The following is a 72,089-nucleotide window of genomic DNA, read 5'->3' on the forward strand; positions in this document are numbered from 1 at the left end:
TTTGTCATTGTTGAGTAGTTTCATTCATGTCATACTCTTTGTAACCTCATTTGGGATTTTCTTGGCAAAGATACTGTAGTACTTTGTCATTTCCATCTTCAATTCATTTTATAGATGAAAAACTGAGGCAAACAGAACTAAGTGACTTGTGCTGGCTCACATACCTTATAAGTGTCTGGAGCCAGATTTGAACTCAGGAAGATGAGTCTTCCTGATTTTAAGCTCACTAGCTGTCCCCTTTTAATCATTTCCTGTCTATCCTATATATATGGAGAGAGTTTGTTTTCTGTTTGCATGTTGTCTCCCTCATCAGATTGATTATAAACTCCTCGAGGGCAGGTGCTATCTTTTGCCTCTTTGTTTATCCCTATTCTTAATACAGTTTCTGGTACATAGAAGGTGCTTAATAAATGCATATTGATTGATTGAAATGTGCAGAGGCAGGACATAGAATATTGAATTTTGGAGATAGTTATCTAGTTTGATTAGAATCCAGAGGGCATGAAGGAGAATCATGTGAAAGAAGAATGGAACGGTAGGTTGAAGCAAAACTCTGGAGGATCTTAAATAACAGCCTGAATTTTGTGCTAGAAGCTACAAAAAGATTTTAAGCATGGACAGATTTATGTCTGTTCAGTCCAGAAGATTATTTTGGCAGCTGTGCAGAGGGGTTCAAGAGAGGACATATTGGGAAAAGGCATTCCAATTAGGAGACTATTCCAGTAGGTTGGGTGAGGAAAGCCCAGATTATGGTAGTGTCCAAGGGAGTGAAAAGAATGGGTCTGATTGTTTATCAGACCTGCATGAGGGGAATGGACCAAAGGGACTGTCATGATCCTGAGCACAGTCAGAATAGAAGGCAACTAAAAAGTCAACAAGCATTTCCCAAGTGCCTACTATGGGCCAAACTCTGTATGAAGTGCAGTGATGCAAGATGTGACAGATGTTGTGAAGGCAGAGTGATAAGCATTGGCAAGTGATTAATACAGGAGAATGAGTATTGAGTGAAACAGAGGGAAGAGTCAAGGATGGCTCCAAAGTAAGAAAGTTTAGAGGGGGGGCAGAGTTAGAGAGAAAGATAATTAGTTCAATTTGTGGAAATAGTAAATTTAAGATGCCAACATGATATCTAGAAGGAGATGTCCAGCAACAGTTGGTTATACTGGATTAGAATTCAAGGAAGGAATTAGGTGCTGATAAAAATATCTGGAGTCATCTGTACAAAAGTGATCATTGAATCTGTCTGATGAGCTCACCCTCGGGGGATTTAGAAATATAACAAAAGGTGGGTCAGGACTGAACTTTGGGAGACCAAACAGCCCTCCAGTACTGAGGGAGAATGTGAGAAAGTGGGGTCTATAGACTGTACATTTCCCATAAGTCTTCCACATTTTGTACAGTCACTTCTAGAAGTTGTAAAATTAGGTGACTTCTCTATTTTGGAGGCTTCTATGGAGTTGTCTTTTATTTAATTCCAGTTCTCTTAATCATTTTTTTTTCTTTCCCGCCTCTTTCTAGAGCAGATTCAGATTCTCTTCTACTCCAACAACTAAAAGGTACTTTATACCATAGGATGTTAAAGCTGGAATTGATCTCAGAATTAGAGTTGACTTCCATCTCTGACATTCTCCCTTCTAAGGGCCCTTTCAGCTTTGTTATTTTGCTTTTTAGACATTTAGACATTTAGTCCAGTCCTCTCATTTTACATATGAAAAAAAACTGAGGCCCAGATAGGGAAATGTGATCCTCAAGGCCATATAGCTAAAAGTATGTCAGAACCAGGCCTGGGACACAGGGGCTTTATTTTCTACCTTCCCATCTCCATAGTAGGGAAGTTTGACTTTATCGTCAGTCAGATGTGATTGACAATGTGAGACTGTTTAGTTTAGTGATCAAACAGTAGAAAAGAATTTCCAAAAACCAATCTTGAGATTTTCTTTTATTTAAGTAAAAACTCAAAATATAAAAAATACAGTACGTTCGGTGCAGCAATTTGGCCAATTTACAGTTAATAGCTCTAGAAAACAATTACTTTACTAAAAGGGGTGGGGAAAGAAAGGTTTTATGAAACTTTATCCAACTAATATAACCTGAATTAATATTAAGTTAACTTGACTAACATATAGTTAATTATGAACCAATATTTTGAGCTATATATATATATTTGCCTGTCAGTATTATTAGTAAAATACTTCTATGTAGAAAACCCCCCAACTAATGAAGAGTTAAGGAAATAGAATTATCTACATTTTGTCACAGAGTAAAGGCACCCCAAACAGGCTTAAGACATTGCTGCATGGATTTGAAAGGAGACTACCAGGATTTTAGTGTACTTCTTCTAACTGTATAGATGGTGAACTTTTGGATGTATACATATTTGCCAAAGAATGTTTGATTTTGGATTACTACAGATGGTTCCTGATGGGACATGAGTCAGATCTGGGAAAGTTTTTATTTGTTTCTTTACTAGATCTACATGTGAGGAATGGCCCAGTGGGCTGGCATGAACTTGAGCACTGAATTTGAATACCAGTCAGAAGAGGATGCAATTGATACCTCACATCCATTTATCCCTGAGATAAAAAGGGATAGGGGGCCCTTTTAGGCCCATGTCCATTCCATAAGAGAAAACAAATAGTGGTGGGGAGGATGAAAGGTTCAGATCAAGGTTAGGTGCAGGTACAGGTGACCCAGAATTCATAAAAGCTTTCTTAGTGGAATACCTGCTTAAAATTAAGCAGGAAGCATAGGTCATTCAAGGACCAGACTAACTAAATTCAAAGAGGTGCCTTACCAGGTTGGGTGCAGGTTAATGAACTTTTCAGCTATAGCAACTCTTAAAGATTATACATTAAATAGTAGGTGGTTGCAATCTGCATTGGTGGAGGAAGTACCAATGAGAACAAAATCACAGATTTTTTTAAATATTGAAGGGTGCATATTAGGAGACAGACAAAAAGTGGTCCTGGATCTTCTTTTGTGATGAGTCATTTCTAATCTCCATCATCTCATATGTGAAGAAAAATTCATCTAGATTCCAAAGCTTGGAAGAGGAGTTCAGCGAACCCTTCAATGCTACAATACAATACGTGAATTTAGTAGCATAATGCTTGGAGCAGTGCCTGACTTTGTTGTAGGAATGGGAGGATATTGATGGGGTCTAGTCAACTCCAAGTTGAATATAAGTCAACAGCGTGAAGTGACAGTCCCATCAGCTAGTGTGATTCAATGCTGCATTATATAAGAATAATGTGACATTAATAGAAGCAGAATATTCAAAACAATGGAGGCAACTGTTCCACTGCCCTCTGTTTTTGAACACAACCAGAATTTTGTGTCCAATTTGACTAATTAGAACACATCCATGGGAGAGGGATCAGGTTGGTGAAGTACTTAGGGACCATGCCTCAAAGGAATTGGGTGAAGGTACTGGGAAGTGGTCAGTCTTCAGGGAAAAAAACAAACCCAAAACTTAAAATTATTCCTTAGGGATAACACAAGCTAGCTGTTTACAAGTTTTTCAAGAGCTGCCATGATAAAGGATGAGAATTAGTATGCTTGGACTCAGAGGGCAGAATTAGGAGATATTAGATAGAATTATAATTAGGTGGAAGTTGCAGGGTCAGATTTTACGTCTGTATAAAAAACAAATAAACAACTTCCTAACACTTGGATCTGTCCAAAGGTGAAATGGATTGCTTTGGGAGGTAGCTAGTTTTGCTTCCCTTGGGGGTCTTTGAGCAAAGGCTATCTGACTGCTTTTCTTGGGTATAGTAGCAGGTATGAGGTTGGAATATATGGTCTCTGAGATCTCTTCCAACTCTGAGTGTGTGTGTGTGTGTGTGTGTGTGTGCGTTTGGAGGAGGATCTAAGAGAACAAAAATAAATACATACTTGATTTATGGCTGCATTTCTATTTCTAGGAGATAAGAATGTGTGTGTGTGTATGTGTGTGTGTGAAGTCTCTCTAGGCCTTCACTGAAAGGAGATAATAGCCCAGCTAGTTCTGAATAGATCACATTCAGAGACCTCAGGTCGCCAAGTTCACATTTCTGTGGGCATGGAGCCCAGTCCCGACTGATCAAGAATATGCTATTCATTAAGGAAGCTCCTGAGAATTTTAACCACTTTAGCCTCCAAAGCCTGAAGACGGCCACTGTGACTTAGCAGATTTAAGGAACTGGGTGCGGTGGTGAAAAAGTCCTTATATTGTGGGTTCAGAGAGAGTGAGGGTGATCTATGGAGACTGACTACCAGGATTTTGTGCTCATTTGAAGCAGAGCAAACGCAGCTGGCTGGGCTTCCCGTAGACTTCTTCTCTCCCAAAGCCCTCCGCGGTCCTGAGCTGTCAGCTTGTGCTTAGCTGGTGTGACACATCACGTAGAAGAGGGTAATTTGCTCTCTCACATGGTTTCTGCCATCAGGTAGATGGTAGTGCCTTCATTGTCAGAATGGCCATGTTTTTCACATAATCTCAGGTTATAGAATGGGAAGAGACCTTGGAGATTGTCTCGGTCTGATCAGCCACAGTTGGACACCATGTACCTTGATCCCAACATAGCGATGTCATTTTAGTTCTCTTTGAGCACCAAAGGACAACATGCAGTCCATCTACTTAATTGTACAAAACAGGAAATGGAGGCCCCAAAAGTGATTTTTTTTCACATTTATAAGTAATGAATAGCAGAGGCAAAATTTGAACTTGGGTCGAAATCCAGAATTTTTTCTCTTTACATCCCACTGCCTTTCCAGAAGGTGTGGCTAAATGTGGGATGAGATATATGATTACACTCTGTTGTTTTTCTATATCTTCCAAATTCAAGTGAATTCAACAAGCCATTATTGAATATCTTTTATGTGCAAGAAATTAAAAAGTGGCTATGTCCATTCTTACAGTTTCTTTCAGATGACATTGGGGATTTGGATCTTTTCCTGCAAAGGGGCTGGTTTCTAGGATCCAAGTCAGTGGGTGACTTTAATAGACTAACTCCTGGTTAGGTTCGGTGCCATAAAGCTCCGCTAACATTTTGAACCTGGGGCCCCATTCATTCAAGAAGTCATAGTCAATATCTGAATCTGAGGAATCCGTGACGAGGCTGCTGAGGGACTCGGCAATGGACTCGGCTCCTTCATAGCCGTAGATGTGGAGTGTGTCGTAGGGGGGCCCACCACCATCATGATCCGCTTCCTCCTTCTTCACCTCGATCATAACGGCCATCTCCCCAGTTACAGCCTGGGGCTGAGCGGGTCTTGAAGGTTTCTGGATCTGAGCATAGAGGGAGGGCCGTGTATCTAGGGCAGGCCTGGGTGGCTTCCCTCCTGGAGCCTTCCCACTGCCCTTGCAGGCTGAGTTGAGCACAGATACATCATAGCTGTTAGTATCCATCTCCCCACCACCTTCTTCATCATAGGTGACCAGCTGCTCATGAATCTCTGCTACATTCTTGCCTTGGGCTCTGTCCTGTTTCCTCAATCGCCGGCGGAGGACAATTAGCACCGTGATCACTGTAAGTAAAACATATTTATGTCAACTCTTCCTGACTACTCAATCAATCAATACTTTAAAAGTACCTATGCTATGCCAATCATTGTGCTAAACACTAGGAATATAAAAGAGGCAAAAGACAGTTTCTTCCCTCAAGAGCTTCCAATCTAATGGTAATATACATTAATAACTACATCAGTCAATTGTGTCAAAAATCATACAGTATTAGAAATGGAAGGGTCTTTAGATTGTGGGAACAAAGAATGTTTCAATATTCTGTGAGCTCTGTTTTGAATCATCCTATTTCTAATATCCTGGGTTCTGTGTTTTAAAATTCTTGCCAACTATAATAATAATAATAACAACAACAATAATAATAATAACAATAATAATAATAACTAGGTTTTATATAGTACTTCAAGGTTTACAAAGTTATATAATTGGAGACAATCTAGGTCAATCTCCTCATTTTACAGATGAGGAAACTGAAGTCCAGAGAAATGACTTGTTGGGAGTCTCACAACAAGTCAGTGGCAGACTGGAACCTAGAACTAAGAGCCTACATTTTGTACTATATCCCAACTTGATGTTCTTTCTATTAGCTCAGTTGGATGGCATTTGGCTCAGTTGTATTGCCTTGTCCGTACCCTTGAAGATAGAGCTAAGGATTAGTTAGATCACTATTATGCTAACCAACATTCCCTCTCAGACCTCAACGGAGACAATCCTGTACCCTGGACTGAAGAGTGGGAATATCCCAACAACCCACTTCCCTCTGCCATCTTCCTATGGCATTAAAACCAACCCTTGTGGAGATGCAACCTGATAGCTACTCCCTTAGCTGCTCAAAACCCAGAAAAATAAATTCTTGTCACTAAAACCATCAATACTGTCAAATGGAATAGAAAGAAAGGTAAAAGACAGAGCTTCTCCTCAAGGAGGTCATAGTCTAATGGGAGAGGCAACATGTAAATATATACAGGATAAATAGGAAATAATCAGTAAAGGAAAGATATTAGATTTAAGAGGATTGGGAAGGGCTTTCTGTGGCAGGAGGGATTTTAGCTGGGACTTGAAGGAATCTAGGAGGCAGAGGTGGGAAAGGAAGGTGTTCTAGGCATAAGGAACAGTCAGCAAAAATACTCAGAGCTACCATTTTGAATTTTATTACTTGCACTGACTGGAAGTTAGGCTTCAATCGTTCCTCTGCCACTTACAAACTCCATGACTTTGGGCCAATTCCTTCATGTCCCTGACCCTTATTTTGCTCTTCTAAAATGGGCATAAAGTTACACTACAGAGAATGAAGAATGTTAGATGTGATCATCTGATTTAACTGTCTTATTTTAAAGATGAGAGAATTGAGGCTCAGGGAGAAGAAGTAAATTATGAAAGGTTACAAGGGAAGTTAGTGGTAAAGCCAGATCAGGAATGTGGATATCTTGATTCCCTCTCCAAGACTTGAAAAATCATGTCATATACTTCTTGGTCACTCAAAACCCCCACCCTCTCTACTCTCTACTCCACATAAGACACTACTTTACAAAGGACAAGACTCTCACACTTACCAACAATGGTGAGGATGCACAGAAAGATGGCTACAAGGGCCTGGATGCTCACTCCGACCTGTTTGGCTGGCTCTTCACAGAATGTAGGCTCCCCATGGTCATTGCATTTGCAGACTGTGATGACAAGGGTCGTGGTACCCGTAAGGCTGGGTTTCCCATTGTCAGAAATGACCACAGGAAGGTAGTGAACCTTGGCTCTCTCACGATCAAATTGACCGTATTTCACCGTGATGTTGGCTGAATTGTCTGAAAGATAAAGTATATCTGGGTAAGGTCACCGAATCCAACACACCTGCTTAATAAGCTGGGAGTCTGGCACAAAATTGTTATGGGTCCATCACATGATCTACAGGTTTCCAAAAGAAGTTTAGGATTATCTTGTTCAGTCTCTTATTTTACATAGGAGACTGAGGCCCAGAGAGGCCAAAGTTATGTAGGGAGTAAATGGTAGAACTGGGATTCAATTGAGAGAATATTGTAAAGTGATTAGCACAGGGCCTGGCTGGCATAGTAGGTTCTTAATAAATGCTTCCCTTCTTTTTCTCCTTCTATTTCCTTTTCTTCTTCCCTTCTCCCTTCCTCTCCCTTTCCTTCCCTTTCTTTCTCCCTTCTTTTCACTTTTCTATTTTTCTTTTCTCTTCTCAAACCCAAATCTTTCTATTTCAGATCCAGCATTCTTTCAGTTATACTTTGTTGAGTTTTCAGCCTCTAAAATTATACATGGATCATTACATTAGTTTCCTAACCATATGTTTTACATTTGCAAATGTCTAAATGATTTCTAATGTTCTCATAGATCTGAGTTCAAATCCTGCTTCAAATCTTACAGTAGCTATGTGACCCTTAAGTCACTTAATCTCTCCCAAACTTAGTTTTCTCATCTGTAAAACAGACATAATGATAGCACTATGCTACAGGGTCATCATGAAGGTTACATGAGATAACATATATAAAGCACTTTGAAATCCTTAAAACATTTTATAAATCTGAGATATTATTATTGCTAAAATTTCTTCCAGTTATAAGTCCTAAGGTTACAAAAAAGCTTGGCTTGATAATCTTGACTGTACTTTCTCTTTTTAAATTGAGTTGGAAAACTAGTTTGTGTGAGAGAGAGTATGGTAGCCTGCATATATCTTTAGACTTGGAACTAGAGACTTAGATTCAAATTCTAACTATTTTTAATTGTATGATATTGTGCAAATAACTTCACTTTCTCTGCTATATTTTCCTTCTCTCTAAAATGGGAACAATAATATTTGTAGTACCAGGCAAGTTGACATACATTTAAATACCTACTATATGTCAGGCACTTTGCTAAGTGATGAGGATACAAAAAGAGGCAAAAGATAGTCCCTGATTGGTAAGAAGCTCCCAGTTTAAAGGAGAAGACCATATGCAAACAACTCTGTGTGAATGGGCTATAGAAAGGATAAATTAGAGAAAACCAAAAAAAGAATATATTAGCATTAAGGAGGATCAGAGGTAGTTTCTTATAAAAGGGAGGACTCTAGTTAGGACTGCAAGCTAGGGGCTTGGATGGAGATGAGGAGGGAGAAAATTCCAGGCATGAGGGATGGAAAGTGAAAATGCCCAGAATTGGGAGATGGGATGTCTTATGCAAGGACCACCAAGGGGGTCAGAGTCACGTCACCACATGGAGATGAGTAAGGAGTAAGAAGATGGGAAAGGTAGGAAGAGGGCAGGTTATAGAAAAGTTTTTAAAGGACAGCATTTTATATTTAGTTTTAGAGATAATAGGGAGCCACTGGAATATATTAAATAGGAGGGTGACATGGTCCTACCGATAAGCCAGAAAGAGGGAGCTGATGGAATTGTTTGAAAGAATGGGAAATGCTTCATAAATTTTTCGGTGTATAGAATTGTAACATTATTATAAGCATTATACAATAAGAATTTTCATAGAGATACAATACCTCGATTTTCTGTCAGGGTGAAATTGCTGTCCTCTCTACTCAGGGAGTATTTAAACTTTACATCCCGTGGAGTTATATCCTTGTCTGTAGCCAAGATCCTTGTGACCAACTGTGGTGATTGAAAAGAAGGAAATGATGAGTTAGTCCTGCATATAACAGAGTAGTGAAGTGGGTACATAAATATGATTTCTCAGTAATGGAAAATGAAGCATCTATGGCCACAGTTCAAATGGCCACATGTGTATGGTACCATGCATCTCTCTGGGAACTCCTATATGTAGGACCAAGTACAATCCCCAGGCAAATTTTAGGAATTGTTGCTGTTGTTGAATTGAGTTCAAAACATTGAGGGAATCTTCACCCAGAAAAATCCTATATTTATAGATCTTCCACTTTACTCATCCCCTTGCACATAAATAAATTTGCATTTAAAGATTAGGTCATTTAGCCAGACCAGGCATTTTGTGGGTCAGTGTGGGCAAGTTCAGAAGGGAGAAGGAAATTGCTAATTAAATCTCTTTAACTATTACCTTTAAAGGCTTGTGGGTTTCTATGCCTTGAGAGGAACTTTGAGAAGAAACTAGTTACCCCAATCATTCTGTCTGCTAGGTTGAGCAATTTATAGTGGAGAGAGAATGGTAATGTTGCCTCTGGGGTTTTTTCAGATTTCTTAGCTTTTTAATAAATGCCATTTTTTTTGCCTGAGCCTGGTGGCTATCTTACTGGTACCTGAAAATAAATAAGTCACCAAAGCAAACAAAGGGTGAAAACAAATGGGAGCTATTTATTCTTCTGAACCGTCGGATTTGTTATCAGCCAAGAGTGCCATGTGTCTTGGATATGTAGATATGGGGGCTGTCTGCTGTCCATTCACTTTAATTCATGGGATGTCAGAGCGAGAGACATCTTAAAACATTCCACTCAACTCATTCTTAAATGAAAGAAAAGCATTATGTGTGCCAGATACTATGCTAAGGGATAGGGATACAAATACAAAAGTGAGATAATTATTGCCTTTGAGGGGCTTATATTTTGATGGGCGGAGGGGAGACAACAACATAAAGGAGAATTTTGTCTAAGAAAGGGAGTTATTTCAGAATTCACAAAAGACCAGAGGAAATGGCCATGTTGATCTGACTGTACTTCTCACAGAAAGGAGAAATTGTGTGTGTGTGTGTGTGTGTGTGTGTGTGTGTGTGTGTGTGTGTGTGTGTAGTGAAAATGAGGAAAAGGGGAGAGAGGGTAGTTGCACTAGGATCAGTGTCAAGGTGAAAATGAAGTTCCCAGAGAGTGTCAGGATAAGTGGCTCAGTTTTTCTAGGTATGGTCTCCCTTCCAGAGACCATATTTTGGAAAGGAGCTTAGAACCTAGAATTCAGAGCTTAGAATGTTAGAACACAGAAGATAGAATGTTAAAGTTGGAACATAAATGTCAGATCTGGAAAGGATCTTGGAACAGAGAATACCAGACTTGGAAAGAACTTCAGAGACATCTAGTATGTCTCATTTTGTATGTAAAGTTGGGGTGATTGGGATTGACAGGCTGGAGCAAGAATGGCATCCTGGCATAGACTTGAAGAGCAAAGCTAGCTGTGTCAGAGAAGGGAGATACAAAGGAGATAAATCATGAAGCAGAAAACTCAGGCTGAGAGAAATCTCAATAAAAGGTCTGATCTTTTCCCAACACTTCCTTCTAGTGGAGATCTTTGTACTATACTGTATTGTACTATAACATAATATAATGTAACATGATATAACATAATATAATCCTATAATATCCTATAATATAATCCAATGCTATACTACAATATAATAATCTTGTAATGTAATTCTATAATATAATATAATCCTATTATATATATATCCTATAATATAATAATCTTATAATAAAATTCTATAATATGATCTCATGTTATATTATTCAAATGTTTCTGGTAATCTGAAGCTTGCCTCAACCACAAAAAATGCCAGGGGTTTGCTGGAGATAGATTAAAAAAAAATAAAACTTTTCCCGAAACATTAGGAATTTTCTTAAATAGGGACTCAAAATGATTGTGATTGACCTCATAACTTTCTTCTAAAATAATTGCCTAAAAATGGAAGATAAAGGAACTATGTGGACCCAAGGGGGCATTATGATGTGCCCTAGGCCAAAAACAAGCTAATTATTTCAGCAGGGGTACAAAAAAATTGGAATCCTATAATCATGAATTGAAATTGGGAGACTTGAGTGCTGATCCTTGCTTTGCTGCTAACCAGCTGTGTTATCGGGGCAAGATTTGACCTCTTCTGGGCATCAGTGTGCTTATCTGCTGACTGAAGGAATTAGAAGAAATGTTCCTTTTAATTTACATCTTGTGTGATGTGATTCTACTTCCCACTTGAGTGTAAGCATATTCCTCCCCCAAGCCTGTGGCTCCCCTAGGATGATAATGGCTGGGAACTCTCCAGGGTACTCACTGTTCTAGGGGCAGCATTTTCACACACTCTGGCATCATTAGGTTGTGCAATCTCTGGGGCATTGTCGTTCTCATCTAGGATCTCCACATAAACTTGAACAATGGATTCTTGGCCAGTGGGGTAGTTCCCTGGGAAAGGAAATGATGATATTATCCTTAAATCATACCTTCTTTGGTACTTATGACTATTGACTTAAGGGAGTCAGCCTTAGGGACTAACATTCCACAGGGGTATCATCATGATAGGGCTCCCAGCTTTGTGAGGATAGCTGGTGCCCCAAAGATCTGAGATTCATTGATGCAAGGACTCATAACTTATCCTTTCATCTGTCACCATGGCCAAATGGGCTCGAGTGGTAGAGAGAATCTTGGATTGGGAAACCAGGAGTCTTGATTTCTAGCCCTAGCTCTGTCAGTAACCAACTTTGTGGCATTTAACAAGTTAACTCTTCTTATGAAGTCTTAGTTGCCTTATCTGTCACTTCTTATCTGAAATTAAACCTTGAGAAATACAATTTCTTGTCCATCTGGGACTTGAACCCAGATTTTCTGACAAGTCCAACATCATTACTACACAACAATGAGCAAAGAAGCAGCGCTTGTTGGTTGCCATCTTCACAATCTTTGGTTGACTTTTCTCCTTTCCTCAACAAAAAGAAATGTGAGTATTAAGTCTCCCCTCCCAGTTTTTAATCAGAAAGAGGTAACAGAGAAGAAAGAGGGATCCCCAGAAGGGACACCCATTTTAGCATCTTACCACGAGGATCCATCTCTTTGGCCTCCACAGTCAAGTTATACCAAGGGTAGATTTCACGGTCTAATTCCTTAACATTGGAAATGTAACCCTGCTTGGACATTCTGAAAAATTGTTCTTTATCGCTGGATTTCCGGATGGAGTACCTATATTATGGGAGAAGAATTATCTCCTAGCATATTTTTCTAATACTCTATATATCTATATATGAGGAAACTGAGTTTAAATAAGTGACTTTTTGTAAGAACACATAGCTACTAATTAAGCAGAGATAAGTCAGGTTATCATTGGATATTAATGACATTTGAGATTTTGCTCTTTTGTGTGGGGACTATATTCTGGTTATGGGGGGAGGAATAGTATATTAGAAAGAGCCCAGGTTTGTGGGTCACAAAATGTGTTATGGACTAACTCTGTGACCATGGGCATGCCTTTCCTTCATTTTGAGATTCAGTTCTCTTTTCTCATTAGGTCACTTTCTAGTTGATTAACCATGGGCAAAATTACTTCCAGAAAGATAAGTTGTTTTAGCCTCAGTTTACTCTCTACAAAATGGGAATTAATAATATTTATGCTATGCAATTCACAAAGTAGTTCTGAGGAAAACACTTTGTAAACTTTTGTTGTTCAGTTTTATGTTATTCTTTCTTACCTCATTTGGGATTTCTTTAATAGAGATACTAGAGTGGATCACCATTTCCTTCTCCAGCTCATTTTATAGATGAGGGAACAGAGGCAAACACAGTTAAGTGATTTGCCCAGGGTCGCATAGCTATTTACCACCTAACCTTCAGGTACTATAGAAATGTGAGCAGGAGCAATCTGGTACACGTTTAACAAATGTTCCTTGAAAAACATAAGTATGAACGACACACTTTGATGTTTATTCTGCACTAACAGTTTCTTAAGTCTAGGCAATCAACAAAATAATACACCAAGTCCTGATTTGTAGAGTTTTCTGATTTCTGAAGTGTTAAGTGCTCCCACTGAAAATCTGACAATCTCCTTATTATCTGGATCCATCACACCCCTGGATATGAGTTATCATTATTATTTGATTCCTGAAGGCTTGGGATAAAGATGATGGCATGGGGCCTGTCCATTGTGTGGGGCAAATAGTGAGGGGGTCCTGGGAAATGAGGAGGGAGCCTGAGATGTCTGGCAGTTAAAGGTAAGGAAGTTATAAGGTGGGAAAGAAAGAGAAAATGGATCAAATTAGAGAGCATTAGACTTGGAGTCAATTCTAGGTTTGATTCTCAGCTCTTCCATTGATGACTTCTGTGGTCTCAGTTTCCTCATCTATAACTGAGATGGTTGGACCAGGTAGCTTCTAGGGCCCTCTCAGTTCTAACATTTCATGTTTCATGTTTATGTTTGGCATTTTAAGTCTTTCACCCTCTGACTTCTAGACTCTCTAGGCTTACGCATTATTGCCCCTCACATGTTTTATATTCTAGCCAAACTGATCTCCTTTGCTGCTTCTTGGAAAACGTTTCATTTCCTGTCTTCCTGCCTTTGCTCAGGCTGTATCCAATGCCCAGAAATATTCTCCTTCCTTACTTCCATTTCTTGGAATCCCTTGAATTCTTTAGGACTTAGCACAAGATTCACCTCCTATACTTCTTAGTGCCCCTCCTCAGTCTCTTCCTATCTCTATGTATTTATTTTAACTATATTTTGCATTTATTCTCATCTATAATATAATCTGTGAACATATTTTAACTCTCTGGTAGGAGGCAAGCTACTGTAATTTTAACTCTTTGGCAGAAGGTAAGCTACTGTAGGGCAGGAGCTGTCTTACTTTAAGTCTTTGTATTTTCAAGCACCTAGCACAGTGTCTGAGCACATCAAATCACTTCTTAAGATATGTTTGGCGGATCTATTCACTGAACAACCATTTCTTCCATCTCCAACATCCTGTGAGACTATTGGAAAGGATCATGCAAGGGACCAGATTTCAATATTCCCCCAAACCCACAGAAACCAGTTACATCTTACTCAATGTTCCGTTGAGCTGCATCAGGGTCCCTGGCTAACACTGAGCCAATTAAGGGTTTCTTTTGATTTTCCATCAGTTGGAAGTGATAGAAACGTTGGGAGAAGACTGGTGGCTCATCTACATCAGTGACATTGATATGAACAACAGCCAGGTTCTTTGTGGGAGCGTGTTTCAGGTAGCGAAGGTTAATTGTTGGGTCTGTTGCCTCGATGGTGAAGCTATATTCTTTGATGTTCTCATAATCCAGGGGCTAGAAAAGAGAAGGGAACACTTGGAAATAGCCATGAACTCAGAGCTGGGAGATCTGGATTGTAGCCAGGGGAAAGTTGCCTCTTTTTTTGGATCTGTCTTTTCATGTGTAAAATGGAAATGGTAATAATCTCTGCTCTGCCCTCCTCTGTGAGGAAAAAAAATCCAATTTGAGTCATGGGGGATTGAGGTATTAATAGTGTGCATGTGAAAGTCACTCAAATGGATTTCAATTCTCATTGATCCATGGAGATAGAGACCTCAAAATTAAATCAATACAGTCACAACTGCATATATAAGACAGCAAGAGCCTCTTCCTCCCACTGTTTTGTCATAATTACTTATGCTCCATACATCTGACCCATCCCTCAAGATTTGGGCCATATTCTACCTTGTGCAGGAAACTTTCCTAGATCATCCAAGCTCAGACATTGCTCTCCCAGAAAAGGGACCCTCATAGGCATTTTCCATTCATTGTTTTTTATTGTTAGGCAGCATGTCCGAAGGATCTATCCACACTTAGAAGTGGAATGAAGAATGTTCTTGGCACGTGTGTTTATCCTGTCTTCTCAACTAGTTTCTGTACTTCCTGAGGCCTTGGAATAGGCCTTAAAATTCCCTATCATGGCCCACAACATTGGGTGTTGATTGATGACTGGTGGATTGATATACCTCCAGCAGAGTGGGTAGGCTTATGAGATTTAGGGTCAGAATTACCAAAGAAAACAAATTAATTCCTTGTTGTACTCTAACTCAGTACTTTAGTCTTGGTTGCTGAAGTTGATGGGGTTACTATGGAAGCATTTCTAAATCTATCAGAAAAAATAGATTTTCAGATTTGGAAGGGATGTTATCCCTCTAATAACAATAGCTAGAATTTACATTATGCTTTAAAGTTTGCAAAGCACTTTACAAATATGATCTGAGTTTATTCTCACAACAACCTGGGAGGTAGACTCTATTGTTATTTCCTCATTTTACAAAGAGGAAACTGAGGCAGGGGTCTATATGCCCTTTCTGCTTCACTTCTATATATGCCAGGTACCTTCATGGGCTTGATGATGCCTTGGTTCCTAGAAGCATCGAGCTCAATGACAAAGGTGTCTCTGTATTCTCCCTGGACAATGCTGTACTTGGTCATCCGGTTCTGGGGCTCATCAGGGTCTTCGACTGTCAGGGATCCCAGGGAGCTTCCAACTCGGATATCTTCAGGAACCACAAATTTATAATTTGCTGCTCCACAAAAGAAACATTAGTGAGAGTTTGGTTAATGAGCTGTGCCTCTTAATTTACATTAATTAGATAGATCATTACTTTGCAGGGAATCTGAATGAATTATGTCCCAGACAACAAAGTCACATAGCTTTAATGGTACAAATAATCCCTGTTTACAGGTCCCCAGCACTGTTTTCTTGCACCATAAAGTTCTGGGCAAAATTTATGCATCTCTCTTGTCTTAGTTTGCTTTCTTTACTAATAAGAACTGTATAGATGATGGTACCAGTATTCTAAGTAGTCCACTGTATCATCTTTGGTATTCCTCAGGTCTTCTAAGAAAATAAACTCCTTGAAGGCTGACATTATTCTATTTTTGTCTTTGTATACCTAGAGTTTATCATAGTTCCTAACACATAGCAGGTCCTGTTGCTTGGTTGATAGGTCATCAATCATCAAACAGTTTTATTAAGCATCTACTGTGTTCTAGGGATTGGGAATACAAAATCAGAAATCAAACAGTTCCTGGTTGCACTAATCTACCCACATTCTCTTGTTTAGGTTCCCATGGGACCAAAAAGCATTCATTTAAGAGAGTATTGGGGCAGTAGTATATGATAACTTAGTCTGTGACTAGGGTTAGGGTTGGATTTGGGTATATTGGATTAGGATTTGGACTAGGCTGAACCAAATGAAGTGCCTAGGGTTACACAGCCAGGAAGTTTCTGAGGCTGGATTTTGACTGAGGTCTTCCTGGCTCCAAGCCCAGAACTCTATCCACAGATCCTAGCTGGTCCAAGGCTAGAGTTCTGTCAAGGACGGGGGTAAGGATCAAGTCCTCTAGAAGAGAAGTGGAGTCTTGGATGGGAGTTTGGGAAATAGACAAAGCAGCTCATTTTCCCTCTGTGGCAGGAAACAACATAGCCTTAGAGTGAGATAGGAACTTATTAGGATACAGAATGTAGATGGTTTCCGAGAACTAAAAAACAGACTGGATAAAACTTCCTCAGCCTTAGCTAAATAAAGTTCAATTTAGGGTATCCTATTTGAGTAAAACACACACTATGTAGCCCACCTTCTTTCCATCCTCTTCCTTCTAATCCTTATCCTTTCTTGTTTCTCCAAATATCAACTCACTTTCAGTGAAGATTGGGAAGTTGTCATTGATGTCACTCAGAGTGATGACCACTGTGGCTGTGCTGGACTCCCCATGGAGCCCCGGTCCATCCTTGGCTTCTACCACTATCTCATACTTTGACTGCTTTTCTCGATCCAGGTTATTCACAGCTGTGAAGATGGTACCTAGATGTGGTAAGGAAGAGGGAGATAGGGAAAGGAGTTGAATTGTGACCTCCATTCCTTTTAATAGCAAAATATGTTTTTAGAACATTGGTTAAATCTTTCCTGCCCCACTACCTACATTACCTTTCTCTCCTTCTCCCCCATCCTGTGCAGCTTCTTTTTATATATTTTTATTTTTTATATATATTTTCTTTTCCTATTAGAATATAAGCTTTTGAAGGCAGGAACTGTCTTTCCTTATATTTGTACATACATTCCCAATTTAGTAAAATGATTAGTCGGTAACAAAAGTTTACTAAGTGCTTGTGGATCGACTTTACATGACTTTCCCATGAACTTTCCCAAACTAGCCAGTATTTTCCAAGTTCTCTTTGCCTTGTTGTGCCACGTTGCGCAAACATTCCCTGCTGTAGGCCTTCCTTCCTTCCTCTATAAAGTAAAAGAAATATAAAAATCTCTAAAGTCTCTGAAGGCCCTTTAATTTATGACATTGTATGTCTCAAAGTCTCTTCCTATAGTAACTTTCTATGCTTCAAGTTATTCCATTCCATATCCAGGGCTTCTTAAATTTTTTCAATGCATGATCCTTTTTTGCTCAAGATGTGACCATGGGTATATATGCATACAAAGTAGGTATACAAGCTAACCATTTATTGATAACAAATCATAATTTTGCAACTCTCACATTCAATTGTGAGACCCACATATGGGGTTGTGAACCACAGTTTAAGAAGCTGGGTCACTTTTAGCTCTTGTATTCCATGTTTCTTGCTTTAATCCACCTTTTAAGGTCATCTGTAGTTCTAACATTCTATGATATTTGGAAGAATATCAATCAGTTAGCCAATAAATATGTATTAAATGTCTACTGTATATCAAGTATGAGGAATACAAAAGAAGGACAAAAAACAGCATTACTGTAATAATCTTTCTGTAAAGGCAACATAGGTGACTTCAGTAATGGGAATGGATTGTTTAACAGACCAAACTAACTCAGCTACGTGAACATGACTTGAAAATCATTCCCCAGGAGAAGCTCCACAATGCTGTCACTGCTTCAAACAAATGCAGATAATTCTTTGGAGTGATTTTGGCTTGTAACATGGGTATGAAAGCTGCTTTCACAGTCTTGGCTTAAGGGATATTCTTCCCACCTTGGTTGCACACAAGTCACTAAGAGCAATATCTGCTATCTGAACCTCCATATTCTGTGGGTCTGTGATTTTGTTCATATTGGGACCTCATGTAAAAATTTCTAAGAACCATTCTGGTTCTAATGTTCTGGAACTGTGGACCCTTCCTCTGCTGCCATAGATTCCAGCACCTCCATGCCTTAGAGCTTGGCTTATTTAGTCCTTGGGTGATGAGCCTTTCTGAAGGCTCTGAAGGTCATTCCCAGAGTAGAATTCTGGGTAGTGGCAGTATTGGTAGAATTCGAATGTTATCTCCCAAGGAAACTTCTTTGAAGAGGAACCATGTAGAAGCTGTTTGAGGGCAGGGGACTGTTTATTTTCTTTTCTCCCTAACTCCTATTACTGTGACTGGTATATAGTAGGCACTTAATTATATTCTTTTTTGAATATATAATATATTCTTTTGAATATTTGCTGTTGAATGAATAATCTATTGCCTGTTTGAAAAACAAAATCCCAAACCACAAAAATACAACTACTTTCTGGTCACCTGGAATTTTTAACTGGGAACACATGCATCATCTTAGACATGACAATAACGGGAGGGAGGGCAGTTAATAGTCATACAAACCAGAACCATCGATGGTGAAATATTCTCTGCCACGAATTATATTGTAGGAAACCGACGCATGGCCCAACACAGTGGGGTCATCTGCATCCACTGCTGTGACTCTGGTGACTGAAGTTCCTACAGGGAAAATCAAACAATAAATTAGAAGAACCTTAGTTAGAGCCTTGTGCTGATAATTATTACAATAGCAATAATTGTAGCTCCTGTTCCTATTGTGCTTAAGGCTTGCTAAGTATTTTATATATTTACTATGGGATTGCAACCTTTCTCAGAAGACTTTGGGGAGGCACCTGTAAGGGACTCTAAATCACTCAAGACCTGGGCAGCTAGGTGGTGCAGTGCATACAGCACCAGCCCTAAAGTTAAGAGGACCTGAGTTCAAATCTGATCTCAGACACTTAATACTTCCTAGCTGTGTGATTCTGGGCAAGTCACTTAATCTCAATTGCCTCAGCAAAAAAAAAATAAAAATAAAAATAAAATAAAATATAAATAAAAATAAATTACCCAAGACCCAAGGAGTTGTATTTCTCTAAGGGATGGGTAGGGGAGAGAAGGAAAGCTAATTAGATTAACTAAAGCTAACTCAGGACGAGAGGCCATGATTTCCCCTTATTAGAAACTCTTGAGAGGAGGAGGAGAGAGATGACGCAATTTTTTACTTTACAGATGGAGCAGCATTGTGACCATATTGGTCATGGTTCTGACAGATTTAGACCTGGGTCCTCAAACTCATGGGAGATGAAAATTAAAAGGACAAATGTCAAGATAAAAAGGCTATTTAAAATTTTATGTGTGCTTACTGAGGTGTCTGGTATCTAGAAGAAAAAGCAGACGACAGGAGTTGTGGGAAAACATCCTCCTCACTATTCCTCATGTTATTTTATAAAGAGGCATTCCCAGTTGTCTCTATTTATTCTATCATAGACTGCATCTGACTCATCCAATCTTATTTCTCAGAAGCACATGTGGTTGTTTTCACCTTGCATTTTCTTATATTCCTTTGTAAATGGTATGAGGGCACAGGACAGTTCTGAGAGCCACTTAGGAGAGAATGACCTTTCCTGGCATAGGACAGATCTCACACTATAGCCCATTGTTAGTTTTCTCTCTCTGACTGTGGCCATCAGCACAAACCAATCATTTTTCTTGACTCTAATTTCAAGGACATGATTACAAGGTTCTTGGGGCTTCTACATCCACTTGGTTGGGTTATAAGCCTAAGCCTGTTGTGCCTCCTAGTGGTCACAGGCACATGTTCTCATTTGATTTGGAGATAATCCCTAGCCTCTCCAGACTTCCTGGGGAAACTATGGAGGATTATTTCCCAGTCTTTGGCCAGAGTTAGCACCCAGTCTGTGGCTACAGTTAGGGGTTTGTGGCCGTGTTAGGATTAGGACGCAGTTAGGGACTTGGTCTGTGGCCAGGATTAGGGTTTAATTTATGGTTCGAGTTAGAGTTTAGTCTGTTCCAGGGCAGGACTCAATCAGGGAGTGTGAGACAGAAAGTCTTCCTGTGTGTGAAGACGTGCTGTTGGAGCCTGGGGTAGTGGGATACAAATCCCAACCTTGGACCCATTTCCACTGTGCTCTCAACAGCTACAGCTGAAGGGCCATCTGGGCTGGTGATGTCCAGGCCAGTCCTGGCAGGGCAGGGACTTTGCAAGGCAAGGGATGCCCAATGTTTGTTGGAATGGCAGCTGAATGCTATCTCCCTGGCACGTACCAACAGCTGACATTTCTGGCACTGAGCCGTTGAAAACTCTCTGTGCAAATTCAGGAGCGTTATCATTCACGTCATGAACTTTGATTGTGAAGTTGGAGGGCGGCTCCAGATTCTCGTTGGTATCTTTGTCCACAATGTATGCAGTGAGATAATACTCCGATTTCTTCTCCCGATCCAGCCTCTCAAAAGCATACACATCTCCAGTCTGTTCATTGACTCCAAAGAGTTTGCCTTTGCCGGCTTCAGGTCCTTTGAGAACATACCTGGCATTTTTTCTGTTCACACTTGATGTGATCTAAAGGAAAAAAAAAATTGAGGGCTCTTAAAATTGATGGGGAACGGATTGTTTCTATCTCCATGCAAATTGTTACCACCTGTGTTTTCTTATTAGTGAATCTTCATTCACTCTATGTCTGCAAATCTCCCCTCCTTTCTACCCTTCCCAACTTGGTAGAATTAAAAGAAGTCAACATGGAATCAGAAAACCTGAATTTTGAACTCTGCTACTTAACTAGCTGTGACATTGGCCCAGTTATTTATCTTTTCTGGGCCTCAGTTTACTCCTTTGTAAGATAAGGGATTGATCTTTTCCAGCTCTAAATCCTATGACATCCCTATGAAAATTACTTTTCGTCATTCAAAATCCAATTCACATACCACCTGCTTTCCCTGATTTAATCCTCTACAGATAAAAGTGATTTTTTCTCTCCTCTCAATTCCCACAGCCAGAAGATATTCACATTCTTTTTAGGAACCCAATCACTTTCCCATTTCCCATCCCCTTCCCCAATCCACCCCCACTTATATTTCTAGTTCCATCTCCATCCCTCTAGGAAAGGATGAACAGATAAAATATGGATACTTATTCTTGAAACAGAAAATGTGTCAGCTTGACTGATTGTTCTTATTAAAGATGTAGAATCAATAGAGCTTTTTAATTAGAATATGCAAATTGGGTCTGGAGTCATAAAACAAATAGCCAGAATACCACTAATGAAAAGGCACATTTACACCAAAGGCTTGGGGAAAATATATTCCTGGGAGTGATGGGCCTAAATTCTTTCACCCCACAAAATGAGGCCATTATGGATCTGGGCAAACAATAGATATTCAACCAATATATTGTAAATTGGCTTGAAGGATTATTATATTGGAGAGGAAATAGACCTATTCTATTTGGCCCTAGACTGTAGTTAGGAGAATGGGTGAAAGTCTCAGGGAGGTGAATTTCAGCTTGATAGAAGGAAAAACTTCCAGTTAATCAGAGCTATCAAAATTAGAATAAAATGACACAGTCCTTACTTTTAAGGAGCTTATAATCCAATTGGGGTATATGATGTCTGGGTGGGATAGGAAGAAGTATCATGCAGAAGAGAATAGAAAGGTCCAGAGGATAGATTGTGGAACTCTGGATCCAGCTGACTCTTATTTGAATTTCACCTCTGATAAATACCAGCTATGTGATTTTGGATAAGTCATTTAACTAAAGCGCTTAGACTAGATTTTGTGTCATGGACCTCCTTGACAATCACCAGTCTATGGTCCCTTTTACAGAATAATATTTTTAATTTCATAAAGCAAAAAACACAGAATGGAAAAGGAAACCAATTATAATGAAATAGTTATTAGAATATTAAAAAGCAAAAGTTCATGGATGGTAGGTTAAGAATACCTGCCCTAGATAATATCTGAGGCCTTTTCTTTTAGTTCTACATCTGTGAAGCTATGATCCTATGCCCATGGGGCAAAAAAGAGCGTCAAAAAAAGTACTATAGGAATATTAGAGGTGGAGAGGGGTGAAAAGACATTTATTAAGTATCTATTATGTGCCAGGTATTATGCTAAGTGCATTTACAAATACTACCTCATTTGATGTCTTCCAGCTATGGGAAAATGAAGAAGGTGACATGGAGATGATGGCACCTGAACTGGGCCTTGAAGGCCAGTGAATCTATTGTTTAGAAAATCCATGCAATGAATTCGATGTCATTTAACTTTCAGTGATCATCTGCCTTGTGGAATTAATGGGTCCACCCCGACTGGCTGCAAAAACAGATTAGAAAGCCCTTTTCCATGTGGTATGAGTCACACATGAACCTAATTGATTCTACCTTATCCTGCTGTGCCCCCCTCACTTTTTCCTTACTTTTGGTAGCAGTGAAGGAACTGAGAGAAAGAATTTGACCACTGGGCCTTTTGTTGGACAGGAGTCAAGGTCTCCTGAGGAGGAAGCAGCCATAATAATAATAAATGTAATAATTAGATTAGCAAAAGTTCAATATGAGTTAACAGCATGATACTACCCACACCCCACTTCACCCCTCCAAAAAACCCTATGAGCCTAAGGTTTAGAGACATAGTGTCCAGCATAAGGGAAGTTACAACTTTATGTATTTTGTCTGAAGTAGATCTATACTGAAAAAATATATACTCTTCTAGATGCCTCACAAAGGTGCTCACAATGGATAGAGTATTGGATCTGGAATTAAGAAGATTCATCTTCCTGATTTCAAATCTGACCTCAGACATTCACTAGCTATGTGATTCTGAGCAAACTACTTGACTCTGCCTCAGTTTCCTAATCTGTGAAATGATCTGGAGAAGTAAAGACACATTACTCAAGTATTTTTGCTAAGAAAGCCCCAAGTAGGGTCACAAAGAATTGGACATGATTGAACAGCAGCAAAAAGATTCCTGATATCAGGAGGACAGCTAGATCCACAGCAAAATGGGAGTAGGGGAGTAGAATTGTGAGGACACCAGAGCTGATTCCATAGAAGGATTAATTGAAGGAAATATTTCAGGGATACTTAGCTAGGAGAGAAGATTTAAGGGGGTGGGGGAGGAAAATGATCTTTTTCTACAAAAATTTGAAGAGCTGTTACACAAAAGAAGGATTTGTCTTGTACTTGGTTTCAGAGAATAGAATCAGAAGCAATAGATAGAAATTACAGGATGGCTGATTTTACCTTGATGTAATTATAGCGTGAGTTTTATCTTTATCTCATCTGAAGAGCTATGAACCTTGTATTCCAAAGGTCAGCTCTATCTATAACACTTTGGCTAATAAAAAAAGAAGCTAAAAGGTAAGGGGCAGAAATTTCATGGAAATGGACCTTAGGAGATGAAGAAAGATGGTCTCTGAGATGCAGAGAGAGCTAGCTTTGGCTCCTGAGGCTCTTTTCCTTCTATTTTTTTTGGTTAGGAGAAGACTTATGAGACAGGTTTTAAGGCCCGAGAGGCTAGGGGCATCTTATTGGATGTTGATCTGAAAAAGGGCTCAGTGTTTGAATTCAGATTCCTGTTGGATTCCCTTGAGAAGGGACCAAAGACAGCTGTTCTCTCAACTGACAACTATTGACTCGACTGAAAACTGGGAATGGGATCACATTGGAGAATATTTGTTCACAACTGCTGGGACTGACTAATAGGGAATTTATATACCCGAATGGGATTTCTTGGGAATTCTTGAGTTTGCAGTCTTTTCCACAGATTGGTAAAAGACTGGAAAGAACTACAGGCATATCTAGCTTGTGTGGTCTTTGTTTTAATGCACGTCAACTATATTTCCTCCATTTCCTTGGTCTTGAGTGATGAAGGGTAAGTTAGTTGATTCCTTTATGACATATTCACATAATTAAGGTTCATTGACTTATAACAGACCAGAACAGAGGACAGAGATTTCCCAGTTGGGAAGAGGCTTGAGCCAAGATTTTAACTGGATACATTCATATGATCCATACCCTTAGGCTAAAGAAGTAGCAAAAACAATTTGGGGAAGTTGGGATTAGATGTAGCAACTCTATAATAGCCATGTTCTTCTTGGATATCCCCTGCCATTGAGAGGGTGAATAACTGCCCAGATGTGTAAGGGGATGCAGGTACCCGGGATCTCCTCATTGAAAGGGGTCACTTAATTGTCCACACAGTCCCGTGGTGGTTCAATAAGGAAAAACTTCTTAACAATGAGATGGGTTCCGAAATGTGTTGGGGCTTTCTGAAGCATTAAGTTGCGAATTCTGCATCATGGAGGCCTTCAAGCAAAGGATTACCCTTGTCAAAGATATTGCAGAGCAAATTCCTATCCAGATGTAAATTTCCTCTAAGATCCCTTCTAACCTTGAGATTGTGTTTTCTATAATTGGATCCCAAATAGAACAGCTTCGGTATTAATGATAGTTTCTCTTAGGATTTTCTCAGTGTTTCTCTTAATGTCCTCACACTTAGGCTTGAAAAACATCTTAGAAAAGACCAGATTGGCACTATGGGCAGAAGACTAGTCAGAAGACCTGGATTTGATTTACCGTCTCATTAAGCTTGGGTCAATCACAACCCCATGGGTCTCAGTTTCCTCATTTGCAAATTAATCAGGTACATCTAGATGACTTCCTAGATTATTATTCCCTCATTTTACACAATAGGAAACTGAGGCCAGTGAAGAAATAAATTGTCCAATATCACATACCATGTATTAATTTTTCCCAAAGCCTTTCTTTCTCCAAACTTGAAAGGAAGAAATTTTTGGTTTTGTATATCTAACACCTTTAAAAATGTATTGGATTATGTTGAGTCAGGATTTGAACCCTGGCTTCTTAATTTTGAAGGCAGTACTCTTCCCATTCCTGTAGACTGTCTTCCCTGCTGCTGCTCAAGAAGTTGTTGAATGTGGTATACTGAGCCTCTTGCCTTCTCTTCTCTGCTTATTCAAGGTTTATTCATTTACTTCAAAGCCTTTCTCTTCCAGAAAGCCTTCCCAAACCAGTTTAATCCATGATGAGTGGGCCTGGCAAAGGCTCTCCACACACCTATTGCTTAAGGAAATAATGGCTCACATCCTAAGGATTTCATGTGTGATATTCTTGTCTCCCTAGATGGTAAGCCTTTTGAGAGCAGGGGCTCTGTAAGTGTAACACTCAATTGGGTAAGTAATGATTCCTTTTGGAGACTTTGTATCTTTATCTGTGAACTAAAAGGACTGGATCAACCTCTAAGTTTTAAACTATAATTCTCAGTGATGTTTGCCTCTTATCCAGAGGATCTACAGTAGTGTAGATTGAATAGCAGGGACGCTGAGAAAAGTGTTTGCCTTGCTGCAAGAAGTCCTACGTATGATAGTCAGCCTCTGAACCATTTACCTTGCCCACATGATGAGGGAGTTTGCTAGTCATCTCTTCCTGGATGTGCATTTGGTTCCAAATCCAAGCTCTCTTAAAACGTGGGCGAACATCCTGGGCCCCTGACAGGGGAAGCTCTTGGGGGAAGTTCTCTGCCTCTGCACAGGCTCTTATCACACTTTTGCAGGCTGCAGCCAGGAAAATGATGAGGATCTGTTTCTCCATCTTCCTGTGACCTGCTCAAGTCTACAAAAAAAGTAAGGACAAGTTTTTAAAAATAATAATTAGCATTTATATAGTGTTTTAAGGTTTGTATAACCCATGCAACAACTCTGAGAGGTAGGATCTATTATTCCCATTTTACCAATGGGGAAACTGAGACACAGATGTTAAGGGTCCCATAGCTATTAAGTGTCTGAGGATGGATTTGAATTTGTCTTCCTGAATCCATGCCCCATTCCGTATCCATTGTGCTACTTTGCTTGCTTAGTACACAACCACTGAGCCATCTATTTGCCTAAATTAATTCCATTAATTAAACAATACTAAATTTAAAAGTTTAAATTAAAATATTTAGTAACTGCTATAGTTGAAAAACAATATACTTGATGCTGAGGGGCAAAAATATTTCTGATACATTTTTTCCTTCCCCCTTTAGATTGTAAGCTTCTTGAGAGCAGGGCTTGTGTCATATCTATACTAAAAGAATGAATTAACTTCCAAGTTGAGATTCAGTTAAATTGGAATAAGGAATTTGAGCAAAAAGGACATTTTTGTCTGAATAATTCAAAGAATGTTGAAGGGAAAGATTGTTTTGTTGTTGTTTTAAATATCTGCAGGTGCTAGAGCAATACCTGCACATAATAGACACTTCATAAATATTTGTTATTGTTGAAAGATTCACAGATGAGGCATTTGAGACAACTCTGAAGCAAGAGAGAGAATATGACTGATAGAGATGATGGGGAGTCCTACGCTGGGTGTGGAGAAAGGCGTGAGCAAAGAAATGGGGATAGGAGAGGGGAGGATGAAAATGGCGGATGGAGAGTGGTCCAGGAGACCACCATATGAAGCGTACTAGTATGAGATAAGATTGGGAAATTAGATTGCAGACAGATTGTAGAGCTTGAATACCAAGACAAGTTTGTACTTTTATTGGGAAGCAATTGGAAATCACAACTTACATATAATTATAGAAGTTCTTAATAAAGGAGAGATAGCTAGGTGATCCAGTGGATAGAATTCTAGCCCTTGAGTCAGGAGAACCTGAGTTCAAATCCAGCCTCAGAAACTTAACTAGCTATGTGACAGTGAGCAAATCACTTAGTCCAGTTTGACTCAGTTTTCTTATCTATTATATGAGATTGGATGAGATATTATCTAAGGTCCATTTTAGCTTTAAATCAATACCCTATAAACATTTATTAAGCAACTACTTTGTGCTGGGCACAAAGAGATCTAAAAGAAGAAGCAAAAGACAGTTTCTGTCTTCATGATTTAAAATACACAACCATACAGATGATAAATTAGAAATAATTAAGAAATTAATAAAGGGAAGGCACAGGAATTAAGAGGATGTGGAGAAGATTTTTTATAGAAAGTGAGATTTTAATTGAGACTTAATGGAAGCCAGGGATGTCAGTAGTCAAGTCTGGAGAAGGGAGAGTGTTCCAGGCTAGGAATGATAAGTATACTTTTCAGAGAAGATTTTGATCTAAGAAAAACTTTCTAAATAATAAAAAAATACTACCCCACTGGATTTAGTGGTAGGGTAGCTGAGTTCAAACCTTGTCATTTGTGTCACCTGGGATAAACTACTCCCATATACTGTAACCTAGTTTTCTTCCTTGTAAAATGGGAAGGGAATTGGACGTGGATCTTTAAATCTCATCCTCTAAATGTGGGGTTTCTTGAAATTGATGATCATCCTGGCTTTACTTTATCCAAGGATTAGAAATCCACTCTCAAGGTTTCTGAAGTGAGTTTCCATCCATTGTGCATCAAATTCAATCATTTTCAGTTATGCCTGACTCTTCGTGACCCCATTTAGAAATTGCTTGGAACAGGGGCAGCTAAGTGGCACAGTGGATAGAGCACCAGCCCTAAAGTTAGAGGACCTGCATTCAAATCTGACCTCAGATACTTAACACTTCCTAGCTGTGTGATCCTGGGCAAGTCACTTAACCCCAATTGCCTTAGCAAAAACAAAAACAGAAAGAAAAACAAAAAAGACACTGGAATGGTTTGTCATTTCCTTTGCCACCTCATTTTATAGAGAGGCAAATGGGGTTAAGTGATTTGCCCAGAATCACAAAGCTAGTAAGTACCTGATGCAGAATTTGAACTCAGGAAGATGATTCTCCCTAGGTCCAACACTCTATGTACTATGGTGCCACCTAGCTGTCCTAGGGTTGGATTAGATAATACTAAAGGTTCTTTCAGACTTTTGAGATTCCATGAAATCATTTGGTCCATTTCCTGCCCTTTCAGTAACCGTCTCCCAAACCAACTGGCCCTCAATTGGCTTGAGGAAGATATTTACTTCTATTTCATGATCCTAAGGAAGCATATTTTATATCTATCCTTGGTCACTCAGCTCTCAGCTCAATAATAATAGTAACCAATCACATTTGTACAGTAATTTATAGATTGCAAAGGCATATATTATTTAATTTGAGCTTCACTATAGCCTAATGAACTAGGGAGGATGGGATTTATTCTCTCCATTTTTAAATAAAAATTCTTTCTCCAATTACATGCTAAAACAATTTTTAAATATTAAAAAAGTTTTGAGTTCCAAATCTATCCTCCTTCTTTTTGCTCCTTGAGATGGTAAGCAGTATCATGCAAACATGTAAAACATTTTTATATTAGTCATTTTGTACAAGAAGACAAATAAAAAAAAGAATGAAAGAAAGGAAGTGAAAAATAGCATTCGGTCTATATTCATACAGATTCTCTCTCTGAAGCAGATAGCATGCTTCATCATGAGTTCTTTGGGATTGGATTGGATCATTGTATTATTGACCTTCTCTTCATTTTATAAATAAAAAATAGCCTCTTAATTCGCTTTGTGACCCTGGATTTGTAGTCCTGTGGTCCTCAGTTTCATCACTGGTCAAATGTATTATATGGTCTCAGAATGTTAGAACATCAGAGATAGAAGGGAATTTAAATTTAAGATAGTTAATATCCCTTCCAGAAATAGGGTTTTGGGTTCTGCAGTGCCTTCTAGCTCTAACATTCTATGTTCTAAGGTTCTTTCCAGCTTTGAAATTCTGTGCTTCTGTCCCTTTCTGCTTTGACATTTTTGGTTCTAAGGCCCTCTAATTCTGATATTTCTTGTTCTAAGGTCTCTTCTCACTCTAACATTTTATGTTTTAAGGTTCTTTCTAGTTCTGAAAGTCTGGGTTTTAAGAGCCTTTCTACTTTGACATTTTCTGTTCTAAGATTCCCTCTAATGGCTCTTCTTTGTCTAATGTCTCCTTTAGCTCTGACACTTTCTATTCAAATATCGTGTACCCTCAAAGCCTGTCCCTTCTCTAACATCCTGTGCTCTCAGCTCTGAAATTCCATGTACTAAGGTCCCTCCAAGTTAGTTCTAAGAACAACTGGATTAATGAACGTTCCTAGCCCACAGAGTGATCAAACTGGCAGCCTTGACCTCCTCAGCCCAAGCACTGAGGCTTGTCCTACACAACCTAAATGAATTCATTGACCCAGGTGTGGTGGCCTCTGACGGCTCCTGAATTGTATTGAAGGAAGGTCACCTGGGAAACCTTTGAATCTGCCTGCGGACTATGGCTATTTCTATAAAAGTTACCAAACAACAGGTCTTTCCTACCTTGGCTGGGCAGTCTGTGTGAGAGTCAGTGGAACACCAGCACTGTCCCAATAAAAAGTGGGTCCAACTGAGAGGAAGTTCTGAGAAAGGGCAAAGAGCTGAAGCAGGAGATTGCAGACCTTTTGCTAGCTGAGGGAGTTCTGTGAACTCTAATAATGCTATTACATTCGAATGACTGGCGCCAAACTGGCCTCAGGAAGAGCTGACTCCGGCAATGGTTTTCTGAGAAATGTAGAAATAACAGTGGAGAGATGGGACCATTGGGACCGCTGACTCTTCTTTCTTTGAGAGTGAGCTCTGAGACCTGGGGTATCTAGGACAAGACCTTGTCTGAGAGTCAGGAGACCTGGGTTATAGTCTAGATTCTGCTTCTGATTTTCTCTATGATTTTGGGTAAATTCTTTCCTTTTAATGAACCTTTGTTTTCCTATCTGTAAGATGAGATCGACTATGTAATCCAATTGAATCTCTAAGAACCCTTCTAACCTCCAGCCCACTTGATCTAAAAGGATAAAGCTTTAAGAGTGATGATAATGACTTCTATTTACATAATACTTCACTGTTAAAAAGTGCTTGGACAACGCATCACTAGATTCTCACATTAACTACCATTAGTCCTACTTTACAAAGAAACTAATGGGGGAAAGGGGGGTTTAAAAGTCAGGTTTTGTGGCTAGTGGGTGGAAATGCTGCTAGAACCCAGATGCCCTGATTCCAGAGCGAATGTTTTGCCAATATATCATGCTGTGTCAGTAATTAGAATGCCGAATCTTGAGTTCAGAGTAAGACCTGAGTTCGAATGTGACCACACACTTACTACTAGCTATGTGACCCTGGGCAAGCCATTTAGCTTCTGTCTGCCTCAGTTTCCTCAAATATAAAATAGGGATAATAAAAAGCATGGGTCTGTTAAAATTGTTTCAGGATAAAGATCAGCTAATATTCTGAAACACATTGTAAACTTTAAAAAACTTTACAAATACTATTATTGTGGTTCTGATTATCATTTGTCTGGCATGACAGAGAGTGGTAGGGATAGGAAAAGCGTTTAGGGGACATTAAGGAGTCCTAGTTCAAATACCCACTTTGAGTCTACTGTTCTTTCTACTATAGTCTTAAGAATCATAGAACTATAGAATTTGAGAGGTAAAAGGGACCTCAGTGGAAATTGAAACCCATCCCTACCAGAAAGGAATATCCAACAAATGACTGTCCAACATCTGCTTGAAGATCTTGAATAAGGGTCTTTAGGGAACTTTAGGTTTTGATCTACTTTCTGCTCAGGTGTGGGGTAGGCAGAGGAATTAAGGGGAAAAAAATGAAAGAAAAAGCCAGTGGAAATGAAACTTGAAAATGTCATGTGAGAGAGTTCATGACTTCTGAGAGGCGCCACTGGGGTTTGCTTGCCTTCTTTCTCACTATAGGAAGGACCTTCTCTTTTCCCTCTCGGGCACCCCAACCTCCCCAAAGGATTTTAGGCAGCAGCATAGAAGCATTCACATTTCGGTTTTAAGGTTTAAGATTTACAAATCACTTTCTTCATAGTTCTTTATTCCTTAATTCCCCTGTGGGGCAGCTAAGTGGCTAAATAGATAGAGCGCTGGGCCTGAAGTCAGGAAGACTCATTTTCCTGAGTTCAGTGACTAGCTATGTGACTCTGGGCAAGTCATATAACCCTGTTTGCCTCAGTTTCCTCATCTGTAAAATAAGCTGGGGAAGGAGATAGCAAATAACTTCAGTATTTCTGCCAAGAAAACCTCTAAAGGGGCCATAAAGAATAACTGAAAAATATAATTTCCATGTATGTGTTATCCTCAATTAGAATGTCAATTCCTAGAAAGCAGGAATTCTTGCTTGCTTATATTTGTATCTCTAAGACTCGGTATAAAGCCTAGAACAAAAGATACATTTAACAAATTCTTTTTAAAATTCATTTTTTTTCATTCATAGGTAATGCATTAAGTGTGCTATGAATATAATGAATAACTGAATTGAATCACAGCAGGAGTAATAGTTAACTATAGCAATTGGATGGCTCAGTGTTGGCTTTAGGGTCAGGAAGACCTGAGTTGAAATGCAGCCTCAGACAATTACTAGCTGTGTGGTCCTGGAAAAGTCATCTACTCTCTGTTTTCATCAATTTCTTCATCTGTAAAATGGGGAGAATAATAATATCTCTCTCCAAGGGTTGTTGTGAGGATCAAATGAGAGAATAATTGTAAAGCATTTAGCTCAGTGCCTGACCTATAGTAAGTACTTTATAAATGTTAGCTATTATTATACAGCACTCTAAGATTTGCAAAGTATTTTGATCATTAACCTTGTTAGGTGTGTGTCATTGTTGCCATTTTATAGTTGAGAAAACGGAGGCAAATAGATTAAATATACTTGCCCAGGTCTCACAACTAGGAAGTGTTTCAGGCCGGATTTGAACTCAGGTCTTCCTGATTCCAGGTCTAACATTGTATTATTCACTGTGCTCCCTAGCAGTTATGCATCACAAACTGAACACAGTTCTTTCCATTTTAGTGAATTGAATAGGATCCCTCCATCATCTATTAGTTCATCAATTAAAAGACCTGCTTACCATGCTCTCCACCCCATTGTCCCCTCCCCAAGAATATCCTGGGTGATAATGTCTTTTCAGGCTGACTTCAAAGATTCCCAGATCACTCAGGCTAAGATATCTTCATTAATCAGCCAGCTCTTGCAACATCCGGTCCCAACCCCCTTTGCCTGAATGCTTCCCCTTCCTTTGTAATTTGTTCTTTTGTTCCTTCTTGGAGTGTTTGCCATATGGATGGGGTGGAGGGGTTTCCTTTTTCAGAGAACTCAATAAACCCCAAGACAAGTTTAATACTCTGGTGTCTTGTTATTCCTGTGTCATTCACACAGCAAAATGAGGAAAATGAGAACAAGAAAAGGAACTGATTTGCCCAATAAGTAGTAGGCTGAGAATTTGAACCCAGGACTTCTGGCTTCAAGCTCAGGGCTGCAAAGTTGGATTCCAATATGGATACCTGGGAAAAATCAGCTGAGAGTTTAGCTGCCATTAATAGGAAAGTGAATTTCTGGTTGCAGAGAGGGCATCTCCACCCATCAATATCTCACACTCAGCTCATCCAGACCTGAGTTCCTAATTTCTCTCCTAAACATGCCCTTCCTTTCAGTTTCCTTTTGTCTACCTCTTGATGACACCCCCATCTTCCAAGCACTTGGACTCAGAAATCTCAGAATCAGCTTTGATCTGTCCATTTCCTCATGTTCCCTTCCACTTCCCCCACTCCCAGAAAACATTGCCAAGTCATGCCATTTTTGTCTCCCAGGGAGGGAGCTGAGGAGGGGCTCAATGAGAACAAGGAACTAGTTTCTGAGTCCTTATTGGGGTGAAGAAAATGATTCAGAAAATTCAGCCTTCTACATACTTAGAAGTTACCAATGAATTGTAATTTTGGGAACAGGATGGACATGGCTTGGGATTCCATGTCTGTCTTTTCAGCCACATTTATTCACACAAAAAAGTGCTCCTTTAGCATTGTGATCTTTAAACACAGGAAACAGAATGAGATGTTATATATACACAAAGGGAAAGTTTTTTGAGGGATTGCTGTCAATCAACAAATGCTACTATTTTATATCTTAATACTTTTATAGTTTTTACAAAATGTTTTCTTCACTGTTTTGTGAAATAGTAGCAGTTTTGTTATTCTTGTTTTATATAAGATAAAACAGATATAGAGAGGTCATAGAAACATAATTGGAAGTGATTATAGAGGTCACTGAGTACATTATGTTTTAGAGGCAGCTGGTGGTGCAGTAGATAAAACTGGTCCTGCAGGCAGGATAGACCTGGCCTCAGATAAGAGACCCTAGGCAAGTCATTTAACTTGTCTGCCTCAGTTTCCTAAAATGTAAAATGGAACTCATTTTAGTACCTAACACCCAAGGTAGTTATGAGGATAAAATGAAATAATATTTGTAAAAAGCATTTAGTGTAGTGCCTGGTACATAATAGGTGCTATATAAATGCTTATACTCTTGCCTTCTTTCTTTATAACTGAAGATATTGAAACCCAAAGAGGTGGTTTATATAATTAGTATCTGAATAAGGATTTGAGCCTGGTCTTTCTGTCCCCAACTCTAGTACCTGATTCCCTAACTCATCTTGCTTCTCTTGTCCACTAGGGACATAGTTCATAAATGTTTCAAGATCTGATTTTTAATCTCAAGATGGATTTAAATCCAGAGCATTTTTCATTGTGAGACATTGCCTATCAATTATCAACCCATTATATTTCACCCCTGCTGACCTTTTTGTTTTCAGGTGACATGCTCATTTGACCGCATCCTCATCAGGGACTATTAGTGCATCTTGCCTGGCACAGAAGGGGATTATTGCTCAACTGCCTAACTAGAACAACTAAACAATTTAACTTGCGATTGCTGAGTACAGTTTTCACTTTGATAAACTCACAAATCTGATGTTCTGATAGCTCCTGATTAGATCAGGAAATGATTTGCTAATGATTGTTGGGCATCGGTTACTAGAAGGATTTCTGACCAAATATAGAAAATCCTTCACATGTTCATTATGACAAGGCCTTTGTCCCATTCAGTCCTTTGTGTCCAACCCCAGGGGCTAAAACAGAAGAGAAATTAATTTAATCTGATGTCGACATCTTTGCCCATTTCCGGCTTCTGTTTTGTTGTTAGCTCTGAGATCTTTGCTTATACACATCCCACCCACAATTTGGTCTCCATATGAGTGAACTTAGGAAAGGAGAGAAGCTTGATAACTATTTATTTAAACACTTGCTTTGTGCCAGGTGATACAAAAAAAAAAAGAGGCTTTAAAAAGATAGTCTCTGCCCTCACTAAATTCACATTAGATTTAAATGAATGTTTTACATGACTCTTTTTGGGTTTTGTCTCCCTAAACTACCAAAGAGGAAGAAAACCAGTTTGAAGAGAGATGCCTTTTAGGAAAGAGCATATGGCTCTTTAATGAAAGGGGCATTCATGACCCTTTGCTGAAGCTTGGACCTTTGGCATTAAGATAAAATCACTTTTCTGGTAGAGAGAAAGTTAGCTTGATGGAAATTCATTGCCCTTTAATTTTGCCCCTTCCCCTTCCCTTTCTTTGCCATGATCATTCATCCTGTTCCCATCTGTAGAGATGCTATTCCTTCTCTCTCTCCCCCTTCCCTCCTTCTCTCTCTGTTTCTCTCTATCTCTCTCTCCTTCCCTTCTTCCCTCCCTCACTCCCTCTCTTTCTCTCTCTCTCTCTCTCCTTTCCTCCTTCCCTTCCCCCCCTCTCTCTCTCCTCCCCTCCTTCCTTTCCTCCTTTCCTCCTCCTCCTCCTCCTCCTCCTCCTTTCTCTCTCTCTCTCTCTCTCTCTCTCTCTCTCTCTCTCTCTCTCTCTCTCTCTCTCTCTCTCTCTCTCTCTCTCTCCTCTGTCCTTTCTATTAGTCAGATTCACTACCTCTAAGAACTCCACCCTAACCATCTCCTTTCTAAAATCATTGATGGGTAGATGTCAAAGCTGAAAGAGCTTCTTAAACTTTTCTCTCTCAATGCCTTTTTGTCCAAGAAATTTTTATCTGACTCTGGGTATATAAAATAAGCATAAACATCAAATATATAAGATAGGAAAATGCCTAATTGACTGATAGTTAATTTCACAATACCCACATTCAGTTATTCGATCCTAATCCACAGTTTAAAAAGCTTTCCTTTAGAACATAGAGTGTTAAAATAGAGAATATGGAATATTAGAGCTCCAAGGGTACCTTAGAAGATAGGCTGTTAGAATTAAGAACTAAGAATATTAGAGCTAAGAGGTGCTTTAGAATATAGGATGTTAAAATAGAGAATATGAATATTAAAGCTGAGAGGGAATCTAGAACATAAAAGTCTGCACTCTCTCTTTATCTCTATCTCTATCTCTGTTTCTGTCTCTCTCTGCCTTTCTCTTTCTCTGTCTGTCTCTGTTTCTGTCTCTCTCTGTCTCTGTCTCTGTTTCTCTCTTCTCTTTCTACTTTCTTCCTCTCCTTTTTTCCTCTGAGTTATCTTCTATTATAATTTTCTCAGCACATATTTTAGCTCCTCAGCAGAAAGTAGCTTCCTTGTGGGCAGGGTTTTTAATTTTAATTTTCCTAATTCAGTGCCTTGAGTCTAGTAGGTGTTTAATTATAGTGAATTATTATTATTCTAGGTTGAGGAATGCAGTTTTGGGGCTGGAAAGGACTTAAGAGATCACTTAATTAAAGCATCTTTATTTTATAGGTAAGGAAACTGAAGCATCCCAAAGTGAAGCTACTTGCCCAAGCTCAGACCAGTGTAATCACAGAGCTGGGATCTCTAATCCTTTGACTTCAAATTCTCTGGCACCCTATTGCATCCCCAACTCAAGCATCCTCAAATCTCAGTTTGCAGCATCCTAAGAGGCCATCCATGTGTTTGTCCTTCTTGATGAAAGAATTCCTTTGACCGTATTCCCAACCAATATTCATTTAGCCTCTGCTTGGATATCTTCAGTGACAGGCAGTTTACTAATCCATGAAGCACCCTACTTTATCTTCTAAAAATTCTAATCTCTGCCAAGTTCTTATTTGTCTTGTTCTAAAATCGACATCTCTGTAACTTTCCCTCATTCCCCCTAATTTCTTATAGATCCCCAGTCTTTCCTTTATATCACACTGCTTCCATGCTCCCGAAAAGACAAAAGCAAACAAATACACACCAATTGTGAGTGCACACTTTCTTCTGTACTGGAAACAAGCGACAGCAATGTTCCAATCAACCCAGCGGCTGCCCCTTCCATCTTAATTAAAGGCAAGAAACTGATTGTTGGAAGCTGAGGTTTGAAACTAAAGCATGAAAAAAGAAGCTTCCCAGGGAGAAGGGTCAGTACAGGAATGGAGGGCGTGAATTCACTTTGGCAGAACCAAAGGAATGATCCCACGTGGGAATACACACCCCACTGCCTTCCTTAGCCCAGCTGTGTGTAGCCACTTCCCATTGGACTCTGGACTCTCCCCATGGAGATCCCCTAAGAGAACCCCCATAGAGCTGGGGTTTCCAAGTTCAGGAGTTGGGAGACCAACAGGAAGAGATAACAGAACATGTTTCTCTGGTGGGCCTGTGGTGGTAAGAGGGGAAGGGCTTTAACCACTACCCACTGTCCACTCCCTCTAGTCTCTGATGAGTAATTACCCATTCTTACAAAACTTGGAGGTTTACAAAGTACGTTCCTTGCAACACGTTCCCTCCCTCTCCCCCTTTTCTTTTGGTGACTAAATAAAAGAGACCATTCTTTGCCTCAAATCTTATCTAGCCTTAATCACAGATTGGAGATTGCCTCAGTCAAAGAGATCTCTTAAAGAAGAACAAGATCTCCTACTGCATCTAAGGCCATCTCTAGTAGTTCTGATCTATATCTTGCTCCTGGACCAGATGGCTTCACAGGAGAAAGTGAGATTGGTGACATTGCACAACCTCCCCTCACTTAAATCCAACTCACTAGTTTCTCCTGACATCATCTCCCTGATTTCATGGTCCTTTTCCAGAAGGAAGGACAACAAGAATCCTTACAATATGCCTGTGAGGTAGGTGGTACAGATATTGTAAACCCTGTTTGATGAGGAGAGTGGGATCCAGAAACAGGGAAAGGAGTAGTTCCATGTCACATAGATGGTTAATGGAGGGAATCCTGTCTCCAAAGAATTCTTCTTATGTGAGTAGAGGAGAGAGATTTTTGGGAGGGCTTGCATTTTAGGCCTTTTGTAAATTTAAAAACTAAATATAAATGGGAATTATTGTCATTATTATAAACATCCCTCCCCACTATGGATGGTGCTTAGCCCTTAGTCTGAATAATTAGATATTTAGGGAGATGATTTTCCTTTTCCAGGTCATTGAAGGGTAGATTCTCATCTTCTTTTTTCTCCTTCACAGACAGAATCTTAGAATTAGTCTCACTTATATTGGAGCAGGCATCTATTCTTCAACATCCAGCCTATTCTTGAAGATGTCCAATGATGGGGAATTGAAGCTGTTCTACTTTGACTCAACTCTGATACTGGCTCTGATTGGGTCAGAGTTGAAAGTAGAATGAGGCAAGAGGGACATTGCCCCAGGGCTCCAAAATCTAGAGGATGCTGACAGCATGTACATGCCTTCAGCATCATAGAAAAAACCTTTCTTAACACCTAATCACATAACAATAACTAGCTTCAAACATATGTTACTTGATTGTTTTCTTTCCTCCCTTAGAAGTAATGGTTGCCTAAGAAATAACATTGGGCTGCTCTAAGGGTCTTTTTGCCTATGGACGTCATTGCCTCAGGACTTTTGTTTCCTTGTTTGGAGCTGGACCTCTTTCCTTATCAGGTATTATGACTCAGGAGCTCTTCTCTAGCCTCTCATAAAAAAGTGGATTTGCAAGCATGCTTTTTGTCTCTTGCCCCAGATATGTTCAGAGGTAGCTGTTAACTGTAGAGTCAGGAAGATCTGAATTAAAACTAGCCTCAGACAATCACAAACTGGATGACTCTGAGCAAGTCACTTAACTTGTGTCTGCCTCATTTTCCTCAAATGTAAAATAAGGATAATAATAATAACATTTACCTTGAAAGGTTGTTGTGAGGATCAAATCAGACAATATATGTAAAAGGTGCTTAATACAGTGCCTGGCAAAAATTGGTGATACATACGCATGTATATATATACATAATATAGTAAGTGATATATATATATATATATGTATATATATATATATATAGTAAGTAATATACATATGGGTATATATGTATGTCTGTATACACACACACACACACACACACACACACACACATACTTATACCCTTCTTTTTTCTTAGATGCCAAATTTTTTAGCTAGATTTCTGGACCTAATTTTTAGAAAGTTTCTTATGCCAAATCAAAATTTGCTTTTCAATATCTTCTATATAGCCCACTACTACCTCTAACAAGTCCATTATCCTCCCAGCAGACCACTGAGACAATTATCTGAGCTGATAATTTGTAGATCAGCTCCCCATCTACATTGGTAAAAAAGGGAGTTTTTCCACTGGGATTTCTTTACTCTGAAAAGAACAGGTTTGGGCCAGCTTATAGGCCATTGCTATTATTTTTTTCTGGGGCTAATCAACACAAGTTTATTCCTTCCTTCCTGAAAGTCCCTTAGTTACTTGAAGACGGCTATTATATCCCCCCCCAAAAAACAAACAAACAAACAAACAAAACAAAACACCTCTTCTCTTCTTCCTTCAGTCTATTGTATAATCCTAGCATGCTTCTCTGATCATTTTCTACCTGGTGAATGTCTCTCCCTAATACTTTGCCCTAAATGACATCTGAAGAATTATTGCTTCTCCTTGATTACCGATTGTCCAGAGTGTAAGCTTGATTCACATGTTAGCTTCCTTATTGTTTCTCAGTTCACATGGTTGCTACCTTTCTTTCTGTTGATGGGATTAAGTTATACGATTAAAGTTTTCATTTATTTTTTTCCTAGATCAAAGTTTCTGTGACTATTCTACAAATCCATCATGCTGTGGTTCAAGATTCATTAGGAGTCGGTGGCCTCCCACTAAATCAGTGGTCACAGAATGAGCCCTGCTTGGACCAATCAGAAATGGACTAGTTGAGTGCTTGGCCCTTTTTCAGCAGCGGGGAAGGAATACATCCAGCGTGACTCTGGCTCTTCATGTTTTGACTGTTCTGTCATCTGAAGGCAGGAGCATTGAGAAAGGTGTGTGAAGGAAGAACAGATCACTTCACCATTTACCTTCCATCCATTCATGTACTATAAGGGAGAGCGTTGGATTTGAAGTCCATAGGTCTGGTTTCAAATCCTGTCATTTACTACTGAAGAGACTGTGGACAAGTCAATGTATCTCCCTGAGCTACAAGCTGTCTTTCTTACCTAGAATGCTTTTTTTTTTTTTTTTTTTTTTCAAACTTCCGCTTCTTATAATCCCTTGATTCCTTCAAAGCTCAACTCAGACACTACTTCCTTCTACTTGTTTTGTAGACCCCTTTGGTGGTTTGGTGAAGCTTAAGTACCTCTTCTCAGAATGATGACTTTAAACTCATAAAATAAAATATATAACATTACAAGAGAAATCAATTATAAGAGAAATAGTGATTTAATTTTTTTCTCATTCAAGTTCATGGACCCCCATGGGTTCCAAAGTAAGAATTCCTATACTAGAGGCTTTCCCTGATTTCCCTCATCCATTTCTCAGCTGCTAGAATTCCCTTAAAATACTGGGCATTTTATTTTTTACATATTGTGCTTCTACTTAGATAAGTAGATGCTTTTTACCCTGATAGAATATAAGTTTCTTGAGGGCAGTGTTTCATTTTTATCTATCTCTTGGGTGCCCAGAGGTGTCAGGAATATGCTAAAAACTTAATGAAAATTTATTTATTGATGGATTAATTGACATAAAATAGAGTTGCTAACACATGCACTGCTTCTTTCATAAGATGTCAAAAGGAAAAAAAGTTTGTAAGCCTTAAAGTACTTCACAATTGTGCTTCTATTATTAATAATAATAACCAAGGCTTAGCTCAAGAGCCTTTTAGCTCATGGACTACCTTTAGGCTCCCATCATCTCACTCTTCCTCAACTTCTAGAGTACTGAGATTATATAGACTGGTGATAAATAATTATGAGAGCTCATACGTTTATGGCACTTTACAATTTACAAAATGCTTTCCTTACAAAAAGCTTATGAAACATTTAAGAGCTTACACTGTAGCAGGGGAACCAAGACATTGAATAATTAAAGATTGTTTTCAGTGGCTTGCTCTTGCCTTGGGGATAAAATGCAAACTCCTCAATCTGCCATTTAAAACCTTCCCCAATCTGGTTCCCTGTGCCTACCTAGACTTATTTCACGTTGCTCCATCTTTGTGCATTTTTGTTTCAGTCAAACTGTGAGTTTCTAAACTAACCACTCTATCAACAACTGCCATGCTTTTATGTAGACTATCTCTATCTTAAAATGCACTATTTACATCAATTTCTCAGTATCCTTAGCATCTTTTAGAATGCTTCCACCTTTCTTCCCTCCCTCCTTTCCTCCCTCCCTCTTTCTTTCCCTTCCTTCTTCCCTCCCTCTCTCCTCCCCTTCCTCCTTCCCTCTTTCCTTCTTTCCCTCCTTCTTCCCTTGCCTTCCCTTCCCTTCTCTTCCTTTCTCTTCCCTTCCCTTTCCTTCCCTTCTGTTCCCTTCCATTCCCTTCTGTCCCTCCTTCCTTCCTAAGATAACATATATTTAAAAACAGGGTTTTAAATGGCATTAATTCATAGAATCATGGAATCTCACTAGTGGGGAACATTGTACTGCCATGGACTCAGTGGTTCAGTCCATGTCCAAATTCAACACCAATGGACTGATGATATTAATGTGAGGTTTTCTTTCTAGTGATGGAGATAATGGTCTGTTTTCTTATTTATCTATCTTATTCATTTCTTGTCTATGCCCTTTAGTTAATCTACCATACCCATAGTGAGTATGTTCAACATCCTGGAGGCTTTCTTATAGTTCCCTTGACATTATATGGATGCTACTCTATACTTGAATCTTTTTTTTCCATTTCTAACAAATAATCCCAATTCCATTTTTGGACAGCTCCAACTTTCTTAATCTATATTCTAATGGATCCTTGTCCTTCATCATGTGGACACTTCTTCTAATGACAGATTGTTCAGTATGGTGCATATATCACTAGATTTGAAGTCAGGAAGATCTGGATTCCAATCCCATCTAAAACATTATCTAGCTATGCTGTTGTTATTCAGTCATATCTGAATGACCTGATGGATCATATTGTTCATGAGGTTTTCTTGGCAAAGATACTGGAGTGGTTTGGCATTTCTTTCTCCAGTGGATTGATTTGCCCAAGATTATATAGCTAGGAAGTATTTGAGGCTGTATTTCAACTCAGGCCTTTTTGACTCTAGGCCCAATGCTTTACTCACTGAGCCACCAGCTGCCTCTAACTGTGTAACTTTAGGCAAATCACTTCACTTCTCTGTCACTTTTTTAAATTTGAAAAATGAAGAGACTAGACTTGATAGCCTCCAAAGTCTCTTTCAGATCTAAATCTGTTATCATAACATCCCTTGCCAATTTCAACACATACATGCTGGCCCATCCTGTATAACTTAGATGCACATCTTCTAGTAAGTTTGACTCAGGAGATTCACTCAATATTGTTGGAGCTCTTTCTCCTTCCACCATGGGCTGTCCAATCTCAGGTTTGTTATAGGACTGGCCCATATTTTTCCAGTGATGCATTTTTCTGCTGACATCCTTTGTCTTGCCTTTCTTGCTCATGCCCATCATACACTTCCACACTGCTTTTTGGTTGATTCTCAATTTCAATTCTTCAGAGACCCTTATGTTCTCTATCATGCACAAACAATGCAAACTGAGTCCAGAACTGAACAAGAACTCTTCTAGTCTAAATAGCTGCAGAGGGTAGTAAATGCTTATTGAATGAATTAGTGAAATAGGTTTGTATTGCTTCTGGGAAATTTGAAAGTGCTTTTTAATGACCCTGAGTTTCTCCCTGAGTCAAGGGCACATCTTTTAAAAGAACCAATTGGTTTTCCATGATGCCCCGTGATTGTAGATCATGAACTTTATATAATTACTCAAAGCAATGCAAATTTAAAGCTTCTTTCACATGATGAGTTGTTATAAGGATCATATCTTATAGATTATATATATGGATAACCATTTTGCAATCCTGGTTGCCCTCCTCTGGATGTATTCTAACATGTTAATATCTTCCTAAAATACTGTCCCATTTTAAAAAGAATGAACCTGGGCATCAGCTTGGATTTCTCACTCTTCTTCAGAGTGTTGTTCTTGATTTTCATATCAACGAAGTGAATCTTGTTGATTCTACATATATAATATCTCTCCCATCCATCTTCTATGGTAGGTTCATATCATTTCTAATCTGGGCATTCTCAATGACCTCCTACCAAGTCTCTTTTTCTTAAATCTATTTGTTAAGTCACTCTTATATACAGCTGCACAAGTGATTTTCCTAAAGTTCACATCTGACCATATCACTACCCTGATCAATTAACTCCAAAGGCTTTTTCCTAATTTTTAGGATTAAACATAGATAGCTTTATTTGGCATTTAAAGGAAAGAAGCACATATATTCTGGGTGCCAGATATTATGCTAAATGGTTTACAAATATTATCTTATTTAACTTCATAAATAACCCTGGGAGTAGAAATTGAAGCAAGTGACTTGCCTAGGGTTACATAACTAGTTTTATGCTGAATTCAAATTTGAGTTTAGTTCTTTTTGACTCTAGGAGGAGTGTTCTATCCACACTGTGCCACCAAATTGCCCTTTCTGACCTGGCTTCAATCTATTTTTCCAGCCTAATTATACATTACTTTCCTTATAAATATCACAGTTGGCATGAATGGGGTCTCCTTACTTCCTCCATTCCCTCTCCTTTCTAATCCTTTTATTTTGTGTAGGCTTTCCTCCTGTGTCCAATCCTTACCTTCACTTCTTAGAATCCACTGAAGAAATTGGGGGTCATAGATAAGAAAATACTATAGTGGTCAGTCAAGTATTTACAGGACTCTTGTATAGTAGATTAATTAATTTTGTTCTGCTTTTACCCCAAATGGCAGAATGAGAAGTTATGGGTGAAATGAGGGGCTTGGATGAGATTATCTCTAAGTTCCCATTTTAGCAGTAAATTCTATGATTCTTTAAATTGTAAAGGGGTAGGTTTCTTTCTCAGTATAAGAAAGAACTTCTTTACATTTTAAATCAAAAGTAGAATGGGCTGTCTTGAGAAATAGTGGGATTCCCAACATTGGAATGGGAATGTTGGGGGGGATGTTGGAGGATATAGAGAGAATTCTTCTATATCAGATATGATTTGGACTTCTGATGTAATGACAGCTGGGTCGTGCTACATCAGTGGACAGAATGCCAGGCTTGGAGTCAGACTCATTTTCCTGAGTTCAAACATGACCTCAGATACATACTAGCTGTGTGACCCTGGGCAAGTCACTTAATATTATTTGCCTCCATTTCCTCATTTATAAAATGAACTGGAGAAGGAAATAGGAAGGCCACTCTAATATCTTTGCCAAGAAAACCCCAAATGGGATCACAAAGAATTGGACACAATTGAAAAAAATGACTCAGCAGTGACACCTCTAATGCCCTTTTGAAGTTGAAAAAGTTTGCAATTCCATGATTGATTTGGTGGCCAGTGTAGAAATATTCTGGGAAGAAGAAGGAGAAGAGAGATGGCGTTTCTTCTCTCAGATCACCTTCCATTTTCCTACTCTTTTTTTTTCCTTGTAGGTACCTAATTATTTTCATGTTTCCTCCCCCATTAAAGTGAAAACTCCAGAAAGGCGGGCTTCTTTTTGCCTTTCATTGTATTTTCAGTGCTTAACACAGGGCCTGGCTCATAGTAAGAGCTTAATGATGCTTGTCCCCTGATTGATTTGGCCGTAGTTCTCTTTTATTACAGGAAAGAAGGGAAGAAAAGAAAAAAATCCCAACATTTGGACATCAGCAGTGGGCAAGGAAAATAACCAACTGATAAAATGAGTTTTTATTTGACTCTTGCTGCCTTGACCTGCTTTTCCACCTGAGGATCGTCTCTCATCTCCTACTGTATCTCAGCAAAGAGCCATGAATCACTGGGGCTTCTAAGTTTAAAACTAAACATGCCTCCTCCTGCTTTCCGGTTTTTCACATCCTGCTTTTGTTTCAGCAAAACAATCATTCAGGTTGGTCCCGCCTGGCTCTTCCAAACTTAACCCTCTCAGGGAAACTCCCTGACAGCCCAAACAAAACAACCAAAAGACCAGATGGTCTCTTGTAGGTAGGAGCTGTGGTTATTGGCTTTAAAAAGGGTCCTCAGTTCTTATTTGAAGGAATAGTTAATTCAGAATATAGCAGCTTCAGCAGTTCTGAGGATGCCCTGCTGGACCGAAAATAAACTGAAGGTTTTCTAGTTAGAACACAGAGAGAAAATGGGAAGGAAGGCAAATCAGGGAAGCAATATACTGTAGGAAAGGAAGAAATGGAGGGGAAGAAGAAGGGAAAGAGGAGGTAGAAGAAATTTCGGTAACAATTCTTCATTTAAAAAAAATACTTTAACTTATTATTCCATTTTATTTAATTCTGCATTATTCCATAAGTGAATCATTGGATAGAATGTTGGATCCCCAACAACAAAGCCTCTCTTCTTCAACTATAAAATGGAGATAATAGTGCTTATTTCACAGGGTTGTAGAGAGAAACCAGATAATGCATTGAAGTCTATTTCAAATAAAGTACTAACTGAAAGTTAACTTTTATTATTATTTTCTTTCCACATATTATAATAAGGAGCAGCTAGAGGGCTCAGTGGATAGATCTGAGTCAGGAAGATCTGAATTCAAATCCAACTTCAGATACTTACTGGCCAAGTCACTTAATTCCTGTTTGCCTTAATTCATTAGAGAAGGCAATGATAAATTACTCCAGGATCTTTGCCAAGAAAACCTCATGGACAGTATGATCCACAATGATACAAAGAGTCAGAATTGACTGAACAAGAATATAATAATATTAATGCTAGCTATCAATTATATAGTGTGCACCAGATTTTAAACATGTCACTAAGTACTTTACACATTTCATTTGATTCTCACAACAACCCTGAAAGATAGATATTATTCTTATACTCATTTTACAGTTGAAGAAACCAAGGTAAACAGACTTGTCTAAAGTCATCCAGCTAATAACTGAGGCTGGATTTGAATCGAGGTCTTCCTTACTCCAGAACCACCATTTATTTACTGTGCTATCACCATACCATCTTGGGCTGTGTTTCTAGTGTGTATAGAGGGTTGGGCTTGGACCCTGGATTTGATTCCTACTCCCCAAACTTAATAGCTGTGTGATGATGGACAGGTAACTTCTACTCTTAAAACCTATGTTTTCTCATCTGTAAAATGGTAATTATAATATAATATTCTACCAACCTTATTGGCCCATTGTAAGGAAGGAATTTCGCAAACCTTAAAGCTCTATATCAATATTATTATTGTCATTGCTTTTACTGTTACTTTTCATTACTATGTAAATTATTATTATTATTATTGTCATGATTACTGTTACTTTTCATTCTTATGTCAATTATTATTATTATTACTGTTACTTTTCATTCTTATGTCAATTATTATTATTATTACTGTTACTTTTCATTTCTATGTCAATTATTATTATTGAAAAATCAATAGAAGCCTGGGAAATGACTTGCCCATAGTTATATATAGGTAATAAATAATAAAATTGGGATTTGACTCTAAGTTCTTTGGACTCCAAATTTAGTGCTATTTTCACCATGCCATCCCATCTTACTCCATCCCATCCACTTGCATTTATTATGCACCCTCTGTGTACCAGGCACTTTGGTACAGTGATTTGGGTTGCCTACTTTTGGCTTAAACTCTGTGCTCTTGTTTCAGCTTACAATTAGAACTCTCAGAAGCAAGATGATGCATAGAATGTGTCTTAAGAAGCCCCCCTACTTCTAATTCCTGTGACTATGTCACTGTTCTTGGCTCCTTGATCGCTGTCCCCAGTTCAGGGCTCAGTGCATGCTTTTTCTCCCATGGTGCTCTGCATTCCACAGCTTTTCTGTTTACCCTCCTGCCACCAGAACTTCTGTTCTTTCAGAGCCTTACTGCTGGCTACCTCTCATTTATATGGGATTTTAGGACTGCAAAAGACCGGGCATCTGTCTGTCTAACAACATTACTGATCCGGCATTCATTGTTATTCCACTTTAAGCACAAAACATTCTTTCTGATACTGCTGTGAGGTAGGCAGAGTAAGTGTTATTTTACGGATAGGGAGAGGAAGAGATGATGTTCAGGCTAGTCATACAGCATGAATGTGGAAAGCTAGAATCCCCTGTTTGATACTCTCCCCATGCCAGGAGAAAGGAGGAAGGCTTCTTGATCAGTGGGTGGAGCCCCAGTGGGGAACTTTTAGAGGGTGGGGGTAAGAGTCACACAGGATGAGTGAACATAGAGTCAATGGTGTGTGTGCATGTGTGTGTGTGTGTGTGTGTGTGCGTGTTGTGTGTGGGGGAGGAAATGGAGAAACAACTCCCAAATTGATGCTTTCACAGATTCATTTGAGAGAGGAAAGAAATTGTAGATTTGAGGCCCTCATTGACAGAGACTGTGCCTGAGAAGAACTAAACATCTATCCCCTTACATGACCTCCATTTCAGGACTATATGTATATAACCTATATCAAATTCCTTGTCTTCTTGATAAAGGAGGAAGGGAAGGGAAGAGGATGGAGAGGGAGAAATGGAAAAAAACACTTCTAACTCAAAAATTAAAGACAAATGTTAAAACTAAAACTAAAATATTGTACTTTTTGAAAAGAGGTGCTTAGGAAGGTGATGGTCATGATAGCTTACTTAGAGCTCTATAACCTACAGAGTACTTTCCTCACAACAATCTTGGGAGGTAGTGGTTTTGAATTTTGTTCCCATTTCCATAGATGAAGAAATTGAGATCCTGAAAACAATGATAGTCACCTAGCTAATGAATAACAATACTCAGGCTTCTTCACAATATAGCTAATATTTTTTATACTACTTCATTCCTCTATGGTTCTAATAGAGAGAATCTCTATGTAATGGCTAATAATAAATTACTAATATTTATATAGCACTTACTATGTGCCAGACACTATGCTAAGCCCTTTATATTAATTCTCTGATTTGATTCTCACAACAACCTTACTGAAACAAACAGATGAAGTGACTTCCTTGGGGTCACACAGCTGGGAAATGTCTGTGACTAGATTTGAACCCTGCTTTTTCTTACTTCAGGGTGGGCTCTTTCTCTATATCCCCTAACCTTAGTAGGCAGGTGAGAAATATCACTTTTGTGGGTGGGAAGTAGGGGTGGAATGGTCTTTTCACCTATGCCCTACAATTTACCCTTCCCCACCTTACTGTGTGTACATGTTGACCCTAGGATAACATTAGCTTTCTAACTGGGTTTGATTCATCTACATCATCAGATGCTTGGACAATGATAAAGGGAATCTCAGAAATCAGGGATCTGGAGTTATAGGGACTTTGGAATCCATCTAGTGCAATCCACTCAAAGATTGCTCAGATGAGGAAGACTGAGGTCCAGAGCAGTGACACAGGTAATAAAAGTCAGAGATGGGGCTTAAACAAATATCCTCTAAATTCAGAGTCAGTGATCTTTGTCTATATCATATTGTCCCCTCTTGGACGAGAGATGGGCAAACTGAAGCTTAGAAAGAATAAATAATTTGGCCAAGGTCATTCAGTAACCCTGAAAGGGCTGGGATCAAAACTCAGGGCTTCTGATTCTTGGCCACCAATGTTTCCCAAGGGCTTTTCCTTCCCTTAAATGGCAAAGAGCTACCCAGAGAACTTTTATATTTTCCCTAATTTTGTATCTTCCTTTACCCTTTAAACACACACACACACACACACACACACACACACACATACACACACACACACACACACACAAAATACAGGCTATAGAAAAATGCCCAAAGTGGTGAGAACTGCAATAATTCATACTCGAGTGTTTCCATTGCTCCCACAGAAATGGTTTTGAGTTTTTTAATTTTGTGTCATAAAGTTATAGACTGGTAGAGTTGGAAGGAATTGTGACAACATTTAGCCAACTCTTCCTTTTAGTTTGCAGATAAAGAAACTGAGGACCAAGGTGAAATAACTTTGCCATGGTCTTACAGTGAGTTGGTGGTAGGGTTGGGATTTTAATTCAGATCCTTCAGTATCTGGCATATAGGAGGATGTCACTACATAATGCTTCCTTTCCATTGAATTTGGTGAAAGGCAGGACCTGAGGAGAGGGGATGGAGGGGATGGATAAGAAGGTTTCACTATGAGACCAGATTTTGGGTCATTTGGAGCCCAAATCTTCTGTGGAAGATCCAGGAAGGCAGGCAATGGGCAAGAGTGGTCCTTAATATCTAGGGCAGGCTGGGCATAGTCCTGGGGCTAGCCTGCATTGCAGGTGATTGGTCTGGGGCTTTTTATTAAGAAAATATCTTATCTCTTGTCTTGACTCCCCAAAGCATCTCTCACTATGCTGGCCTGGATCTTTTAAACTTCAGGTATGTAGAAAATCCCAAAGAGAGGACTTAGCCCCCAGTGTTATAACTAAGCCTTATGACTTAGAAAATGGGCAGAGGCTGGAGAAAATTTGGAAGAGATTGTTTTTAAGATGGCTCAGAGGTAGTGGTTTTCTGTCTTGCCTTGGATTCCTTTACTTTATCCTTTTAATTAAGTCACTAAGCTATAAATGGATAAACTGGACAGGGCAGGAGCAGGGGTAATGGGGTGAGGAGAGACATTCAAAATACCCTAGGATGGAAGAGACAAAGAAACAGGATACTACTTCTTGGAAGCAGTCCAATGGCATGATAAGGAAATTGGGCTGGGCATCAGTCTTGGGTTTGAGTTTTCTGTTTTTTGGGTAACCTCATATAAAATATGAGATGTGGACAAGATGATTTCTGAAAGCCTTCCCTGCTCTAAGGTTCCCTTTTAGCCCAGATCTTCTTTTCTTTAAAGGTCATGGAAACATAAATTTATAGCTAGAAAAGACCTCAGTGGTTACTTAGTCCAAACCCTCTATTTTACAGAGGAACAAACTGAGTTTCAGAGAGTCTAAATGAATTATTCAAGGACATACATACAACAAGGAATAGATCTAAAAAAGGACCTCAGTCGTTACTTAGTCCAAGCCCTCTATTTTACAGAGGAGGAAACTGATTTTCATGGAGTCTAAATGAGTTATTCAAGGACACACATAGAACAAGGAACAGAGCTAAATTGAGAATCTAGATTTTCTAACTTCAAATCTAGGGCTTTTTCCTCCAATGTACCCCTCTTATGGTCCTTTTCTGAACTTATAAAATTCTTCAAAAGAAACAAGCATTGGGGGATCATACTAGAAAAGTCAAGGTTTCAAAGACTATATACATGGCTGTATAAACTTTTACTATATATATACTTCTACACACACACATATATATCTGTTTCAGATCTTTGATTTTATCTATTTTGGGAATTCTTGACACAGAAGTCCCTTTACAATGATTGAAAGAGTCTGGAGGCACTAAAAAGGCATTTTACTTGTCTGTGACACACAGTCAATATGGTCAATCTATAGTTGGTCAATATAGTCATGGGACAGCAGTTAGATTCATCTCTTCCCTTACTTCCAAAGATAGACCTCTATCTCCCATTCCATGCTTCCCAAATAGGCATACATGTTATGTTTATACATTTCACTTTCCCTACTAGCCTAAATCTCCTAAAACCAATTTCCATCCTCTCTTTCCCCCCAATCAGGATACAGAAAATCAAGAAAGTTGTTTTTCCCCTCAGGGAGTAGCTGTCTCTTACCTTAGCTTTGGCCCCGGAAATGGGGCTGAGTAATCCTGGGTCCTTTGTCTCTGTCCAGACTAGGAAAAAGGCACAGGGGAGAACACACAGCAGCTTGGACGTCCCTGTCCCGAGTGGGCCACTGGGTGTGTGCAGCTTTCCTCCTGTCTCTGACTTTTCCAGCTCAGCTTCCCACCCGGTATGGCTTCCTGTTATTGTTCCTTTTAGGGTCAGGCCTGGAGAGGAAAGCTCCAGATACATGGAGGCTGCATTGTGAGGGGCAGAGCTGCCCTGGACCTGTCTGAGGACTGCCCTTGGGATACTGTAAATCTGGAAACCTCTGTTGATTTTATGTCTGTCCTGTTAATTTTATACGGGTAAACGGCTTTGGGGCTGGGCCCAAGAGGGGAATTCTGGAACTCTGTTCAGAAGTGCCTGGGCCACTCACCAGCATTTGGAAGGCAGAGGTTCCCAACTCCTTTGGAGTAGTGGGCAACCAAGGCTAGAGTTTATCTGAAGCCTTTACTATAGGGGTGGGCAAAGGGCCAGAGGGTGTTGGGTGATAGACTCATTGTCTATATCTTTCTATACCTATGAGGTATGTAAGTGAACTGACTTACTTGGTCAAGTGCCAAGACTTGAATCCAGATCTCTTAACTCTGAATTCAATCTCTTTTCTACCACATCAATCATGTCTCATCTTTGTAATTGAATTATTTGGGCATTCTGTTCTAAATTTCTAACAAGAGGCCACAGGATGGGTTTGGGTTTACAAGGCTTGTTTTCAATCATCTCTACTATCTTTAATGAAAATCATTTCCCCCTTTAGGTTTAATTTCCCACATTTTAAAAATAATCTAAAAGCACAGGGAGGGAGTGGGTAGAGTAGTAGCCTCAAAGATAAGAGTTTTGCTTTGCAGTGTTGGCTCTGCCCCTGATTGGGTTTATGGGCTTGGTCAAATCAGTGCCCCTCTCTGGGCCTCAGTTTCCCTTTTCTTTAAAATGAGGAGATTAGATTAGATTATCTTTGAGATCCTTACTGTTTTAAAAGTTCTAAATGAAACATACCACTTTTTTTTCTATTTTTTTGTTCTTAATTTAATGAACACCAAAAAACAAAGACAGCATTTCCATATTGAAAGTAAAAAGTAGATTATATATGAAACTATGAGTCTATTTTATGTTGTTCACTTTTTTAAATGTATATAAATTCAAGGCTACTTTCAAAGAGGTTCTGATTTTTTGTTTCTTTCAATTTCATTTCTGCTCTTTCCTGTGAAATTTTAAATACATTTCAAAGATTTCTTTTGTTTCTTTTTGGAGTGGAATACTATTGCTAACTTCTTTCTCTTTACACATAACCTTCCTCCCTGTCCTCAAGGTAACACAGGAAAGCACAATATCTATAACAAATAAGCAGAGTTGAGCAGCATAAATTCACACATTTTCCATGTTCCAAAATGTATGTTTCATTCTGTCCTTGGGCTCAGGAGTTGGGTAGCATGCTTTATCAATGGTCCTTTAGGACTGTGGTTGGTCATTGATTTAAATAAGAGTTCTTTTAAGTTATTTGTTTTAAAGTGTTATTGCTAGGGATGTTTTTTTCTGGATTCTGCTGGTTTTGCTCTGTTTTAAGTTCATGCAAATGTCCTAAGGTTCCTCTGAAACCATCTCTTTCATGATTTTTTCTTTCTCTTTTTTCATTTATTTGGCAAATTCTCCTCTTCTTTAAATTTTTTTAAAATAATGGCTTTTTATTTTTGAAGTACATGCAAAGATAGTTTTCAACATTCACCCTTGCTAAACCTTGCCTTACATGATTTCTTATAGCACAATAATAGTATATTACATTCATAATAATGGACTAATTTGATGGTTGCTCCTTGGTTTTTACTTCTTAACTAAAACAAAAATAGCTGCTGAAATATTTTTGTACAAATGCTTTTTTTTTCCTTTTTGATCTCTTTGGGGGATAGGCCTAATTGTGAAATCCCTGGGTCAAAGTGAGTTTAGTGACTTTTGGGGGATGGTTCCAAAGGGCTTTTCAAAAATGGTGGGATCAATTCAGAACTCCACCAGCAGTTCATCTTTGGAAGGTCCTCCAACAATTGTAACTTTTTTTTTTTTTTTTTTGTCATCTTCCTCAACTTGACAGGTGTGAAGTGGGACCTCAGAGCTACTTTAATTTGCATTTCTTGGGCAGCTAAGTAGAGTGTTGCAGTCAGCAAGATTCATTTTCCCGAGGAAATCCACTCAGACACTTACTAGCTGAGTCACCTGGGTAAGTCACTTAATCCTGTTTGCCTCAGTTTCCTCATCTGTAAAATGAGCTGCAGAAGGAAATGGAAAACTACTTTAGTATTTTTGCCCTCCAAAACCCCAAAGAGTCAGATATGACTGAAAAACGACTGGACAACAACAAAATGTTACCAAGAGTTAGATATTGTGCAAGGTGATAGTAAAACAAATGTACAGAGTAGATTCTGCTCTTGAGCTTCTATTTCATCAGATAATCAGATAATTCATGGGATTTATGTAGGGTTAATTTTATCCCCATTTTACAGAGAAAAGTGGGGCTCAGAAATACTGACATCTGTCCTTCCTTCCTCACAGAGTTATAAATATTTAAATGAATTGTAGATATCAGTGGTGAAATGAACAGATTTCTGGTTCAATTTTATCTCTGTGCAGGGGAGTCTCAGCTCTCTATATCTAACCTTTCTCTCTCCTACATCCTGAGCTTATTTAAAAAAAAAGATAAAAGAACTATGTGACAACATTACTTCCTAGTTTGTTTCCTTACATATAAAATGGTTATAATTCTATTTGTACTACATACTTTACAGGTTGTTGTGACAAGGAAGCTGTTTAGTAATTTTTAAAATGCCATGCAAATAAGTGTTAAATTTCTTATTTTGGAGGCAGGTATGATATACTGGAAAGATCACTAAATCCAGCAGACCTGATTTCCAGCGCCATAACAAGGGTGGAATGATGGGGCTTTGTTCCCTGGTGCCAACATTTAGAGGGAATTGGTACACTTGAACCACATCAGCAGCTAGGAACAACTGAACTTAGCATCAAATTAGGAACAAATAAGTTAAAACAAGGAAGCTTCCTACCCTTGTCTGTCACACCCAGCTAAGTTCTAATTCCCTATGGCGACCGCTTTAGTACCCTGGGTACCTTAGAATCAGCAGGAGTCAGGATAAGCAAAAGGCTTTATTCTTGGTCTTTAGCAGTAGAAGTGGAGAGAGTGGACACATAGGATCTCTGCGACCTCACCTCTTCATTTCTCTCACAGAAGTAATCTTGGCTAGTCTCACTTGCACCTCCTAGTCTCTCCCACAATTCTCTGTATACATCAAACAATTGGCCAGCATAGGATAGTGGGAAGGGCATTTTCCAAGCATATTTTTATAGAGCATTGTCCAATGGGTAATTAGCCTCAAGTGCTCAATTGTCACCCCCAATGCATTGACTCAAGAGTTTCAGCCCCTTACATCTCTCGCTTTCTTTTGTTTTAGAACACAGGTGGTCTCACTATCTCTAACTTCTCAGGGAGGTGAGAACCCCCAAAAGGAGGTGATCACACCCTCCCCAACTTTTCAGAAAGGAAGATGAAAAACAACAAAAGGAAGTGGGGATTGCTAACGGGTTTCTGGGCTGAAGGGTCTTATTAGAAACAGGTATGCACAAACCCATCAGCATGGGAGGTATTACATAAGCACATAGCAATAACGAACAGGCTATTAGTGATGACTCTCCCCACAGCTAGGGTAGGCTCAATGTAGTGCAACAAACATGAATTATAGATGCAAGTAATGATATAACAAACAATATAAATCAACATAGTGTTGTAAAAGATTTCCAGAAGCCCTAGAAGGAGGGTATGTAAACAACAGTCACACATACACTTTCTTCAGCAGCCAAGAGATACTCCAAAACCAATCTATTGTCTGTTGCTTCACAGTCAGGGAATACAATGATCCCTGCAAGTTTTTGAAGTCCTGCAACAGTCTTTTGATGTGTTAGGAAATCCAATGATTCCTGCAAATTTTTGAAGTCCTGCAACAGTTTTATCATTTCTCAGAAAATCTCATGATTCCTGAGGGTTTTGAAGTCCAACAACACTCTTATCATGTCTCAGAGAATCCCATGATTCCTGAGGGTTTTGAAGTCCAACAACAATCTTATCATTTCTCAGAAAATCCCATGATTCCTGAGGGTTTTGAAGTCCAACAACAATCTTATCATAACTGAGAAAATCCAATGATTTCTGAGGGTTTTGAAGTTCAACAACAATCTTATCATGTCTCAGGGATCCCAATGATTCCTGAGGATTATGAAGCCCAACAATTTTTTATTTCCATGAGTCAAACTGTCAGGCACTTTTAGTGGCGGGCACAGTCAACAATGGAACCACTTGATGTTTCTTGGGTCTTCTCCTTCATATCAAGGGTTTGCTCCATCTCTCTTCAAGGGACAAGGCAAATACGGCTCATTGGCATCCATCTGATTCCTTCTCTATCTGTAGAGATACAAGCAAACCCTCTCCCCCAGGCAGTTAATGTGTCTGGTCCCTTTTATTGACTACTTTCTGGGTCTCTCCACATCACCTGGTGATTATCTAAAAACAGTGGAGCTGTTTGCACTAGACACTGCTCTTCTGGTGGGTTATAAAACCTGTCTTCTGGAGCCAGTGCATCTTTGTCAAAAGCCAAGAAGTTAATAGTATAAAGAGCTAGATATAGAAGTTCTCTAGGGTTATCTGTGACTCCCTCTTTCTTTTGTTTTTGGAGGAACATCTTAATGTCTCTGTTTCTCCTCTCTACTATTGCCTGTTGTTGAGGATTAAAAGGTATGCTAGTAGTGTGTAAAATCTTATGCTGTTCACAAAAGTGTACAAAATGTTTAGAAGCATATGCAGATCCATTGTCTGTTTATATTTCTTGTGGCACACCCATGATTGCAAATGCTTGTATAAGGAATTCAGTGACCACTCAGGCTGTCCCTTTTGCTGCTGGCATTGCAAAAGTGAATCCTGAAAAAGTGTCTACCACAACGTGGATAAAAGACAGATGACCAAAAGATTTATAATATGTCACATCCATTTGCCAAATTTCATTAGGTCTCAAACCACGAGAGTTCTTCCCTGGAGGGAGTGTAGGAACATGGAAAGGAAGGCAAGCTGTACAGACTTTTACTATGCCCCTAGCTTCCTCTATTGTTATTCCAAATTGTAAACTTGAGCAGCCTGATGATATTTAAAATGAGATTCTTGGGCTTATTGAAATAAAGGAGTATTGGCCAACATGGTTAGAAGGCTATCTGCCTTTGAATTACCATCAAAAATAGGACCTGGAAGTCCACTATGAGAGTGGACGTGCAAAATATAAATCTTACCTGGATGCTTTCTCATTTGCTCTTGAAGTTCCTTAAAGAGCTGATATATATTAGAGGCTACAAATTTTATTTGGGCTGTGGCAATTCTTTGTACCACACCTACTGAATAGGCTGAATCAGATATTATATTTATGTCTCCTGGATAATAAGTAAGAGCTAGAATGATTGCATACAATTCATTCTGCTGAGTGGATTGAAAAGGAGTTCTGACTACTCTCTTTATAGTTGTCACAAGAGTATACAGGACAAATATTATGTTTGGATGCATCTGTAAAGATAATTGGTCCTTTAAGAGGAACTTTAGAAACCTTTTCTTTAAGAATCCATTGCTAATTATGTAATAGTTGGTTATCTTTAATGGAGACCTGTGTGTAAAATTTGGAGCCATGGCTAATACAATTTGCCACTCTGGGATGGTTTCTCAGTATACATTAACTTGTGCATTAGTATAAAAGGTTATATCTTGTCAGGTCTTATCCCAGATAATTGTACTGCTCGCTTAATGGCCTTTAATAAAATTCTAGCCACAAGCAGTGGGTAAGGAGTAAGGCTTGTTCTGGTTGTGCTGGGAGGTTCACACTGTCTCCTTGATGAAGGACTGCTGTGGGGTGCCTCTTGTGTAGCAAAAACTGATATTTCCAAGGGTTTTTGAATGACTCTTTCAACCACATTGGATAAAGCCAGTTCAACTTCTCTCAAAGTTTCTTGAGCTTCTTTTGTAAGCTGGCGTGGTGAGTTTAAAGCACTGTCTCCCCTTAAAATGTCATATAATGGTTGCAATTGTTAGGTAGTCAAGCCTTACACAGGACGCATTCATTGGATATCTCCTATCAATTTCTGAAAGTCATTTAAGGTGTTTAGCTTCTCTGTTCTTAAGGATAGTTTTTGTATTGTAAGCACCTTAGGGTATACTTCATATCCTAAGTATTGAAAAGGAGCATGTCTTTGAATTTTTTCTGGAGCTCTGTACAATTTTTAATTCCTTAGTGTTTCCGTGGTCTTTTATAGACATGCTTCTAACATTTGTTCCTCAGGTGCACATCCCAATATATCATCCATGTAATGTAATAACATTACTTTTGGAAATTCTTTTCTTACTGGAGTAGGAGCAGCAGCAACATACATTTGGCACATAGTAGGGCTGTTTTTCATTCCCTGTGGCAAAACTATCCATTCATATCTTCTATAAGACTCAGTTAAATTAACTCTGGGCACTGAAAAGGCAAACCTTTTCATATCTTCCTTATCTAGAGGGATAGAATAGAAACTATCCTTAATATCTATAACCCACAGAGGCCATTCTCTAGGCAAGTGAGTAGGAGATGGAAGTCCAGACTGAAGAGTTCCCATAGTTTCCATCTGTTCACTTACCTTTCTTAAATCAGTCAACATCCTCCATTTTCCAGATTTCTTTCTTACAACAAATACTGGGGAATTCCAAGGACTTAGAGAAGGTTGTAAGTGTCCTTGATTAAGTTGTTCCTGTACTATGTCTAGTAAGGCCTGAATTTTATCGCTACCTAAGGGCCACTATTTTATCCACACTGGTGTATCAGTTTTCTATTGGATAGGAACAGGTGAAAGTGGTGGAGGCCTTCAACAGCAGCCCTGCCTAAAAAAAAGAAGTACTCATTTGTAATCCTAATTGTTATAAAATGTCTCTTCCCCACAGATTGATAGGGATTTTTTCAACTATAAAAGGAGTAAAAACTCCTATTTCACCTTCAAAAGTTTATCTTAAAGGGATAGCACTATTTTTAGCTGCTATTGATCCTCCTATGTCAGACATGTACGTGTATGCCTTAATCTCTGGCCAGTGACTGGGCCAGTTGGCACCTCTAATGACTGTGCGATCTGCACCTGTGTCCACCAGTCCTTCTAATAGTATGCCATTTATACAGATAGTGAGCATAGGTCGGTCAGCTGTCACAGCTGCTGTCTAGTATATTCCTGGATTTTGCTGCTTGGAGTCAGAATCTGGGTGACTATCACCAGGTTGCTTATTAGGCGTCTGTATCAATAAACCTGATGCTACTACTTCCCCTGGTTATTAAGTCACACATTGTCTACCTGTGTTAGTGACTGGGATATTATATACACATTCTCCAGTTTTCTACATTAGTGTATGGATGAACAGTGTTTTGTAAGTACTCTCAGGAGGTGAAATGGTGAAGCCTACTGTGGAGGTAAGGGATCCATAGGCTGGAGAGGAATAGATTTCACCTCTCCAGGGGGTATCTCAGTTATCCCAGCTGCATACAACTCTATCCTCCCTAATTGTAGTCCCTTTCTCCCATCATGTTGCTTCCTGACTAATTGATTCTGTAATCCTTTTCTCCCATCAGATGGCTTCCTGGATGATTGGTCATGTCTGGGTACTGGACTTCTAGGCAATCTCTGGGTGTAATATTGGCTGCCATCATGCCCCAAGTGTTTTTTGCCTGGGGCCTTGGGGCTGGGCCTCTGTTGCGTTTTGGGCATGGGGTATTGAGTCTTGTTCTCCCACACTGTTTTCTTACTCTGTCTCCGCCAACATTGAGCTTTCAGATGCCCTACTTTACCACATTGAAAGCAGTGATGAGTCTCTCTGGAAGTTCCTTGCCAAAGGGACCCTGCCTTCCCACATTAGGATCTTGGGAAGTCTGCATCATAACCTGGTTATAAAAGGTATTTGTGCCCACTGTGGCACAGCGTCTTATGATGTCCTCTAAAGCAGCATCCTTGTGTAGTCCTAGTATAATTCTTCTATAAACCTCATTGGCATTTTCTTTAGCAAGTGGCCTTACTAAAGTGTCTGTTACTGTATTTTCACCTTTAGTCCATATGATAGCTGTCTGCAAACGTTCCACAAAATCAGCAAAGGGTTCATATGGTCCTTGTACAATTTTTGTGAAGGTCTCGCCCTTGTCGTTTTTATTGGGGAGAGAAGCCCATGCTTTGATAGCAGCAGAAGCAATTTGCTCAAATGCTGCTAAAAGGTAATTAATCAGTACTTTCTGCATAAGAACCTACACTTGTTAGTTGGTCATAGGTGATTGGAGTATCAACTCCACTTTGACTATTTTGTTGGGCTTGTATCCTACAGAGCTCACTATATTCAGAAAGCCACAAGTTTTATCCAAGTTCTAAGCATGTCCCTGCTATAGCTTTCCAGTCCCTAGGGGTTAAGACTTCATAAGCCAAATTCTGCAATAACTTTTTAACATAAGTTGATGTAGCCCCATAAAGAGAGAAAGCCTTTTTCAGGTCCTTGAGGATTTCTAGATCAAAATGAGTATATCTTTTACTTTCTTGACTTGAAGAGTTAAACTGTTGAATCACAGGAAACATTCCTATTTTCAAATCAGCTAAATCCTGCCCTTTTTCTGTGGCTTTAAGTACTGCCTTGTTCAATCTACTCATAGGAGGAGGTGATTGCTGGTGGGGAGGTGCTGGTGGCATTCCTGCTCCTCCCACTACTCCTCCCTCCATCCCAGAAGGTGAGTTGATGGGGGCGTGTCAAGAACCAGTTTTCCTTTAGGTGGGGTTGAAGCTGCCTGGTCAGAGAGAGAATCCCCATGCCCTTCACCATGCTCTTCATCCTCATTTAACTCCACATGCCCTCTGGAGATAATTGTCTTCCTCTTTTTCCTCACACTTCCTCATCTGGCTGTTCTTAAAATTTTTCTTTTTTCTATAACTTGCAGGATTCTTTAAGGCCAATTGTATTATGTTGTATATATAGAATGTTTCCTTGGAAATTGAATTAGGACCTTTATCATTGTAGTATTCACAAAGTTGTTCTCCTACTAGTTTCCAATTATCTGCCTCTATATCTTCTTCTTCCTTTAAGAACCAAGGGGATGTGCATTCTAATGTACCCAAGAGTCTATTGATCTGCAACCAAGTTATAATTAAGCCTTGTGTCTTGATCATCTTAAGCATGCTTTCTATAGCACCCCTTTGGGATGGGGCTGGCGCTGGGGGAGAATCTTTTCCTAACATCTGCCCCATTTCAGCTAGAAAAGGTTACTAGTTTAGCCCTTACCAAAGTAATTTCCCTGTTTGTTTATTAAAATACTCACCCTATTTCCTGGTCCCTGGGGACTTCTTCAGTGAAATTAGGGTCCTTGGACCTGTGTTGAGTACCAAATGTGGTGACCATGTTAGCACCCTGGATACCTTAGAATCAGCAGGAGTTAGGATAAGCAAAAAGTCTTTATTCTTGGTCTTTAACAGTAAAAGTGAAGAGAGTAGATGTGTAGGATCTCTGTGACCTCATAGCCTCATCTCTCTTGCAGAAGTGACCCTGGCTCACTGCACCTCCTAGTCCTTCCCACAATTCTCTGTATACACCAAACGATTGGGCCAGCACAGGATAGTGGGAAGAGCCATTTTCCAAGCATAATCTTAAAGAGTATTGTCCTATAGGTAATTAGCCTCAAGTGCTTGATTGTCCCACCCCAGTGCATTGACACAAGAGTTTCAGACCTTTACAATTCCCCTAAGTTAAAAGATGTGGATTTTAGAACCAAGGAGCAATGAAGAAGTCCAGAGTTAGGAAGATTAGGAATGAATGACCTTTCCTGATATAGTGAGATGGATGAATTGTGCAGCCCTTTTTTTTGGAAGAGGGGCTAACTTGCCCTGACTCCTTTTTATGCTTTGGGATAGAGAGAATTTCAACAAATGGTTGATTTAGGCTAGAACAGAGCTTCTTAAACTTTTCCCATTTAATCCCTTTTTGCCTTAAACTTTTTTATGCAACCCTGAGTATATAGATCTATAAAATAGGTGTACAAATCAAACATTTACTGAAAATAAATCATAACTTTGCAACTCTTGTACTCAGTTATAAACCCCCTTACACCACAGTTTAAGAAGCTGGGGTCCGGAATGATGGAAGAAACTCATGGAGAAGGTAAAGTTCACTACAAAGTAGGGGCTTGCTTGATTGTAGTCTTTTCCTTTTGGAGAGGGCAATTCAGGCAGGAGGAATAGATCAACTCCTGGGAAAGATGGCATCCCTCTGGGAGGCAATAGGTGATATATAGACTATTTATGGATTAGAGTTTGAGTCTTCACTTTTTTTTGCCAGATTAAATGAAGTTTGTGCAATATTAAATATCTTATCACCCTGAGTGTTTGCATGGGGAATTCAAAAGCTCTTTTCCTTTTTTATTGAGACCTAGATAGGAGTCAGATTCTGATGTTCTCAGGGGATGTCCTGGGTAGAAGGAAAAAACAGTCACATTCTGATTTTCTCTGAGGAAATTCTGGGTGTCAGCATGAGCTAACAAGATTGTCGTAAGAAGCCTCTCAAGAGTAAAACTTGCTGGTGTGTGCACAGAGCATCAGTTCTGATCCATGAATTACATATGTATAATGAAGATTGAACCCCTGGGGAGCCCGCCTGTTTCTGGCTGCCTAGAGCCCTTTTATGCATTAGTACCCTCAACTACTTGTGCCAGTAATGTACATGGGTCCAGTCCCAGATCCAGGCTTAATCATACATACATGCAGATGCATACATGTGTTTTCAGATGTCCTTTGAGTGGTTATCATTGAAGGTTGCTTTCTGTATCACAGAATTTTAGGAAAGATAATAATAATAGTGGGGATGTATATGGTGGCCTAAAGTTTGCAGAGTACCTCTGTTTTATATAGCTGACATTTCTACAATATTGACAGTTGTGTCCCAGGCACTGTGCTAAGCACATTACAATTTTTATCTCATTTGAGCCTTATAACCAACCTAGAAGGTACATCTTCTAGAGAAAAGGACCTTGTTTAAGATCACACGACTAGTAAGTATTTGAGGGAAGATTCAAACTGAGGGCTTCAGGACTCCAAGTCAATTGAATTCCAAACTCGGACATTTGGGGGATGCTCAACTTGTGATTTGATTCTCTGGTGGAGATTCACTCAATCAAGTCTTTGGGATATTCTTTGGGATATTATGGGGTTCTAAAAAAATAAAACAAAAGTAATTCTCATCGACCATCATGTTGTAGGTAACTTAGTAGCACAGTGATTAGAGTGTTGGGCACATAGTCAGGAAAATCCAAGTGGCCTCTGACATCTACTAGTTGGATGACCTTGGTAAGTCACTTACCATGTTTGTCTCAGTTATTTCATCTGTAAAATGGGAATAACAATATAGCATTTACCTCCCAGGATTGTTGTGAGGTCAATAAGATAATAATTGTAAAGCACTTAGCACAGTGCCTGGCACAAAGTAGGTGCTATATAAATGTGCATGTGCACACAAGCCTTGAGTCTTTTTTAGGAGATTCTAGAGCTGGAAGAGAGCTCAGTACAATATGCTAGAGGAGTTCCCTTCTTTTATTTGGGTGAGAAAAGTGGGTTAAATGCTTCTCCTGTACAGGACCACGCTCTCTCTAATTTTCTTTTGTCAGTAAGACCTGGAGGAAAAGAGTCACAAGAGGCTGGGAGCCCATCACTTGAGTTCCCTCCCCCATCCCTTGCGGTCATTGTGGCCTCCTCTCTGGGTCAGTAATCAGGGCTGTGCTGTTTCAATCTCTGCTTCCTGCCCTTTTCCTCGGCTTCCTCACTGACTGGATTGCAATTTCCTGAGCTCCCTGCCATGTGTGTATGTCTGTGTGTGTGTGTGTGTGTGTGTGTGTGTGTGTGTGTGTGTGTGTGTGTGAAAGAGACCGAGACCGAGACAGAGAGACAGCCAGAGATAGAAACAAAGAGACAGAGATAGACAGAGACAGAGAAACACACTCATAGTGAGAAACAGACAGAGGGAGAGTAAGAGAGATCGACACACAGAGAGACAGAAGGAGGGAAAGAGAGAGACAAGAAAAGAGACTGAGAAACAGACAAAGATATCACAGAAAGTTCGAACTAGGAAGGAACTTTAAAATCATCTATTTCAGCCCTTTCCTTTGACAAATGAGGAAGTAATCATAATAAAAGCTATCATTACCATAATGCTGACTATGTGCCCAGCACTCCATGCGAAGTACTTTACAATTAGGAATTCATTTGATCCTCCTAACAATCTTAGGAGGTAAGTGCTGTTATTCTCATTTTTTATAGGGAAAGAAGCTGACTTGCTTAGGATCACAAAACTAGTGTGTGAAATTGTATTTGAATTCAGATTTTCCTGAGTCCGCTCCAGTCGGCTCATTATTTTATCCCATATTTCCTCCTCTCCTCACCCCAGCAACTTCCCCTACCTGAGGAATGTTTGGTATAGTAGAAAAGGTGCTTAATTTTTTAAAATTAATTTTATAATTATAACTTTTTTTTGACAGTACATGTGCATTACCATTTTTTACAACATTATCTCTTGTACTCACTTCTGTTCTGAATTTTCCCCTCCTTCCCTCCACCCCTTCCCCTAGATGGCAGGCAATACCATGCATGTTAAATGTGTTATAGTATATCCTAGATACAATATATGTGTGCAGAACAGAATTTCTTGTTGCACAGGGAGAATCGGATTCAGAAGGTAAAAATAACCTGGGAAGAAAAACAAAAATGTAAACACTTTACACTCATTTCCCAGTGTTAAATGTGCTGAATTTAAAGGTTAGCACACCTGGATTCAAATCCTGACTCTTTCACTTAGCGGTGTCACTTTGGGCAAATTTCTCATTTGTCTCAGTTTCCTCCTCTGTAAAATGGAACTACATGGTGTCAAAAGTTCCATCTACCCCTGAATTATCTGATTAGTCAATAAGCATTTATTCAGAACTTAACAGGTGTCAGTTCCTGAGCTAAGTGCTTAAAGATAGAGAAAAATATGAACAATCTCTTTTTAAAAAAAGCATCTTACTTTCTAATGGGGGAGACAATATAAACATGTCTCCAGTAAGTACATTCATAATATATAAAGGATGAATATAAGATATTTTTGGGAACATAAATGTTTACAGTGGGAGACGGGTAAGAAGAAAGAGCTCAGAAGAATCTTCATTAGCCATTGAGTTAAGTTTGAAGGGAAATCAGTGATTCTAAGAGATGCAGATAAGAAAAGAGTAGAGATAATTTCATTCTTAAAAAAAGTCCCACTTGCTAGAACTGCCCAAAAGTTGCATTCATTGGTCTGATGATTAATAGATGGTCCATGGCTAAGCCACTAGGCTGATATGGTTCAAAAGGATGGCTTGTGATTAGCATCACGACAGAACATTAAGCCTTGAAGAACATTAGAACAGAGAGTGGTAGTGTTGGAAGGGGTCTAGTGGATAGATTATATAGAATAAGAAAATGGGGATCAGAGTAAGATTCTCCAATGTCATAAAGATGGATCATAAGATCAGAGACTGAATGGGGAGAATAACAGCAGCCACCTCCCAGGGTCCTTGGGAGGATAGAATGATGTATTATATCTGTAAAAAGACCTTAGCACAGTGTCTGGCCCTGTAGAAATGGGTACTCCCTTCCTGTTCTAACATTTTATAACCAAAGATTCCTTCTAGCTCAGAAATTCAACATTCTAAGATTCCTTTTAGCTCTCATACTTCATGTTCTAAATTCCCCCCCCCCATATCTTTATGTGTCCCAAGATTACTTATAACTCTGAGGGTCTATTTCCATGTCTTTGAGCAGTATAGCCAGGGCTTGCCAAAGGCAGGAGGGTATATTGAAAAGTGCCCTGGCAGCAGAAGATCTAAGAGCGAGTTCCTTCTCAGGTGACTCCTTGTGACCTTGGTCAACTCTATAACCTCACTGGGTCTCAGTTTCCTCATCTGTGAATGGAGGAATGGAAAGGATGGAATTAAATTAGATGGCTTCAGAAATTTCTGCTAGCCAGGTCTAGCTTTATGCATTGTCCTGGGGCAGCTAGGTGGCACAGTAGGTAGGTCCTGGAGGCCAGAAGCCCTAAGTTCAAATCTAGCTTTAGACACTCATTTGCTGTGTGACTGAGCAAGTCACTTCACCTCTTTGCCTCAGTTACCTCATCTGTGAAATGAGCTGTAGAAGGAAGTGGCAAACCAGCTCCTGTATCTTTGTCAAAAAAACCCCAAATGGGGTCAGGAAGAGTCAAATTTGACTGAAAGGACTGAGTATTTCACATAGAACAATGGGTTTAAAACTGGCAAAAGGGCAAGTGTTACTTCATATGATGATACAGTTCTCCCTCTCTTTCCCTGTAAATGTATTCCAGGCCATCTTTGGGTGTTTCAATTAGTGGCCATAAACTTCCAGCATTTAAATTGGCAATACTGCCAGACCATTCTTGCCAAGAGTTTTTTTTCCCCCTTAAAAACCGTATTTCTAAAAAGAAACTGAATTCATATAATAATCTTAACAATGATCTCTTCAGGCCCCAGGGATTTCCTTACACACTTCCTTCAGAAGCATAAAGTACCCTCCCAGATGCTGTCTCACTTGGCATTTGCAACCTTCTGGGAAAGCAGGAATTCCATCATGTGTCTTCCTCTTCCTCCAATCGGTTTTACTCATGTTTCAGTAAAAAGTGCACGTGTGAAGTAATCACCAAAGGATGTCAGAGATGGGAGGGCCCTTAAAAATGATCAGTCCAATCCTTTTATTTTACAAAAGAAGAAACCAGTCCTGAGAGGCAGAGGTGGCACACAGCATTCCTGGGACTTCCAGGGCACCAGATCTCCCCATCCCTGTGGAGTGTGTGTCCGGCCAGTTTTCACTCCATTCCTGAGGGCTTGTCCTGAAAGGACATCTTGTTTAGCTATGGCTGGCAGGAGAGGAACCTTCTGGGGACTTCCTGTCCCTCGAGAGGCTCACATTCCTTAAGGACATGGCCGAGGGTCCCAGAGAGAACAATGGGGCTGGAGTCTTCAGGCAGGAAGGTAGCTCCTGATAGTTAGTTCCTGCTTCATAATTGGACAAACAGACTTTCCTTCAGCCTGGGCTCCAGGGGCTGCGTTTGGCTCCTTGTCCTCCTGCCTGCTGTGTCTCCCATTTTATGGGGAGTCAAAGATGATTTCCAAGAATCCTTTCAGAGACAAATCCTAATGACAGCGTGTATTCTGTACCATATACGATTACCTTGGACCCTTTGCTTTTATAGACCCATGGGATAGTTTGATTGTTCTTAATACTAGAAATAATAGCAGTATTACTAGTAATAGCAGCAGCAGCAGCAGCAGCAGCAGTAGTGGGAGTAGTAGCAGCAGTAGCAGCAGTATTATTATTTGTAGTAGTAGTAGTAGTAGTAGTAGTAGTAGTAGTAGTAGTAGTAGTAGCAGCAGCAGCAGCAATAGCAGTATTAGTAGTAATAATAGTGATAGTTATAGTAGTAGTAGTGAGAGTGAGAGTAATGGTAGTGTAGCAGCAGTAATAATAATAGCAGTAGTAGTGGGAATAGTAGTAGTAACAGCAGTATTAGTAGTAATAGTGATAGTAGTGATAGTAGTAGTAGTAGTAGTAATAGCAACAGCAGTATTAGTAGTAATAGTAGTAGTAGTGATAATGATGGTAGTTATAGTAGTAATAGTGGGATTGGGAATAGTGGTAGTAGAAGCAGCAGCAGCAGCAATAATAATAGCAGTAGTAGTGGTAGTAATAATAGTAGTAGCAACAACAGTATTAGTAGTAATAGTGATAGTGGTGATAGTAGTATTAGTATTAGTAGTAGTAATAGCAGCAGCAACAGCAGTATTAGTAGTAATAGTAGTAGTAGTAGTAGTAGTAGTAGTAGTAGTTATAGTAGTAGTTAGTGGGAGTGGGAGTAGCAACAGCAGTATTAGAGGTAATTGTGATAGTGGTGATAGTGGTAGTAGTAGCAGTAATAATAGCAGCAGTAACAGTAGTATTAGTAGTAATAACAGCAGCAGCAGCAATGATAATAGCAATAGTAGTGATAGTAGTAGTAGTAGTAGTCATATCAGTAGTAGAGGTAATGGTGGTGGTGATATTAGTATTGTGCTTAGCAGCATCAGTAATAATAATAGTAGTAATAGTGGTGGTAGGAGTAGTAGTAGTAGTAAGGGTAATGGTGGTGGTGGTAGTGGTAGTAAAGCACCACCAAGAATAGCAGCAGCAGTAATAATAATGATAATAATAAATAACAACAAAAATTCTCATCACCATCAGTAATCATTTATTAAGCACTTATTATGTGTCAACTACTATGCTAAAGGGAATACAAAGATAGATATTAATATGTCCTTCCATTGAACAACCCCCCACTTCTCTTGTAAATTTTCTTACCTCATCATAGTATGGAGGTGATCCTGGGATCTCAGAGACTGTGGCAAGGGAACACAAACGCTGTCTGTTTTATTGAGTTGGAAAACACTTTCATTAGTATTAGCTGGTATTGGTCCTAATCTGGTTGCCCTTTATTATTGTAATTAATGTTATTTTCTCATGATTAGAATTAATACACATTTATGAAGTATTTACTCTATGCAATGCACTGTGCTAAGTATTAGAAATACACAAAGAGACAAGAGACAATGCTTACCTTGATTCATCTTGCAGTCTAACAGAGGGGAGGATGTGTAAACAAATCTATACAAGAATGGAACAAATATGGAGGGACTCTGCATTAGAACTTTGTCCTAGAACTTTGCTATAGAATTGTTTTTCATTCAAAGCTACTCATGAAATCATTGACTGGCAGGAAGTATCTACCACTGTGAAATCATGGGTTCGAATTCAGGACCTCCTTCCTATCTATGTGTGATTTGGGAGAAGTCCCTCCTATGTTACCAAATCTTATCTTAAAGTTCCCTTTGGGAGATAAGTTGAAATGTAATATTCTTAAGAGAGCCTCCCTCCAGCCCGGAGTCCACTGGGTTGAACACTCTACTCTTTTTGCCAGGGAACAGGAGAGCTGGACCTACTACAAAACCTGTTTTCTGATTCTAGCTCCTTACATCACATGTCCCTTCTTGGCTGCCATGCCCCATTCTCTCTCTCGCAGGGTTCTCTCTCTTCAGGACAGATGAGAAAGGGATTACTGGCTCTGCTTTGTACATCACTGCTATCCTTAACTAAGCACATGTTCTGTTTGTTTTTTTTCGACTTGGGGAACCGGGGCACAGATGGGGTAAAAATAACAACTCTGGGGAAAGCCAGAATGGAATCAAGCCTTGACCTTGAGTCCACTGAGCTTTCTGACTCTGCTGGCTTAGCTTTGTTCTTGTTTTTAAAGAGTGAGAGTTCCCCAGTGCCTTCCACTCCATTTTTGCCCCTGGTCTCCTTTCACCTAAGTCCACACTAATATAATTTTTTGGGGGCAATGTCTAGACCACTGGTCTCTAAACTTTTAAAATTTATTTATAAATTAAATACATGTATTCTGAATGACACATTTTCAAAATGCAAACCTGATGAGTTTCTTACACTCATTGCCTCAGAGTTCACTCTGCTTGGAGGACCTGCCACAAAAAGGAGGTGATAAGGGAAGGGGAAATAAGGCAGGGTGGGTATGCTGGGGATAGGAGAAAAGAATTTTCTTATTACTTATTCTTTTTCCTTCTCTCCTTGCCTTCCTTCCCCTCCTCCACTCCAGATTTTCAGCTTTTGGTGTGATGTCTTTGTCTATTAGATTATAAACTCCTTAAGGTCCTGGACTGTCTTTTTGTTCACATTTGTATTCTCAGTGCTTAATAGAGTTTCTGGCTCACAGTAAGATCTTAATAAATGTTTCTTACCTACCTATCTATCCATCTACTCACTGACTACCTACTATCTACCTACTTACTAATTCTGCTATGTGACATTGGCCAAATCATTTTATCTTGTGTTTAAATTTGTTCATCTGTCAAATGGAGAAGATTGGACTATATAATCTCTTAGGTCCTTCTAGGTTGTTTCTCAGTAGCAGAAATCCTTTAAGGAGGTGGTTGGTGGGGCACCTATTGTTTTCTCCTACTTTCCCCACAGACTCTTTTCCTTCTGTTTATTATTCTAGTAGCTTTTCCCACCTGCCTATATCCCATAGGAGGGCCTTTAGTAGAATGCATTTCCCCCCCTCTCTATTCCGGCCCTACTCTCTCCTCCTTCCCCCCACCTCCTCCGAGTGCAGGGAAGAAGGAAGTAAGCGCCTTTCCAGTACAGAAGGAAATTGTAGAATACAGAAGAGATATAGAAAGGGTCACTCACAAGATTAGTCCAATCTCCTTGTTTTTCAAATGGGGAAACTGAGACTAAAGCCGGGAAGGGACGTGCTGCAGTTGTGTGGATGACTGAGGGCGAAGCAGTGACTCCAACCCAATTCTAAGATCTCAATCTTCTCAGTGCTCTTTCTTGAGCAGGGCAATGACCTCTGTTTTAACTGCTCTGTTTTTGTTTCTTGCCAAAGGATTTCCTCCCGTGCAACAAATCCCAGGACTTGGGTCTCAATGACAGGAAACACATTGTGGAACCTAAAGATTGGGATGTGTGTGTGGGAGTCCTCCAGGGTTTCATGGCACAGCTGCCTCTCCTTGGGACTCCTTGTTTTTGTTTTGGGGTGGGGAGAAGATCAGGGAAAGAATGCTGCAGAAAGGCCTGAGAAATGGGAGCAGGGAGGAGAAATGAGAGTACTAGTTATCTCCCAATTACTCTTCTCACTATGGCATGTGTGATGAGTATGGAGAAGCTCTCTCAGGGGGACAGTCCAAGTCTGAACTCAGTGAAACAGTCAAGGAAGACTTCTTGGAGGAGAGGACATTTTGGCTGGGACGTGATGGATGTATAAGACACATACAGGTCATTATCCACACATTATACTGGCACATACCTAGAGAAAGAAAGCAGAACAGATATTTAGCAAGGAGCATGGCAAAGGAGAAAGACTGCTAAATTTGGAACCTCAGGACCTGAGTTCGAATAACACTTATTGCCTATGTGATCTTGGGCAAGACGCTTAAATGTTGCTTTCCTCTTCCATAGAATTGTGTGCCCCTCAAGCCCTTTCTGGTAGTTGGGTGGTACTTCCATCTGTGTCCAACGGGCCAGTAAAACAACCTGCCCCTGGGCCACAGCCCGTTAAAGAGGCTTCCAGGAGGCTGTTTGTCTTGGGCTTCTGAAAAGCGATGTCACTAAAAGGGCCTGTCATCCTTGTTCCTTTGGGGAATGTATCACCGCTGATGGATGCTCCCTGCCGGGTCTGTGTTTTGTCTCTCTGCCCAAATATGAACATTCTCCGCAGCCTTTCTTCAGCAAACATTATGATTTAGGGCAAGAGAGCTGAATTATACTACTTTCCCCTTAAATAAAGGAAATCAATCTGTTCAGGCTGCGTTTTTGCTCCCAACATCGATCTGGTATAAATTCAGAGGAGTCGCAGATCATAAATACATTTATTGCCAATAAGAGTTAGTGTAAATTATTGGGAGGCTGATGGCAGGTGCCGTCAATTTCCCTTTAGTCCAATTTCCTCTCCTGTCCCACTCAGGATCCCTTTTGATGGACTTGTCAATTATTATTATTATTAATTATTATTATTATAATTAAACACTTCCAATTTCTAGTGCAATTTAAGGTTTATAAAGCATTTCCTTAAAACAACCCTGTGAAATACAGTATGTATGTAATTGTCCCCATTTTTGTTGTTTTTCAGTCTTTTTTGGTCACATTCAATTCTCTGTGACTCCATTTTGGGATTTTCTCAAACTACTACAGGGGTTTGCCATTTCCTTCTCTAGCTCATTTTACAGATGTGGAAACTGAGGCAAACAGGATGAAGTGACTTGGACAGGGTCACACAGCTAATAAGAAACTGAGGCTGGATTTGAATTCAGGAAGAAGTATCTTTGGTGCTTTATCCACTGTAAACTGACACCCACAGTGGAGACTCCATTCACCAGGATCACCCAGCTAGTTGGCATCCTTGTTGGGATTTGAATCCAGGTCTTCTGACGCCAAGATCAGCTAATTGCTCTAAGCAGCTTCCTGTAATATCAAGTGGGGGTGGTTAGGGGCCAAGGCAAATAACTTCCATTTATTTAGCACTTTATATCCAGTGATCTCACTGAAGTCACATGATATCCCTGTGGGCCAAGTCAAAGTCGTTTTACTATTTTACTATTTTATGTCTATGTGAGAGTGGTGTTGTGGCTAGAGTGCTGAGTTTGGAGCCAAGAATACGGATTTGGACAAGTCAATTAACCTTTCTCAGCCTCAGTTTTCTCATCTGTAAAATGGATATAATAATAGCATCCATTTCAGAAAGTTGTTACAAGGGTTGCAAATCTTAAAACGCTCTAAAAATTCTCACAATACATTAATATTCTGAGTGTATTCATTTAATATGTATGGAACTGCCTGTCATCTAGGGGAAGGGGTAGAGGGAGGGAGTGGAAAATTTGGAAAAGAAGTGAGTACAAGGGATAATGTTGTAAAAAAATTACCCATGCATATATACTGTCAAAAATATATAATTATAAAATTAATAAAAGAAGTGGGATTTAAACCTAAAAAAATATTCTGAGTGCATTTAAAGGACTATTTTTAAAAAACTGGAACGTTTTGTTTTTGCATTGGGATCATTTCTGATCATAAGTCCTCCTTTGTCTAGTACTGGGGCATCCCTAAAGACAAAGAAAGACGATTAAGCCAGAACAAGCTATACTCTGATCTCCATGTGCTGATGGGATCTCTGTAGCCAGGCTTCTATGATCAAGAGAGCATCAGAACCTCGAGGACCTCTTGCTTTTCCTCCTTTTATGATTCATAGAATACCTGAGTAGGACCTTAAATATCAATGAGTCCAGGCCTTATTATACTTTTTCCACTCACCACCCCTTTTTTGCCCCAGAAATTTTTACCTGACCTCGGGGAATATAGGTCTATAAAACAGGTATATAAATCAAACATTTGCTATCATGAATCATAATTTTGTGAATCCAACATTCAGTTACAAGATCCTTTTTGGGGTCACACCCACAGCTTAAGAAGCTTTGATGTCGTCTTCAGATGTCTTTAGAGTTGGAATGACCTTTGGTGGTCATTTGGTGCAAGTGATATTTTATATGATATTCCCTCAATGTACCTGACAAGTGGCCTTCCAGCCTTTGTCCCTTCTGTTTGGGATGGATCTGATTATTCCAAAGTTGTTCCTGATATCAAGGCTGAAATTTACCTCTGTGCAATGTCTAGAATTTATAATTCTGTCTTCTAGGGCCACAGAATCTCTCTTTAAGCTGAGAGTTCCCTTAAACTATTCGAAGACATCTAGCACATCTCCCTTTAAGTTTCTCTAATTTAGGTTATCTCTATTCTGATTGTCCTACAGTTTATTTTCTCCTCCTTCTTTTCTTCCATTTTCCAAACTACTTCTGCTCATTAAAAGTAATAGGATTATGGTGGTATAATTATATTATAAGCATGATGCAGGAAAGTATTTCTTGTCTTTATGGGACTAGTCATGGGGGCTCTTTCCTCTATCTGACTTTCACAACCTACAATGAATATTGTGAACAACTTAGACTAGAAAGTATCACACATCCTCAAGCTCCTTGAAACTGTATTATTCTAAACTTAGTACAATACCTGGGATATAGTAAGCACTTAATAAATGCTTATTGACTTGACTTGTTGACTGAGTTCTAAGTTCCTTCCAGTTCTTTCATTTGATGTTCTATATTTCAAATTTTCTTTTAGCACTAGAATTTTATTCTTTATGTTTTAACATCCCTTACATTTATAATTACCTATATTCTCAAGTCTCTTTCAACTCTAACGTTCTATGTTCTAGAATTTCTTCTATCTTTAGCATTCTATGTTCTAAGGCAGTGGTGTCAAACTCATATTCTGCCAGTTGTATATTGACTTAGATAACCACAAATTAACATTATCTATTTTTTTTACTTTTTATTTTCGTAATTATG

The 72,089-nt window shown here is 39.3% G+C and overlaps 1 protein-coding gene and 1 long non-coding RNA gene across 6 annotated transcripts; one reads left to right on the forward strand and one right to left on the reverse strand.

Moving 5' to 3' along the window:
* Window positions 1–1,910: 1,910 nt before the first annotated feature.
* On the reverse strand, window positions 1,911–53,236 carry CDH5 (cadherin 5). 5 transcript variants are annotated; one of them, XM_074286553.1, is made up of 14 exons: window positions 53,107–53,236; window positions 52,186–52,250; window positions 49,942–50,156; window positions 25,592–25,816; window positions 20,457–20,751; window positions 18,732–18,848; window positions 16,803–16,967; window positions 15,496–15,683; window positions 14,201–14,451; window positions 12,206–12,348; window positions 11,450–11,577; window positions 8,991–9,099; window positions 7,054–7,299; window positions 1,911–5,505 (listed from the first exon to the last, which is right to left on the reverse strand). In XM_074286553.1, the coding sequence occupies exons 4-14, from the start codon at window positions 25,793–25,795 to the stop codon at window positions 4,976–4,978; spliced, it is 2,376 nt and encodes a 791-aa protein (XP_074142654.1). In that variant the 5' UTR covers window positions 25,796–25,816; window positions 49,942–50,156; window positions 52,186–52,250; window positions 53,107–53,236; the 3' UTR covers window positions 1,911–4,975. The 5 variants fall into 5 exon arrangements, with proteins under 5 accessions (XP_074142654.1, XP_074142656.1, XP_074142658.1 ...); XM_074286555.1 differs by lacking the exon at window positions 49,942–50,156; XM_074286557.1 differs by lacking the exons at window positions 49,942–50,156; window positions 52,186–52,250 and having other exon boundaries at window positions 53,107–53,218.
* On the forward strand, window positions 36,945–39,704 carry LOC141554555 (uncharacterized). Its single transcript, XR_012485892.1, has 3 exons — window positions 36,945–37,021; window positions 37,689–37,805; window positions 38,950–39,704. It is a non-coding gene; the product is annotated as an uncharacterized LOC141554555 (long non-coding RNA).
* Window positions 53,237–72,089: the final 18,853 nt, after the last annotated feature.

This window comes from Sminthopsis crassicaudata, chromosome 2 (genome assembly GCF_048593235.1).
Source record: "Sminthopsis crassicaudata isolate SCR6 chromosome 2, ASM4859323v1, whole genome shotgun sequence".
NCBI classification, from domain to species: Eukaryota; Metazoa; Chordata; class Mammalia; order Dasyuromorphia; family Dasyuridae; genus Sminthopsis; species Sminthopsis crassicaudata.

Coding starts and splice junctions, on each gene's coding strand:
- CDH5 (XM_074286555.1), bottom strand. CDS start 25,795: ATGGAGAAACAGATCCTCATCATTTTCCTGGCTGCAGCCTGCAAAAGT. Junction 16,968..18,731: donor TTTCACCATCGATGGTTCTG/GTTTGTATGACT, acceptor TACCACATCTAG/GTACCATCTTCACAGCTGTG. Junction 12,349..14,200: donor GCAGCTCAACGGAACATTGA/GTAAGATGTAAC, acceptor CCCATAATATAG/GTACTCCATCCGGAAATCCA.